The sequence below is a fragment of the Microtus oregoni genome, unplaced genomic scaffold (genome assembly GCF_018167655.1).
Source record: "Microtus oregoni isolate MIOR12 unplaced genomic scaffold, Mior012 000002F_ref0000024, whole genome shotgun sequence".
NCBI classification, from domain to species: Eukaryota; Metazoa; Chordata; class Mammalia; order Rodentia; family Cricetidae; genus Microtus; species Microtus oregoni.
In genome coordinates, this window is record NW_024543061.1 from 71,606,641 (window position 1) to 71,678,729 (window position 72,089).

A 72,089-nucleotide genomic window follows, 5' to 3' on the forward strand; every position below is an offset into this window, starting at 1 on the left:
GTGTTCTGCCTGCAGGCTAGAAGAGGGCACCAGATCTCATTTTGGATGGTTGTGAGCCACCATGTATAGCATGAATAATAACAACCCAGAGATGGATATTGAGGTTCAACCTGAAGTGAGAAAAGCAAAGCATCCAGCCACTGGCTCTTATCTCTGTCTCAGACTAAAATGGCAATACTGCCTCCAGGAATCCTCAGAATGAGACTGAGCTGAGACCTGTCTCCTCCTGTCTTATATTCCTCTCCAGTGCTGGGATTAAAAGAGTGCACCACTACCATCAAGCTTCTATGGTGAAATAGTGTGGCTACTGAGATTAAAGGTGTGTGCCACCACTGCCTGGTCTGTATTGCTGACCAGTGAGGCTGTTTTAGACTCTGATTTTCATGCAAGCTTTATTTATTAAATACAAATGAAACATCACTATAACCTTGTGGTTGTTGGGAATTGAACTCAGGACTTCTGTAAGAGAAGTCAGTGCCCTTAACCACTGAGTGATCTTTCCAGCCCGCAAATGCAAATATTTTATTGAGAGCTTTAACATCCAAGTTTATCAGAGATATCATCTTTCAAACTTCAATCTTGTGTATCCTTATTCTATCTTGGTACTTTTGTAATACTCGCTGTGTAAAATTAGTTTGGTAACATTATTTCTATTTTTGTTTTATGGAATAGCTTAAGGAGTACTGTAATTTATTTAAATGTCTTATACACTTTTACAGTGAATATATCTGGTTTTAGTTTTTTGTTAGTCAAGAGGCTTCTTATTACCGTTTCAATCTCATTGCTTTTTATAGACTTGTTTAAATGTTTTATAGTCTCTTGATCTAATTTTGTTATGTCATGTGTGTTTAGAAACATCCATTCACTTTAGATTTTCTAGTTTATTGGAGTATAGTTTTTCAAAGCATGCCTGATGATACTACAAATTTCACTGGCATCTGTTCCAAAGTTTCCCTTCTTATATTTAGTTTTCTTAATTTGTTAATCTTCTCTAATTTTGTTGGTCTAAGCATTTGCCAATATTTTTTATGTTTTCAAAGAAACAACTCTTTGTTTTATTGATTCTTTGAAATATTTTACTAGTTCATTACTTTTTATTTATTTTTTATTTTTTTTATTGAAAAAAAAATTCTGCTTCCTCCCAGCCTCCCATTTCCCTCCTCCTTCCCCCACTCCTCTCCTCCTCCCCCCACTCCTCTCCCCCTCCCTCTCCAGTCCAAAGAGCAGTCAGGGTTCCCCGCCCTGTGGAAAGTCCAAGGTCCTCCCCACTCCATCCAGGTCTAGGAAGGTGAGCATCCAAACTGGTTAGGCTCCCACAAAGCCAGTACATGGAGTAGGCTCCAAAGCCACAGCGAAACCCTGTCTCGAAAAACCAAAAAAAAAAAAAAAAAACCCAGTGCCATTGTCCTTGGCTTCTCATCAGCCCTCAATGTCCGCCGTGTTCAGAGAGTCGGGTTTTATCCCATGCTTTTTCAGTCCCAGTCCAGCTGGCCTTGGTGAGCTCCCAATAGATCAGCCCCACTGTCTCAGTGGGTGGGTGCACCCCTCGTGGTCCTGACTTCCTTGCTCATGTTCTTCCTCCTTCTGCTCCTCTTTGGGACCTTGGGAGCTCAGTCCAGTGCTCCAGTGTGGGTCTCTGTCTCTATCTCCATCTATCGCCAGATGAAGGTTCTTTTTAAATCAATCTATTATTTTATTGTATTTACAGAGTTGTCTTTAGTTTGTTCTTTTTTGGCTAACACTTTGAGGTACAATATTAAGCTATATATTAAGATACTGTGGGTTTTTAAAAGGGTTTTCTGTTTAATCATAAATGCTTTTCCATAAGGTATTTATTGCAGTGAACATTTATCAGTGAGAACTATAAGCATTTCTAATATTTTAAGATCAGCAGATCCACAGAAAAGCTTGGCAGCAGCAGTTTTATCCCTTTCAGAAAATGGAAAACTAAAATCAAGCATGCAAATGAGAAATTTGCTTTTTCAAAGATTAAATTCAAAGTGAACAATATTCTACTGCACAACTTATCACCCAAAGACAATAATGAAAGCCAGGGTCAACATAGTCTCTTCTCAACTTTGACCTTTTTAAAAACCCTATAAAATTGAAAAAAATAACAAAGCAATATTACCTCACCATATATTGGTGTTAAAGCAAAATTTGATCTATTTCACTTCAAAGAGAGGTGTCATTCTCATGGATGTGCCAAGTGTGTTTTAGGTTGCCTTGTCATACACTGTACTGTGTCTATTCTACCAGAGATGGATAGCTTGTGAGGTTTTTGTTGGCTCAAGTTTAGTAAAGACCTAAGATATTCAATCAACTTGTACTTATTAAAAAAGAAAATAGATTTATCAAGTTACTGGTCACTCTTTAAGTTAGCCTTGTCCACTTGCAAGGAAATGTATAAATTATAAATCCTTATTTGAGAGAATCAGTGTGGTAGGAATGGAGAATAAGAATATTTTAATTATGTCAGATAGGGTATGCTTATATAATGACATTTTATGTATATTCTTTATAAGAACATTTTGCCAAGACACCAAAGTATTTCTCTTTGCAGGGGCTGCTTGTTCATCCTGTCAACCCGGCTGCCCAGAACAGAAATAATCACACAAAAATTTTATTAATTCAAACACTGCTTGACCCATTAGCTCTAACTTCTTATTGGCTAATCTTATACCAATTTAATCCATTTCTATTCATCTGTATACTGCCACATGGCAATGGCTTACCAAAAAAGATTCGGCATGTCTGACTCTGGTGGTTCCATGGCATCTCTCTGACGCTGCCTCCTTTCTCCCAGCATTCAGTCCAGTTTTTCCACCTACCTAATTTTGCCCTATTAACAGGCCAATGCAGTCTCTTTATTCCTTAGCCAATAATAGCAGCACATAGACAGAAGAACCTCCCACACTATTTCTCCTTTTCTGTTTAAACAAAAAGAAGGGTTTTAACTTTAACACAGTAAAATTACATATAACAAAACAGGTATCAAGCAAGAATTGCAGTTACAATATTATATCTACTTTATATCTTACTATAACTAAGGAAAACTATATTATTACTATATACTCTTCAACTCCATCAAATACTTCAGAAGGATATAATATTACCTAAGTAAACAAGAAGTGTATTGTAAAAAACTTCTAAAACTCTAGAATTTACAGAGACATCTTGTTGCCTGGAGAGTCACTCAAAGTTCTTTTGTACCATTGGGGTATCCATCTTCAGCCTACAGGCCCATAGTATCCAGCAGACGTGTCCACGAAGCAGGAAATTTCAAAGACAGTTCTGCCTAGATTGGCAGTTTGTCATACCCTTTTTCTTCTGTGTCCTGCAGAACGTTTAGCAGACTCTATTGTGAATCAGGAATCCTGATGGATCTCACCTTCAGGCAAGTTCAGCAGTCATTTCTTTGTGGGTTCTGCATGTCCAGTTAAGCAGTCCAGGCAAGAGCAATTTCTTGCTTAAATGGCTAACCAACTCCATAAGGAGCCTCTTTGATGCCCATCCTCCTCTTGAAGTAGCTTGTGCTGCCAGGAGCAGACGTGTCTCATCGTCATGAAAAGTTCTAAGTTATGAAAACATTTTAAATGCCATATTCTGAAGGTATCGGAAATATTTGCAGAATACTTATCCATCTGAAATACATCTCTGTATATCTAGAAAATCTAAGTAACATGACTATAATCTTGACTATTATAGATGACTCTCTACCTGTATTTCTTAATTATTCATTACATGTTAAATGAACTGCACAAGTAAAAGGCAGTGTGTGAGATTAGTTAGGATGGAAAATGGCTTTGGGGAGTCCCTTGTAGGACTGTGCCAGACCCATCATTTTTCTGTTAAGTCTCACAGCACTTTAATCTCTTCAGTACCCTCATCAAGGCTTGCTTCAGCTGCCTGTTTGTTAGAATTAGAATAAACGAGTGGCACCAGGGATACATGGATGCCATTGTGAAACCAAAAATAAACAGAAGTTTGTTTTCTGTGAGAAACAAGCATAATGTTTCTATGAAAAAACCCATAAAATGTAAGATAAAGAGTATGATAAATGAAATTAAAACTTTCATGGCTTTCACATGAGCTTCTCTGTTGTGGTCCCAGAATCTTGAGTCATGTGATAGCATCCTCCTGGTGTGTCTCCAAAGGGAAATAATTAACAGAAAACATGCAGTCAGGGCCATCACAAAGAGGGAAATGACTCCCATATTGGCAAAAATACAGCTTATAAGTAACTCGCTCTTCTCCAGGTGGATCAGCCCAGATGTGTTACTCATTTTAACATCTTTAATCACCTTTGCAGCTAGTGGAAAGGAAGTTAGCCACATTATAATTAAGCATCCTGTTAGAAAGGCAAAAACTTTATCAGTTCTCCTCTTTAGCCATAGAAAAATGGAGTGGGAAAAATTTGCTATCTTCAGGAGATAGAAGATGCTGAGACTGGTGGCAAGCCAGATGTTCAGGTAGATAATAATTACCCATATGTAATATATGCATTTACTTAGATCACTAGTCATAAAGATATTCTGAAATAAAACCTTTGAGTATGCATCTAAAGTTATTAACCATATGGTAAAGATCCTGGAGAATGCCAAGCCAGTGAGAATAAAATCAATTTTAGAGAGCTTCTTGCTCCTGATCCAGTGTGTACAGTTTACAAGTGCAATAAATGAGCTCCCTAAAACTCCCATCACAGCCTCAGTAGTAGCAACAAAAAGGAGGATGCCTTCCATTGCACTCAGCATTTCTGTCAATCTCCAAGACTTCTGTTGTAACTAGTGTTGGTTACCTGCTGCAGAATTGTTGCAAGTAGGGTTTATTTGATGTAGAAGTGATTTTTATCTTCTTTCCTTAAATAAAGACTTCAAAGTTCTTCAGGAATGTGTTGTGGTAAAACGAGAAATGTAATTATAGTGTTCACTTTTGTGGCTACTGTAAGATTTACCTAGTCTACAGAATGTGAGCAGAGTAAATACGTTCTTGTGATTTGTTAATATGCAAATTGAAGGTTCTATTTCATGGATTTTACTTGTCCCTCTGAGACTATTTTGCATTTTAATATGCTGAATTATGAAATGAGGGTGTCATGTATTTACACATAAATATATAAAATAATAAAATATAAAATACAAAACTAATATTTTATTTCATCTTTTAAATATCAAAATGAGACAGTTCTTTGTTTGATATAAGAGAGGATCTGCTGCAAATTAGGAGACAGTACCGTAACAGATGAATAAGAAATGGTAGTTAATAGCCTACTAAATGAACAGAATAGTTTGAGTAAGAGACTGAACAAAAGTGATCACTTCCTTGACTGGAGGAGCAATGCACAGTCAGTCACCTCTCCAATTAGACTGAGGAATTTTGTAAAGGAAGTGTGGAAGACTTGACTCTCAGAGAATACATTAAAAGAATGATCAGTCCAATAAAGATGACATCAATCTCTACCCAGTTCCAAACTTAAGTCTCATAGGAGGCCTCTGGGTTGAACATCAAGGTAGTATCTTTCTCTGGGGGCACTCCTTCTTGCTCAAGAATTTCTCTAATACATGTGATTTGTTCTGTTCAATCTACAACTATATTTCCTTATTCTCTGTGTGAGACGAAGTACCCAGAAGTTAATGGATGACTATGGCCAATCCAGCAGCCTTAACTCTCTGGGTCAAGTTCACTAGGGGCAAGGGAAGATCCACCACACTCAAAGGACACATATAATTCGGAGATACCACAGAGATTTGAAGAGGACTGGAGTGGACATGGAGATGAGTTAACTCTCCTCTCTTACTATCTTTCTACTATGCTCCTTCCTTCTGGACATTTTGGTAACAAACATTTAAAACTACATATTTTAATATTCTTTATCAATGTAGATATTAAAATTACTCCCCCATTCACTAAAGGCACATGTTGTTAATACTATCCTATCCAGATATGCACTAGATAATGTTTTGAGATGGGCTTCTATATAACTTCCATACTTTCAAAGCCCAAATAATTGAATGTACAATTAATTCATGTGTTTCAATTTTAGGAGAGGTTAAAAAAATCCAGATCCTGTATCTATTTATTCAGACAGCACTGAATGGGATGACTTTTGATCCTGTGGTACTTGAAGGAAACAGAGACTTCTATACTTTGATGATGACTGAAGGCATGGTTATGGCCCTGAGGGAACTCCCTGAGGAAGGGAACTGTCTCCCAAAATGTCACTTGGCAGATAGATGATGATAACCTAGGAGTCTATGTTCCTGTTACTCCTTTACCTTACCATGTTTTTAAAGCAAACATGGGAAACATACTTTAGCCCCAATATAAATTTAAAAGAGTAAACAGTTAGGGTGAGGATGGTACTTCCTTCAGTATGGACACTGATCTATTATTTAGATCTAAAATGGAAAAGATACTGACATAAGTCTTCATGGCTATTTTCACATTTTATCTTTCTCTTTTACTGGTTATTTGCTTGAGTTATTATCAGTCAATTTAGACCCTATGTCTCTGTGCTAAAGATGTTCATTTTCTAATAAAAAGTCATACCTCTTAATGTTCAGATTTGGGATTGATAATCGTGAAGTGGTATAGGAGAAATAAATCAAAGGTTGATTTAAATTGATATGTGAGATATATATATATATATATATATATATATATATATATATATAAAGTAGTTACATACATTTGGGTCTTGAGAATGTATGACGTTAGTGTTTCTGATCTTAGCCATTCTGACAGGTGTAAGATGGTATCTCAGAGTTGTTTTGATTTGCATTTCCCTGAAAGCTAAGGAAGTTGAACATTTCCTTAAGTATCTTTTGGCTATTTGAAATTCCTCTGCTGAGAATTCTCTGTTTAGTTCAGTACCCCATTTTTAAAATTGGTTTATTTAGAATTTTACTGTCTATTTTCTTGAGTTCTTTATATATTTTGGAGATCAGTCCTTTGTCTGATGAGGGGTTGGTGAATATCTTTTCCCATTCAGTAGTTTGCCTTTTGTCTTATTGACTGTGCCCTTTGCTTTACAGAAGCTTTTCAGCTTCAGAAGGTTCCATTTGTTTATTGTCGTTCTCAATGTCTGTGCTACTGGAGTTATATTTAGGAAGTGTTCTCCTGTGCCCATGCATTGAAGGCTACTTCCTACTTTCTCTTCTATCAGGTTCAGTGTGGGTAGATTTATATTGAAGTCTTTAATCCATTTGGACTTGAGTTTTGTGCATGATGATAGATATGGACCCATTTTCACTCTTCTACATGTCTTCTACATGTTGACATCCAGTTATGCAAGCACTCATCCATTACTGGTAGGAATGCAAACTTGTGCAACCACTATAGAATTATTATGGCGGTTTCTCAGAAAATTGGGAATCAACCTACCTCTGAATTGAGCAATACCACTCTTGGGAATATACCCAAAAGATGCTCAGTTATACTACAAAAGTATTTGTTAAACTATGCTCACAGCAGCATTGTTTGTAATAGCCAGAACCTGGAAACAATCTAGATGCCCCTCAACTGAAGAATGGATTAAGAAAGTGTGGCACATTTACACATTAGAGTACTACTCAGCAGTAAAAAACAATGACATCTTGAATTTTGCATGCAAATGGATGGAATTAGAAAACATTATCCTGAGTGAGGTAACCTAGACCCAAAATAATGAATATGGTACGTACTCACTCATAAGTGAATACTAGTCATAAATAAAGGACATTGAGCCTATACTCCATGATCCTAGAGAAGCTAAGTAATAAGGTGAACCCAAAGAAAATCATATATATATATACCCACCTGGAGATTGGAAATAGAAAGATTGCCTGACAAAATTGGTAGCATGGAAGCAGTGGGTAGAAGGAAGGGGAGAAGAAGAAGAGGAGGGAAGAAGGGGAGGGTTGAGGAGAACTTGAGGGAATGGAATAGTCAAAATGGAGGAAGAACAGATATGAGAGGAAGGAAATATATATCTAGATTGAGGGAGCCATTATGGGGTTAGCAAGAAATTTGGCTGTAAAAAAATTCCCAGGAATCCACAAGGATGACCCCAGATAAGACCCTAAGCAATAGAGGAGAGGGTGCCCAAACTGGCCTTGCCCCTGTAGTCAGACTGATGATTATCTTAAATATCACCATAGAACCTTCATCCAACACCAGATGGAAACAGAGGCAGAGACTAATATTGGAGCACTGGACTGACCTCCCAAAGTCCAGCTGAAAACTGAAAGGAGTGAGAATATGAGCAAAGAAGTCAAGACCATGAGAGGTTCATCCACTGAGAGTTTGCCTAAGCTAATGGGAGCTCACCAACTCCAACTGTACTGTGAATGAACTACATAGGATCAAACTAGTCCCTCCAAATGTGGTTGACAGTTGGGGAAGACTGAGGGGCCACTGACAGTGGCACTGGGATTTGTCTCTACTACATGTACTGGCTTTTTGGGATCCTATTCTCTTTGGATGTATACCTTGCTCAGCCTTGGACTTTCCACAAATCAAAGTGCCTTACCTTCCATTAGGATTAGAGGGGGGTGGGGCAGGACGGTGTGTGGAGGGAATGGGAGGAGAGAAGGGAGTGGGAATTTGAATTGGTATCTTTTAAAGTAATCATAATAAAAAGAATGTATGACTATATATGTATACATATTACATGTACTAAAATTCTTTATTATTTAGTATCAAATTGACTTCTCAGTGAGTGCTCATGTAATCTGAAACCTTGAAGAGAAAAACTGTTCTGAGCTTTAGGTACTCTAACCAGTTAACAAATAGAAGGGTTTGATGGTCACAAAACCATCTTTGGGACACTAATATGAAAGTTGAATTTAAACAGGAAAAAAACAGAGGACGTAAAGTACATATAATCAAATAACTCTGATAGAAGTATTATCTATCTAACAGTTCTCTTAATTGTGTCTATAGGCTTTCCTTGATGTCAAGGTCTAGAATGTTATGGTTGCTATTCCAAGGACTGTGAAGATAACAATTCTCCTTGTCTTTTAACTGTATTTAACCTTAAATAACTAATATGCTTACTTACAAAGGTATGCATTTAATTTTATAGAAAAGAGACAGTAACAAGATGAAGACATATAACACAAAACATTATCCTGCTTTGGTAATCTTATGAGTCCAAATCATAAAAGAATCAAGCTTTTTTTTTTTAACCAAGGTCATTTCAAAGGTATCTTACTTATATAATATGACTTAAAGTGTTAACAAACTGGTTGATATAAATTTTCTGTTAAGATAATTATGTCTCCAGGAATTTTACTGGTTTTGTTTATGTTTTAGATAAGGCTTTCTGAGTTTTATTAAATATAAAAGATTTGTTTTGAAGAAAAACAAGAGAGAAAATAATTATAAAGGCAAGCTATATTTGTGACAGAGAAGGTTAAGGAAAGAGGAAAGTGAATTAAAATGAGGAAAATTGATGGCAATTTTGTCTTCATGTGAATCTATATTCAAAGTAGAAATGAAAAGGACAGAACCTAAAAGCTTACGTATGTTTCCGAATATGTGAATAAGTCTTATAGGAGTTAAAAATTAGAGAAATTTAGTTATAACCAAGTTATCTACACTTAAATATTATCAAAATTCTTAAGGTCAGGTACTGTCAGATGCCTAAATCCAGAAATTAGGAGAAAATTACAAAAGCAGACAAACTCTCCTTAATGTTTAGATTTGTTTTCTGAGGTCCTCAATAACGGAGGAAATGGAACTATTCCAGGTATGGAAACTCTTTGATGGGCCAATCCTGTTTAAGAAATGCTACAAGAGTACAGTCCCTGAAATGTCTTTTGCGTTTGGTGGCCCCTTACATGTTTGCTACAGCAATCACTCTCTGATATCTGGCATAGTATGAGTTAATGATGCTTTCATGAGATAAACATACTACATTATAGGCAGTGGGGTCTAATGATGGGAGACCCCCACTGGCTTGTTTAATGGAGATAGGTTAAAGAAGTCATAGCATGCTGCCAGCAAGCCAAGCCCATTTGGAAAATTAAATGTGGCTAAACTTTGTTTTTTAGTATCTAGAATTCCTTTCCAAGTCTTCTGAGATTTTAAGTAGATTTAGCTAGCCACGTTGGTGCCAGTTTGTTGTATGAAGGCTGCGTCTTTGTTTCCCAGCTTCCCAGACTCCTGAAATAATCACTCAGATACTGTATTATTTAAATCACTGCTTGGTCCATTAACTCTAGCTTTTTATTGGATAACTCTTACATCTTAATTTAACCTATCTCCATTAATCTGTATTATATTTATAATATATGGTGTATTTATTTATAAAATAAACCATCTTCTTCTTAGTGACACCTCTTCTTCCTAAAAGAGACCTAGGCTATTTGCTCAGTACCTTCCAGGAATTTTTGTTACAAAATATAAATACAAATATTTGTCATTACATTCTATTTGTTTTCTATGAGAATGTGTCTGTTATATCAAGGCTTCTTCAGTGATAACCATTTTGTATCTGTCAGAGTAAGTCTTCAAAAATAGCTACTAAAGGTTGAATATTTATTATTGAGAAATCAACCTTTCAAATATGCCTGTAGGTTTCTGTACATGAATGTACATATGTATATATTTGTTTCTAAGCCTTAAAAGGACATTTATTATTCTACACAGGTCTGTTGAATTAGGAGCGGCAGGCTGCGTCCCTGGCACCCGGCCGCCCCCACGGCTAGCTTTACCCGAAATAATTACACAGAAACTGTATTCTTTTAAACACCGCTTGGCCCATTACTATCTAGCCTCTTCTAGGCTAGCTCTCGCACATGGACTAGCCCATTTCTAATAATCTGCTATAGCCCACGAGCTGGCTTACCAGGAATGATCTTAACCTGCATGTTTCTGGAGTGGGAGAATCATGGGGACTCTGCCTGACTTGGCTTCTTTCTCCCAGCATTCTGTTTTGTTTACTCAGCCCACCTATGTTCTAAGCTATGAGGCCAAGCAGCTTGTTTATTACTTAACCAATGAAATCAACAGATTGATATATGACATTCCCACACCACAGGTCCTGGACTTGGTCCACTCTTCTGCTTACATGAATGTACATATGTATATACTTGTTTCCAAGCCTTAAAAGGACAATTATTACTCTACACAGGTCCTGGACTTGGTCCACTCTTCTGCTTAGGTCACTGTACCTTTGAATGTGTTCTCCAGTAGAATTTCTCCTCAGCATTAATTGATCACTGACTGCTTCATTTCAAATAACTGGTGTTGAATAATATGAAGATTTCTTTCATTGTTGCTTTCATCCTTTCTTCCACAGATTGTCTTTGCTTCTCTAGCTATTTGTCACCGGGCCACATCTAATCATTTAAACATTTTTGTTTCAACTATCCACCAGTAACAAGCACGTTGGAATTTAATGGATAAATAAAAGTAACTGTAAGTGGTAAAAATTGAACACAAAGGAAACACTTTCTTTGTTTTTCAATTCCATGTAGGAAATGTCAAGAGTGACCACAACAGTCTGGCTTGGTTCCTTTCTTCGTGAGTCCTTCTAGGGAAGTCAGATTAATCACGATGAAATCTTGCTTAAGACATTTATTCTAACTGTATAACTTTACACAGCACAGTCTGCAGGTTGAAGTTTTTTTCCTCTGCCAAGTGCATGGGAATGAAAGGTAGAGTAGAAGGCTGACTGAGCATTCAAATTTTCACATGATATTAAAATCCCACCCTTGGAGTGAGATTCCAAGATACACAGAACAGCTGCAGAAGATTTCAATAAAGTTTAAAACAACAATTAAAAACCAATGGGTCCAGCAAGATAATCTCCTTGGGTAAAATAATTGCTGTGTAAACCATGTGACCTGAGTTCAATCCATGGAACCTGTATTAAAAAAGTTTAATGCATTACCATGCACCTATAATCCCATAACTAATGTAAGAAATGAGGTGTAGATTGGTGAACTGACTAAAAGCTCTTAACTCAACTAACCAGAAGCATTAATGTGACAGCATTAAAATAGAGACCTTGTATCAAGGTGGAAGGAGATAACCAACTCCTTGATTTGTCCATGTTAAAAATACCACCAGCAATCTGGGCCGGATTGCTCTTCGTTACCATCTTCAACGTGGAATCGTGGTCCTTGCCCAGAGTTACAAAGAGAATGAGATAAAAGAGAATTTACAGGTATTTGAATTTGAGCTGCCTTCAGAGGATATGAAAATTCTAGATGGCCTGAACAAAAATTTAAGATATGCACCTGCTCCATTTGGTAAGGGTCACCCAGAATACCCTTTTTCTGATGAATTTTAATATGGATGCCTTTGTCTTGACTTCTATCCCAAGTCTCGAAGTCCCTCTATATGGATATTGATCTGGGTGACATCCGAGATGCTGTCGACTGAACATATATCATTTATGCTCAGTCTGAACTGCTTAACAACTCAACTTCAGCTAGAGCCGTGTCCACAAGTCTACCATAAATCATTACATTTTCATTATGCTTTGAAATAATGGCAATAATTCCTATAAAGATCTTTCTTTAATACTGTCTGCAAAAAAAAAAAAAAAAAAAAAAAATACCACCAGCACATCTATCCCATCTTACACTTCTTACACACACATATGCATGATGCACACACAGTCACACACAAACACACATGCATGTATATACACACACAGGATAATAAATTAAAATGTAAAAGAACTTAAAACATATCCTCAAACACAATGTAAGAACATTTTACAAATTAAAATGATCTTTCATGATTTTTCTTCCTTATTATTCCAGACTACCCGTTTTTGTTCCAGACTTTCCCATGGTTCTGAGACCTTTCCCTTTCTCACAGCACTTTAACCCCTTCAGTACCCTAAGTGAGCTTTGCTTCATCTGATTGCTTGTTAGGATTAGAATAAATGAGTGACAGCAGGGATACATGGATGCCATTGTGAAACCGAAAATAAACAACAATTTGTTATCTGGGATAAAAATGCAGATGATTTCTATTGAAATACCTATGAAATAAAATGTGTAAAGGATAATAAAGGAAATCAACACTTTCATGGCTTTCACATGCGCTTCTGTGTTGAGGTATCGGAATCCTGAGACATGTGATTGCATCCTCCTGCTGTGTCTCCAAAGAGAAACGATTAACAAGAAACACGTAAATAGGGTAATCATAAAGAGAGACAAGACTCCAACATTGACTAAAACATGATTAATAATTACTTTTTTCCTCTCCTTGTGGATCTCCCAGGTTCTGTTTCTTTGCTTCATTTTATTACCATCCATATTGTCCACAACGAGAGAGAAGGAGATTAGCCATGAGATTAGCAAGCACCCCACTAGAAAGTAAAAAACTTTACCAGTTCTCCTCTTCAACCAGAGAAATACATAGTTGGAAAAATTTGCTATTTTCAGAAAATAGAAGATACTGAGACTGGCAGCAAACCAAACACTCAGGTAATTCACAGTAAGCCACATGTACGTGATGCTTTCAATTAGACTGTAAGACCTATACATACTTGGGAAGAAGACCTTTATATAGGCATCTAAAGATATTATCCATATAAGACAAATCCTGGTAGTCGCCAAGCCAGTTAGAAGGAGGCCAGTCTTAGAGATCTTCTTTTTCCTGGCCCAGTCCAGGCAATTCACAAGTGCAATAACTGAGTTCCCTAAAACTCCCAGCACAGCTTCAGCAGTTGCAACAGAAAGGAGGACACCTGCCGTTGCACTCTGCATTTCTGCAGATACACACAGTTGCTTTTGTTACATCTACTATAGATTACCTTTCGCCAAATGTCCTCTATATTGACTGCCTGTTAGATTTTTTCCTTTTTTTCATGAAATAAAGACTTCACAGTACATCAAGAATATGTTGTGGTGGAATCTGTGTGCAGATTAAATGTCTTATAGTAATTTGCTTATAGGCAAATGACAGTTTGCATTTCATTTATTTTGCTTTTACCTTTAAGATTATTTTGCATGTGTAGTAGTAGAGTAGGAGTGGTAGATATACATATTCAGAAGTTAAACAACAAGAACCACACTGAATTTCTTGCTTTAAATATGAATTCATCATCGTGAGTTGTGCAAGACAGTAAATGCTCTTTGAGGGGTGAGATATTGCACCACTTTAATCTGTGAGTTTGAGACCAGCTAGCTAACTCATACAAAGAAAAAAATACCATAGCTCTAAAACCAAAAGGACAAAGAAGGAAATCCAGAAAAGGAGAAAATAATCATAATTTTATTGTCTACAGACAAATAAAACTAATTAGACATAGAAATAGAGCCATTTTACCCTAAAATATTGACTTAATGTTTAATTAAAATGTAAGCTCCTTTGTAGGTATTGTAAGTTTCAAAGTAACAAATTGCTGTATTTGTGCATAATAGTTGTATTTAGTAATAGGTTTTGTAAAGATATTCGCACTCATGTAAATCACAATTTTAACATTCTTAAACTCCCATTATATCTCTTTTTCTTTTCAATTTCCTGAACAATTTTCCATCTACTTTCATGTCATGTGTATGTGTTTATGTGTGTGTGCTTGCATTTATATATTTACGTATGCATTCTATGTAAAATCTAAATTGTTTGGTTTCTCAACATTCACTATTTGAAGTTGTCATCTATTATAGATATTAATCTTATGTTGGATATATGGGTAGGTAATGATGATTTCTCTCCATTCTGCAGGATAGCTATTTAAATTGCTGATTTACACAGAGAGAAAATGCTCCACATTTGTCTTTCTGAGTCTGATCTTGTTTGCCCCGGTAGTACCCATTTTTCTGCAGATGACATACTTCACTAATCGTTGGACAAAATCAATTTCCCTTTCCTTTATCTATTCTGCTTTTCACGGACACCAAGGCACGTTCTTTAACTTGGAAGATGTGAATAGACTTGCAATAGACATAATGTCTAAGTGTCTTTGTGGTACAATGACTTAGAATCCTGGGATGTGTAGTCAGTACTGCTGTAGATAGGTAAGGTGATAGTTTTTCTTATGCTTGTAAAGACCATTCACACTGATTCCTGGAAAGGCCAAGCTAAGTTACTTTTCCATCAGCAATGTAGAAGAACCCCTTTCCCCAATGCCACTGTCAGCATTTGCTGTAATTTTTTTTGATGATAGTCATTCTTACTGGGATGAGATAGAATTTCAATGTATTTTTAATTTGTATTTCCTGTATCACCAAGGTTGTTGAACAGTTTTTGAAATACTTTTTGCATTTGTGGGTTTTTTAGTGAGGTGTTTGTTTACCTTATCAGCCCATTTGCTTATTAAGTTGTTTGGTTTGATGGTATTTAGTATTTTGAACTTTTATATATTATACATATTAATCTTATATGGCTAAACAATAAAGATTTACTTTCATTATATAGGTTGTCTCTTCATGCAAATACTGACTTACAATTGATAACTTAATTTTATATAGTATCAGCTCTCTCTATAAATATATATGTATACTTACATATATACACACATATATGTGTGATATTTTTATTAGCTATTTCATTGGGGATATATATATATATATATTTTTTTTTTTTTCTTTTTTCTTCCAGGTCACTAAAATTCTCAGTCTCCATGTCCTAGTACCTAAGATTGTCCTGTTTTTCTCAATAAGATCTTATTATAAAGTTCTAGTGGGTAAGCAAGAATAATTACTACAGGCTGTTTTGTTTTTGAATTATGGAGGATTTCCTCCCTGCCCAGCAACTTGACAGCCAGTGTCTGACATTGAAATTTTGTTTGTTGATATCACTAGCACTGAAGAACCATTTCATGAGTGCTTTGATCTATTTTTTCATGTTTTTCTAACCATTTATCAGAGATAAATCCACTATTATGACCATAGTACTATATGAAACACGCAATGTAATAAAAACTTTGTGCTTTAAAAACAAACAAACATAACTTGCTGGGTGTTGGTGGCACACAACTTTAATCCTGGTGCTCAGGAGGCAGAGGCAGGCAGATCTTTGAATTCAAAGTAAGTTTGGTTGGCAGAGCAAGTTCCAGGACAGCCAGGGCTACACAGGGAAACCCTGTCTCAAAAACCTAAATCAAACCAAACAAAAACAAAAACAACAAAAAGCATCCAAACAAACAAACTAGATAAAGGTAACATTGTGTTAGGGGCAAAAAATGTACACAAAGGTTCCATGTTCCAAATGTCAAGGTTGATTTTAACTGTCTGTCTTGTTTCCTTTTCTTTGGATCTCCTGGGGAAAGGGTGCCAGTGATCCAGGAAAGCAAAGGGAATCACAATGAAGTCTCGTTTTGAATATTAGGCACACCATGGAGTCTTTCTTTACAGAGGATAATCTATGGTTGATGGTTTTCCTCCGGCAAATGTTTGGGAAGAAGTGAAGGAATCAGATGACATACCGGACAAATGAACCTGCACATAAAATTGAAATCCCACCATGGGGTGTGATTCCTTCAGAGGCTGTCACAGAAGTTCAGAGGATTCGTACAATGTTTGAGAATAGCTGAAATCAATAAAAGAACATAGAGCAAATGAAAAGGGTCTTCAGGGATTTTTTTTTTCTACTGGACTATTTCAGATTGTTCATTTCTCTTCCAGACTGTCATGCAGCTTTCCTTTCTCAGAGCACTTTAATTGTTGTAATATTCTTACAGAGCCTTGCTTCAGTTGACTGTTTGCTAGAATTAGGATAAGTGAGTGACAGCAGGGATAGATGAATGCAGTTGTCAAACCAAACATGAATAACAGGTTGCTTTCTGGGATGAACAGACATATTATATTGATGGTAACACCCATGAAATGCAATACAAAAAGGATGATAAAAGACATTAAAACTTTTATTGCTTTCACATGAACTTTTGTGTTTAGGTCTCTGAATCCTGATTCACTCAACTGCATCCTCTTGTTGTGTCTCCAAAGCGAAACGATTAACAGAAAACATACAATTAACATTATCATAAAGAATAAAAATATTCCCCCATTGGTGAAGGCATAGTGAAAGATTAACTCACTTTTCTTCATTCTGATTTGCCAGGATGTGTTTATGTATTGCATTTTACTATCTCTAATGATCTTAACAGCTACTGGGAAAGTAAATAACCATGACACAAGCAAGCATCCTATCAGGAGGAAGAAAACTTTATTAATTCTTCTTTTTAACCAGAGAAATATATAGTGGGAAAAATTTACTATCTTTATAAAATAGAAGATACTGAGGGTGGTGGCAAACCAAAAACTCAATTGACTGATAATGATCCATAGATAAGTCATGAGTTCAATGATGTTAATAGAAGACAGCAAGTTTGGAGAGAATATCTTGATGTATGCCTCTGAAATTAATAGCCACACAAGGAAGATTCTGGAAATTGCCAAGCCTGTGAGAATGAAATTAATCTTAGATATCATCTTGTTCCTGGTACAGTCTGTGCAGTTCACAACTGCAATGAACCCATTCCCTATAACTCCCAGCATCACCTCACTAGTTGCAATGGAAAGGAGGACACCTTCCGCTGTACTCAACATCTCTGCCAATCTTTAAGAAGACTTCTGCTGCAACTGTTTTCGATTATTTGGTGTTGAAAAGTCCCATCTACTGGATGCTCAATAAAGGAGTGATTTTATCTTCTTCCCTTAAAGACTTCAATGTACCTCAAAAATTCTTTGCAGTGGAATCTGAAATGTCATAATGGAGTTCCCTCCAGTTGCTCCCATAAGTCCTAGCTTGTCTACAAGATGGGGCAGACTAAAAGCCTCCCTTGCAATTTGTTAATAGGTAAATGAAAGTTTCTCTTTTGTGTATTTTGCTTGTCCCGTTGAGACTGTTTTGCATTTGAAGAAGTGTCAGGTTGTGAGGTTCATGGTGTGACAGTGGGAAAGATGGAAGGTCACAGGAGACTGGGAAGTTGATAAGAGCATGAGGAGTGGTAGACTAAACAGATATACTTTGTTCACTCTTTTTTTTATACAAAAACAATCAACGTGTATTTAATATACATTGTAAAGGCTTAAGCAGACTTAAGTTAAAAAGACAAATAAAACAAAAATAACACCACAGCGTAGAAATCAAGGAAAGGACAGACCATCTAAGAAAAAAGTCGACACAAGGAGAAGCTGGACATCTTGTGTCAGGGCTCTTGACTGGAGACCTGCTTTGAATAGGTTTCTTAAGTACTTCTTAAATGCTGTGGGGTTTTTCCAGAGCTCAGCAGCGTGTGTGTTCAATGGGCTATCGATGTTGGGTTCTCCTAGCAGGCTCTGGATAGACAGCAAGATGGTCCTGACATCATACAGCGCGGACCACTTATCCTTGAGGATGTCCAGGCAGATGTTCCCCTGGGTGTCTAAGTTGGGGTGGTAGCAGGGCGTGAGGAACTTCACCCTGGGTGCGTTGTAAGGGTAGCCACTGGGGAACTCGAATGAGAGCTTATACCTCAGGTCTTCATATACTGTGCCGGCTGCTCCATGGATGGTCCCTACCCATTTGAACAGGTTGTCTGATTCAGGGAAGGCGGAAATCCCTTTGTCACCAGACATCATGAGGGTCATCAGCTCCTGTTGTAGCCTCTTGCCCACCGGGCCCCGGGCGGCACCTCCGCTGGGCTCGGCTCCCTTGCAAAAGGCAGCGACGCTGGCGGCAGCTGGGTCGCGGTTTTGCGAGGCCATTCCGAGGACGAGGACACTGGCAGCGGAACAGGAATGCGGAGACGAATGAGCGACTGCCCTTTGTTCACTCTTGATGAAGGCTTCAGAGCAGGTATCTTACAGCAGAAACCCAAACACATTCTGGTACTCAAGGGGTATACACAGGTGAGCAGCATACCGACTACACGGAGGTAGGCACCCAGGCCCCACACACAGTAATAGCAGCAAGGTAAAGCAGAAAATCAAGATGAAGTTTCTCTGACTGCAAAGCCATTTTTTTTTTTTTTTACCATGAATTGTACAAAAGTTGTACTCAATCCCAAACTGGTATAGAATAGATGGCTGTACTTTTGAGTTTCCCCACAGATTTGATGTTAGCTATTTTGTGCTGAGTTACACTGAACACCCATATCAATACTACATTATATAAACAAACCATCCTCAGACATTCTGTTTCACAGAAATAAGTACAGAAAGGATACAAAGCACAAAATCAAACATTGATTTTCATCTTTTAAACATGGAAGTTAGTATCACTAGATGGCAATAGGCACATACTTTAAGTCTGTGCTCTCTGTTCTTTTGTGACAGGTGCATTGCTTGTCTTCATGGTTTGAGGTCAGCTTAGGTAACAACAGTGATAGATCTCTTCTGGGAAAACCCTCCCTAATCCCAAATAAACAGAAAGAAAGGAAGAGAAAAATCACCATAATTTTCATTTATAAGCACAATTTAAAGAATAAATAAAATAGTATAGAGAATGACAATGTATATGCAAACAAACATAATGATTCAATGATAAATATAATGCTTACTCTATGCTATAAGAGCACAGTTTTGCTTTATTCCATATCAAGGAGTCTACATAAAACACTATGCTAGTGGTTATTTGTTCTGAGCTGAGGTTCAACTTAGATGCCATCAAAGGACTGGTTGAGGATGGTATAACTCATTGGTAGAGCTGTTAGTATGCACATCCCCTGCTACAGAGAGGAAAGGATAAGGAGAAAAACACTGAGGGCCAAAGAAAGAGTTCTTACATCAAAGGAGTAAGAGAGCTTTATTTGGAGCGGAACAAAGATTTAGGTTCTCCTAAATTTCCTACTGAGTATCATGTTCCTGTGAGGAAGCAAATCATGACTCTTTATAGTAACAGAGCAAAGAAAGTCACAGAAAGACATACTTGTCAAGTATATTGATGGAAATAGCAAGTAGTCACATTCCAGAAAAATGAGAAATCTCTGCTACAGGCTTTGATGCTATTTGACAACATATTTAGTGCTTTGGATAGAAACTAGGGGCTCCTTTTGTACATAATTTTGACATAGATGTGCTTTTCCTTTTCTGTAGTAGTTCTTGAGAGATGGTCTCCTAAGGTAATAAGAACACTTGTGAGAATCAAGGTCTATGTTGAATTACAGCATTGGACCAAATTGGCAAAATCAACATTTAGTAAGTCAGCATTTCTATGAGCCTCAGGTTCATAAGGGACTTCCTGAATGTTGTTTGTATTTTTTCCAAATCTGGTTTAGAAGTGAGATGTACTTTCTCCTGGCATTGTCTGCGATTGCTGCATTGTGGCCCAGACAATAAATTGTGGAAAAACTTTTGATATCATAGCACAGGACTCATGGTTATTTATTTTCAAATGTCAGTATCTATTTTATTAAAGTACTCAATGAGTTTTCTTCCTTATACCAGGAAAACTATTTATTACTTCCTGAAGCCACTAATTGAATTAATTGCAATAAAATCTCAAGTCTCATAACACTTTTAACAAAATGTACTTTCTATCAGTGATAAATTAATGTAGAGTGACAACTTTATTTTCCCAGTAGCAAGATTAACCCATCGCAGTCAAGAAAGAATATATATTTCATGTGGAGAAGTTCCAGAAACAATGCAAAAGTGTCTTTGTCAGTCTATATAGAAAGCACTTTCATTAAATTTTTTGTCGGATACTTACATAGTTTTCTCCCTTCTGCTACTCCTCTGAAACTTCTAAATTTACCTAGTTTGAATCAGTTCATACTTTGCTGAACGTTTAATAAAATCATAATATATAGTCATTCTTTTTATAAAACTAATAAAATAGTGCTATTTTCTTATTAATACAAGGTAGTATAACCAGAACCCAAATGATGCTCTTTATTGTTTTCATCATTTATGATTCCATTATGAAAAGAAAATATGACATAAAGTTGCTGACAATTATATACAAACATACACTTATATATATAATTTTTAAAACATGTCACAATCTTAATCGGCATCTCCCATTTATCAGTTGCATATATACACGGAGTCCTGGATAAGAAACTCATAACAACAGCCAAAAATTTTTAATGTGAAATATTTAAAGGTATTTAGATGAACAAAAATGATTTTTATTTTTATCATTTTTAAAAAAATGATTTTTTTAAATAAAAAATGATTTTTATTTTTTTATTACATTTGGCTATTTAAAAGATGAATGAAATTAATTTTTTTCTAGAATGTGTTGTGGAAGTAAAATTCTTAGGAAAATCTATGCAATCAATACAAATTATAAAATTTAATAAAAGCTTCTGGACTCAGTGAATGCTGTTTTGAGTATACATTCTTTGTTTTGTTTGAAGCACTGTAATATTTTATGACATATATTTAATAAACACAAAAGTATCACTTACATCATTGTCAAGTGCAAAGATTACTAAAGTTTATGACATTGTTAAGGATTTACCAGGTTTTTGAAAATGCACATAAATCAAAACTATATGCATTACTAATTAATATCATCTATTTTAATTTTAAATTTCTATATTAAGTCATTTATTTTTCTCTTTTATAAGCCTGGTGCAAAGAGGTTTTTTTGGTCTCAATTCCTAGAATTAACATTGAAAGTTTCAGTTGCATACCATTCTATAAAGAATGTCAAAATTAATATTTCAACACCTACACTGAGATAAATTTAGTTCCTATTCTGTCCCAGAGTCAACACTTTCTAAATTTTTTTTCTTAAAAGCATGTTGGATTGTTTCTGCATCTAATTAGTCATTCATATGGTCTTTATGAGTCTATTTATGTGGTAGACTGTGTTTATTGATTTACACATATTAAATCATCCTTGCACCTTTGGAATGAAGTTGACTTTTTCATGGTGGAATTTTTATTTTATTGTTTTTTTTAATGTGTTTTATTGCACTATACATTTTTCTAAGCTCCCCTCCCTCCCCTTTTCCCTTCTATCTTCTCTCGTGACCCCATGCTACCAATTTACTCAGGAAATCTTATCTTTTTCTCCTTCCTATTTAGATCCATGTATGTCTCTCTTATGGTCATCTTGGTTGTCTAGGTTCTCTGGAGTTCTGGATTGTAGGCTGATTTTTTTTGCTTTATATATAAGAGTCACTTATGAGTGTATATATATTATATTTGTCTTTCTGGGTCTTGGTTACCTAAGTCAATATTTTTTTTTCTAGATCCACCCATTTACCTGAAAATTGCAAGTTGTCTTTATTTTTTTACTGCTGAGTAGTACTACATAGTGTAAATGCACCACATTTTCTTTACCCATTCTTCAATTGAGGGGCACCTAGGTTGTTTCCAGGTTCTGGCTAATATGAATAGTGCTGCTATGAACATATTGAGCACATGTTCTTGTGGTATGATTGAGCTTTCTTTGGGTCTATACACAAAAGTCGTATTGATGGTTCATGAGATAGATATTTTTCCTAATTTTTTTTAAAATGAGTCTTGAATTTTATTTGTAAGTACTATATTGAGAATTCTTATATCTATATTCTTTGGGGAGTTCTTTATTTCATATTTATCTCATTTATATATTAATGTAAAATGGGTTTCCTAAAAAGAGTTGGTATCATTTCTCCTTCCTATTTCATGGCATGGTTTGAGAATCATTGGTTTCTCTTCTTTTAAAATGTCTGGTAAAAGTATTCAGTGAATTTATCTAGATCTTGGAATTTTTGTTTGAAGATTGTCTATTGTTGTCTTTGTCTCATTGCTAAAGATGAACTTATTTAAATTTTTATTTCTTCTTGTTTTAACTTTGATAGTTCATAGACATTAAAAATTTTATCCATATCTTTTGAGAGTTACAATTTGTGAAGTGTATTTTTTGGAGTATATCTTTATAGTCCTCTGGGCTTCATTGGTGTCTGTTATCATATCCTTGTTTCACTTCTGATTTAATTAACTAGAGTTTTCTTTATCTCTGTTTAGTTTATTTGAGTAAATGTCTGTCAATTTTGTTAATATTTTCAGAATCATCTTAACTTCGTTGTTTCTTTGTAATGATTATTTCTATTTATTTATTTTTTTTAAATATTTATTTATTATGTATATAACATTCTGCCTTCACGTATGCCCGCACACCAGAGGAGGGCGCCAGATCTCATTACAGATGGTTGTGAGCCACCATGTGGTTGCTGGGAATCGAACTCAGGACCTCTGGAAGAGCAGCCAGTGCTCTTAACCACTGAGACATCTCTCCAGCCCTTCTATTTATTTTTATATAAATTTTTATCTAATCTTGATTATTTTCCATGACTACTGTTCTTAGGTGTTTCTTGTTTTTGTTTTTCTCTGGTCTAAATATGCATCCTGAGTTTATTTATTTGAATTCTCTCTGATTTTGTAAATACTTTCCTCTTAGGATTTCCTTCACTGTAGCCTACATATTTTATTATGTTGTGTTTTATTTTTATTCATTTCTAGACATTTTTAATTACTTTTTTAAAATTTCTTCTGTAATACAGCAATCATTTAATAATGGGTTATTTAATCTCCACTGCTGTGTATAATTTTGGGCTTTTTATTGCTGTTGATATCAAGCTTTGTTCTTTTGTGACAGATAAAATACCAGGAAAAATTTAATTTTTCAGTATTGTTTGAGATTTACTTTTTGTCCCAATATATGGTGTATTTTAGTGAAAGATCTATGAGCTGTAGAGAAGAATGTGCTCTTCCTATTGTTTAGACAGAATGTCCATTTATTTTTTGGATGACTTGTGTACTAGGTGGCAAGGCCATACTGAAGTTACTTGCCGATAATGAATTGGGACTAATACAATGCCTTATGTCTTGTAAGAGTTGTTTTATAAAATTAAGTGTGCCTGAATTTGTTGCATATATATTTAGAATTGAAATATCTTCTTAATAGATGGTTCCATTGGTCAGTATGAAATAACCTTCTTTATCTCTTTTGAATAGTTTTGATTTGAAGTCTATTTTATCAGATTGTGATAGTAATTCCTGCTTGTTCTTGGTTTCCTTTCCTAATACTTTTCCCATTATTTTATACAAATTTAATTTTTATATTTGGTGTTTAGATGTTTTTGGGAGGCAGCAACATGAAAAATCCTGTTTTTGAATGTAACTGCTAATCTGTGTCTTTTGATTGGAGAGTTGATACTATTAATATTCAAAGTTATTACTGATAGACATGTCATGATTTCTTCCATTTTGCTGATTTTATGTTTTTTTTCTTAGATATTGTTGTTTAACCACAGAATGACCTATCAGTGTTGTTTTCTCATTGTCACCCATTGGATGTAATTATTTTTCTCTTCTGTCCTACATTCTGAAAATACTCTTTGCAGTGCTGGTTGGTGGTTATGAGATTCCTTTAGCGTACATTTTTCTTAGTATGCCATATTTTCTCTCTGTACTTTCCAAACATACTATTCAAAAATACAAAAGTATTAATTTGAAAAATTAACATAAGAAGAGTTAAACCTTTATATATATACCAGACCATAAATACAAGAATGATGAAGTCCTATAAATTTTCAAAATAAGACACTTATCTATCACACCGAACATAAAAATTCAACTTCAGAATCAACAAGTCAAATGTATTTGTGAATGTACATTTCTATAAATGAATATGTGTTCATGAGTGTGTGTGTGTGTGTGTGTGTGTGTGTGTGTGTGTGGTCTCTGCAAGTGCATGAGCATATGAATGTATGTGTGTGGGAGGATTTCTTTGTATGTGTATTCATTTGAAACCCCAAGGCAGATCATTGCATACCTCATACAGATTCTTCCCTTTGTTTATTCTTTTGTGCTTTGGTCAGACACTGTGTTAGGTCTTGTGGCAGTGCTTTTAGGAAGAATCTTCTTTAGTTCTAGATGATCTATAACCACTTCATTTCAAGTCACTGTATTCATAGAGTTCAAAAACTTCTTTCATCAGTACTTTGGTCCTATCTTCCACACATAGGACAGAGCTTTTCTTCTACTCTCTTTCTCTAGTTAAATTTTAAAGAGCCAGATCTGCTGTTATAATTGTAAGAAGGATCTGACCATTGCTATTGCATCAAACACTCGTAAGAAGAACAGTGGAGAGGGTGCCCAATCTGGCTTTACCCTGTAATCAGTTTGGTGGTGAAAGCCTTCATCTAGTAACTGATGGAACCAGATGCAGAAATCCATAATGAAGCAACAGGCCAAGCTCCAAGAATCCAACTGAAGAGCGGGAGGAGGGAATATATAAACAAGGGAGGTCAAAGTAATGATGGAGGAATCTACAGAGACAGCTGAACCAAGCTCATGGAAAGTCATGAACTCCAGACTGACAGCTGTGGAGTCTCCATGGGACTGAACTAGGTCCTCCATATATGGAACACAGGGGTGAAGCTTGAACTATCTGTGGAGTCCCTGGCTGTAGGATCAGAATCTACCCCTGGTGCATGATCTAGCTTGTTGAAACCCATTCCCTATAGTGGGATGCCATGCTCAGCCTTAATGCAGTGGGAAAGTTTCTTGGTCCTGCCTCAACTTAATGTGTCAGGCTTTGTTGACTCCCCATGAGAAACCTTGCCTGTTTGGGAGGAATGGATGGGGAATGGTTAGGGAGAGGCAAAGCCAAGGGGATAGGAGGGGAAAATTGTAGTTGGAATTTAAAAAGGACTTCAAAAATAAGTAAATGAAAATTAAACAAAAGAAAAATTTCAGGATTTAGAAGCAATCACAGCTGTCTGTCTTGGTTTACCTTGGGTTTTCCTATGGAAGGGTCTCAACTATCCAGGGAAGCCAAGTAAATGACAACAAAGCCTTGCTTCATTAGTTAGGCTTACCTCAAAGCCTTCTTTTTTTGCTTCTTGTTTTTGTATTTGTTCCTTTATGACATGGAGTAGTCTATGATGATCAGTAATTTTGCTCTGGTGTGTGGGTGAAGTAGTTGTAGACTCTAGCAATTAAATGAGCAGATGACTTTACACACAGAATTAAAATGTTCCCTTGAGTGACAGTCAGAACATTTCAGAAGACTCCAATAACGTTCAATATTACTGTTAAACATCTCACAAAACATAGTGCAAATGAAAATTGTCTTTAAGAATTTCTTCACCGGATTATCCTGGACCATTAATCTTTCTTCAGACTATCATGTGGCTCTGAGATCTGTTCCTATCTCAAGGCACTTTAATCTTCGCACTACCTGCAGAAAGGACTGTTTCAGCTGACTGTTCGTTAGAGTTAGGATTAAGGAGTGACAGCAGGGATACAAGAATGCGATTATCAAACCAAACATAAATAGCAGTTTGCCTTCTGGAATAAACATTCACAACAAAACTATGGCCATACCTATGAAATACAGTATATAAAGGATGATAAAAGAAATTAAAACTTGCATGGCTTTCACATGAGCTTCTCTGTGGAGGTCTCTGAATATTGAGACATGGGATTGCATCCGACTTCTGTGTCTCCAAAGTGAAATAATCAATAGGAAGCATGCAGTTACAGCCACCACAAAATAGAAAATGACTCCCATATTCAGAAAAACACAGACAATAATGAACTCACTTTTCTTAATGGGGACCTGTTGGGATGTATTTCTTTTGCTCTTTTGAATCAACTTTTCAAGTAGTGGAAAAGAATGTAACCATGTCACAAGCAAACATCCTATCAGGAAGATAAAGACCAAATTAATTCTCCTCTTCAACCAGAGGAACATATGGTGGGAAAAATTTGCTATCTTTAGAAAATAGAAGACACTGAGGCTGGTAGCAAACAAGACACTCAAGTTGTTGATAATGACCCACAAATAATTCATGTATTCATTTGTATTGACAGGAGAAAGCAACTGTTTGGAGAATAACTTTGTATATGCATCTATAATTAATAGCCACACAAGACAGATCCTGGAAATCGCCAAGCCAGAGATAATAAATCCAATTGTAGACAATTTCTTGTTCTTGACATAGTAATTGCAGCTAACAACTCCAATAAATAAATCCCCTAAAATTCCCAGTACTGACTCACTAGTTGAAATAAAAAGGAGGATGCCTTCTGCTGTACTCAGCATCTCTGCCAGTTCCTAAGATTACAACTACTGTGTGCACTATTGAAGATTACCTTCTTCAGAATGTTTCATAGATTGACTGCTTGATGGAGGATTTCATGCCATTTTATATTTTTTTCCATAAATAAAGATTTCAAATTATCTCAAGAATATATTGTAATAAAGTCACATTTGTCTCCTTAGAGTTCCTTCTGCTTGCTTCTATAAAGCCTAGTCTGTCTACATGAAAGTGTGTGTTCTAAAATGCCTCCTTGTAATTTGTTAATAAGCAAATGAATGATTCTGTTTCATGGGTTTTACTTACCCTCCTGAGTCGATTTTGCATTAAATAGATTGAATTGCGGAATAGAAGGGGTGTCAGACCTGGTGAGAGGCTTCAAAACAACAAAATCATATTTTGCATTTCTTTCTCAATATCAGATCATTGTGAACTGGACATGGTGGTACAGGGTCATAGTCCCAAGATCTTTTGTCACTTCAACAGGGGCATCACTCAACCCCAAAGGTTTGAGGTTAAGTAACATAATTAAGATCTCTTTTGAACAAAATAATATCCTATCATCACAAAATCAAAAAAAAATCAAAAAGGAAAAATGATCATAATTTATTTACAAACAGTTTAAAGATATTAATAAAAATAGCATATACATTGTCATGACTATAATCACTCTGAAAAACTGATTTAAATTTTTGTGAGTCTACACTTTGAAAAAGGCATTTTCTTGTAGAATTTCACATGTGTATACAATGAAATATAAAATCTACCCTCATTTCTGCTCCCTCCCCAACTCTGGTAGGTTCCCATTCAATATGTCCCCCTCTAGCTTCGTGTCTTGTTCTTTTATTTAATGACCCATTAAGTCCAATTAGCGCCCCCAAACATGCACGAATGTGATGCCATCCAGCAGAGTATTCATAAAATACGAGTGGCCCCAGCCTTAAAAGAGAATGATGCTGCTTTCCTCACCTCCATAGCCCCTCTGGCATATGGTCGCAAGTGTTCCTCTGTTAATAGTACGGACATTTGGAGTGGTTTGTGTAGGCCTTGTGTTGGTAACCATAGCTGCTTTGAGTCCACAAATGCAATAAACTTATCATGTCCATAAAACTCTTCCACAGCATTCTTTTCCACCAGTTTCCTCTTAAAATATTCCCATCTCTTATGCTAAGTTCCCTGAGACTTAGCTGAACATCATTTGCCAACAAACTGAAAGAGCTCTGGGTAAACTGTGATACAGTGTTCAGTATGGTGGGATAGGGTAGGAGGTGAGCAAATTCCACACTTACAACTTGTAGGGGAAGAGAAAAAAAATTTAAAAATAAATACACTGCATGATTTAACAGACAAGGATAGAAAGAAAACAGAAAGAAAGTGAGCCGCCCCCCACCCACTGCCCCAGGCTGGCTCAAATCTCTTCTGTGACCTCTGGATCAGCTGCTGGGTTGGATGCATCCATATGCTGTGCTTCTCAGTTTGGTTCTGGTAAAGAGGTAAGGATATCAAGGAAAAACAAAAAATGCACAGGTATTCAGGCCTGCATCCTGGCTCCATTCACCTCCAGGAACTGACCTCAGACTTGTTTCATACTGAAATTTATCATACTGTATTTATCATCAAGGATCTCTTCAGTGGAAGTATCAAAATCAATTGAGTTCAAGCAAATTGATATTATAATTTTCAGAAGGATATCAAAAGGTTTCTCTTTTTGAATCAAACCCATGATTTAATCCTAGTGACACTCCTCTGTATCACTTCCCACCCCCCCTTTTTTTCTTTCCCCTGCAGTCCTGGAGATTAAACTTTGTACCTGTCAGGCCAGTGCTCTGCCACAGAGCTACATCATTAGCTCTAGTTAGTAAGTTACTTATACATATGTTTTTATTCTTTCTCTGCCAGAGATTAGTGCTAACAATGGAACCTGCCTGCCCCAAACTACAGCAATGACACATTTTTTTTTTCTGGGGCAGGGCTGGTAAAAAGCTTTAAAAGTTAAATAGTTTTCCATATATTACTCTTAAGTATAGAACCAGTGGCAACAGACTGAAATTGCACTGACTGGAGGAAATAATTGTTCAAAGATAATCTGTTCTTTTCAAGGAACTGAGTTTGTCAGTTGTAAATGGATGCTGTAATGTAACCCTACAATAGCTCAGAATTGAATATAAAAAGGTTTTTTTTTACTTAGCAGTAGACTCACAGATCACAGTCTCACAGATCATAGTCCTCTGCATGAGCAGGGAAGAGAAACCAAATCTAGCAGCCAAGACAGAGAGTATGTAAACTTTACAGCTGCATTTATCGTAAAAGAAACCACCCACAACTGGGCTGGTATCTTAAAGGCTATAGGCTGAAGAAGTTCCCATAGCACCTCTCCCTTTGTCTAAAAGAGTTCTAAGCTTAATACAAGACTATATGCAATAAGAATAAACAAAAATAGAATTACAACAAGCATAAGCAATATCACAGAAGAAATGTATGCTAAGTGTTTTAGTAATTATCCTATCCTAAGAAGTCTGAGTCTTGTATTAGAAATGGCTTGGTCAAGTCATGAGAGGAAAGTAATTATGACTATCTAGTCTCCAACCTCATTGAAGACCCGAGAAGGGAAATAATATTACTTGAGTAGGCAGGAAGCACAATTAAGCAGCTTCCAGAATGTGCAATAAATGACAGAGAAAACTGAATACTTGGGCAATCACCCAAAGTCTCATTTGCAATGTTGGAGCAACCAAATTTGGCTAAGGCCTAGAGAAATCGAGAGACCATTTTTAAAAGCAGGAAAAATTTCAAAACCATCTTATCCTGTCTTGGCAAGATTTGGCAGTCTTTTTTTTCTTGTATCCTGCTTGTCCTGCCGGGACATTGTGCATTTTGTCAGAGGTCAAGGCATGGGCAGTTCTATGCCCAAAGGCCATTTTTTTTTCCAAGAATAAAACAAGCTCCAAGTAGAATGTCTTTGGTGCACAACATTCCCTCAGGAATAGATTAGTGTTGCCAGGAGCAATTGTATCTCATGTCAACAGAACCCTAAGTTATTTAAATGCCATATTCTAAAGCTCTTTGAAGCGGTTGAAGACTATCTATCTATGCAGAATACAATCTATACAGTTGGTCTTGACCCCATAAATTGATGGTGATATTAGCAATGTATGGCCTCAGGCTTCCTTGCTGTCCTTCTAGCCCTATGCATTCAACCCATCTTGTGCTTTGCTTCACTTGAGATAGGGTTCTCATTCCCAGGAATTGAACATCTGTTTCTTGAAGAGATCATTTTGGATGCCAAGATTCTGGAGTAATGATAGTTACACTTGTACCTGTGTCTATTAATCCCTCAATTACAATGTTGTTTATATGTACTCTTAGCTTTGGTCTTTGAACATTTATAGAAGTCTGCCAAAATATATGTTTCTTATTTCTGATTGGAGTTTTTTGTTTTTTTTTTTTTTAATTCATTTACACAGCAGTGGTGGCCCATCTTTTAGAACCGCTGAAACTAATTGAAGTTAACTGTGTGGGGTAGCCTTATTGCTTGAAGTTTATGTCTTTATCATCTCCCTAACAAATGGTAGATGCAAGCCATAACATACTACTGCTTGCTTAATTTCTTTTAGACCATTCATTCCTATGGGTAGCCATCTACATTTTTTGGATCTTTTTCAATATTTGGAACTTGATGGTTTGTCATAGGTGATTACAGTTTAGGAAGCTAAAACCCTAGGTAAGTCATCTCTGACTCTGATACACACTGGCAATGTTAAATCCTGTCATTGTACCTTCTCTCCCTACTCACCAGTTCTGATAATTTCCTCAATCATGTCAAATCTTTTTACCACTGCATATTGTAAGGCCTGAATCTCTTGGCCTGTTTATAATTTTAGTGCACTTATTGAGCCACTTAGCCTCATATGATTCCAAGGTATGAAATTTTTTCAGTAGATATGCTGTCTCATCCTTGGACATTATTTGGATGGTTTGCAGATTGCCTTCCTAGAGAGATACCCTACCAGCTAACCTATCATAACTTTTTAATAGATTTTGATTGTCAAGTTCAACAGTATGAATTCTTTCAGATAATTTCCCAGTACCCTTAGACATGGACTGAATTTTGTGTGTCAAATTAATATTATTCTTTTCAATGGTATTAATTTTTTTCTGCTAACTTTTGATTTTCAATGATATTAATTCTTTCAGCTAGCTGCTCATTATTAGACTGTAAAGACTGTCATTTCTAAAGGTATTTCATTCTTGGCTCCATTATCAAACCATTTTCTTAAGGATACAATATGAAAAGCAAAGCTAATTCCCAATATCAGATAAATGGATGTATCAAAAAAAAACACACTGGATGATGGAGCATGTGATCAAACTGGACTACCTGAATGTGGCTGACAAGGACGGCTGACTGAGAAGCCAAGGACAATGGCACTGGGTTTTGATCCTACTGCATGTAATGACTTTGTGGGAGCCTAGTCTGTTTGGATGCTCACCTTCCTAGTCCTGAATGGAGCGGGGAGGACCTTGGACTTCCCACAGGGCAGGGAACCCTGACTGCTCTTTGGACTGGAGAGGAAGGGGAAGGGGGATGGGAGAGAGGGAGGGAAATGGGAGGAGGTGGAAATTTTTAATTAAATAATAAAAATAAAAAAAAAGAAAAACCACATAAGCCTTGCAGAACACCATCTATAGTGTAAGCATAAAGTTTATTATATTCATAGATGGTGATATTGTCTACAATCATAAAATTTTCAAATTTTTTAATTTACTTATACTTTCCTCCACTAGGAGATTTCAGCAAATTGTTGTAAGTGTAATAATCTTTATTGGCCAGCAGGTGCCATGCACGGCTGCAGTTGCACGAAAGAGAGATGCCACTGACAACGGAGAGATGCAACCAGAAGAGATCAGTAGTGGCATGGACAGTCCCACTCGATTCCACATTGGCACCTGCTTAAATACTGACAAATATGCATTGTTTGACAAGTTAAGAGCAATGAAATTAATTCCTTAAATTTAGGCAGCTTTTTGGTAGCCAGAATACCAAGGAACACAAACAGGAAGCTATGTAAATCATCACATGGCAGGGAAAGTATGGGGGAAGCCCAAGAAATTGCCAAGTTGCCACAGAGTAGCTCCACTGTGATGGGGTTTTGACAAAAAAAAACATTTAGTAGGTGAAATAAGCCTGGCAAGCCGGGTTGGGGGACCTTTTGGGCTACAGACCTTTTGGGCCTTTTGGGCCTTTTGGGCCAGTTCCAGTTTGCTTGGAATTAGGATCCACATGGGTGCCAGAAGTAAATGGACACTAAAAAGTAGTCCCACACTAAGAATGGAGTATAATAAAGTGTTCTTTATTTATGGGTAGGCTAACAGATCACAGTCCTCTTCATGAATGGGGAACAGAAACCAGAGAGAGAGAGTATGTAACGTCTATGGCTGCATTTATAGTATAAGAGACCACACCTATGTGGGCTGGTATCTTAAAGGCTGTTGGCTGAGGGAGTTCTCACAGCAGGCAATGCCAGAGGTGTTATTGAGGGAAATATGTTCTTCTAAATAGCAATAGATCTGGAATATCTGACTGAACTGTGTTCATTTTAGTCCTGATTTTTTGAGGTTCTATTGATAACTCCTGTTTTATTATTTTGTCTTTAATATAGATAACACAGTAAAGGTTCTATTTTCTGTGACAATCATTGCATCCTCCTTCATTTAACGAGAAGACTCCAACTTTGAAACAAGCCTAGCAATAATCTTCTGAATATTGTATTGCAGAAAACAATAAAAGCCTGAGATTGTTGGGGTCCCGTGCTATGCCAGACCATAAATTAGTTTTCTTAACCAGACCCCAACATAAACTATCTCTCTTGACAGGCATGGAGGTGAGGGAATAAAGACAAGTCACATGGCTTTATCGGAAGGGAGATTCTCAGTGATCTCTCAAGAAGCCTTGAGTTTACATCCTGAAGAATTCCTCCTGCTTTACTCTCCAAACCACTTTTATATCAAAACATAAACTAAGGGGGAAATACATTAGCATTCTGTCTCCTAAGTAACCAAGTGAATGGCTTTTAGTCAGGTCCACAACTACCTGTCTGCTGTGTATGCTAGCTGGCACGTAGGCTTGAATCAGCACCTCTATCAGGCACCCTCCAAATTACAAAGAAAGGAGCAAAACAACATCCTGACCTTTTATTAGGTAGAGATAGCCTATCTGGAAGGTTATGTGACCACTTCAGGTGGGGAACTATGGCTTGATAGCCTGGCTGCCATACCATATAGAAATATGGGCCTACAGAGATGTTCCTGACAAAAAAGAGAGAGCAAGCTAGAAGTGGTCCTGGATGAGGATTGATGTGTCAGGCACTCATGAGCTCTGCTCTTACTGTGTGCAGGCTTAATAAATACATATTCATGGGAATTGTGATTTGAGAGTTTGTTTTTGTGGTAAAGGATTGTTTAGTTGTAGTTTTTATTTTTAGACAATTTTGTCTCTCACACTTTATAAACAGGATCCATAAAACATCAGGATCAAAGAAGAATATGGAGCTTACGAATCAACGAGATCTTAGTGTCTAAAAGCAAAAATGTTTTTGTTATTATATATGTGGATTTATAGCACAGAAATCTGAATAGGTTTCTGCTAGGTTATATCTATGTGTCAGGGATGAGTTCCTTCCTGGGACCTGAGGGAACAATTATTTTCTTATCTGCATGTCAGTAACTTCTTTCATTTCAAAACTAGCAGTGACCAGGTGAGTCTTACATGTCCTACACAGGGGTCTGACACCTGTTCTGCAGTACTTTAGGCTCTAGTATTTATGTTTCCACCCAGACAATCCAGAATATCATAAATGATCTGTTTAGTGGGCTGATATCTTAGTGGGTAACTTACCAATGAGCCTGACAGACTGAGTTCAAATTCTGTAACAGATATGGTGGATGAGAGAATTGACCTTCATATGCATTGTGTTGTACACCCCTTCTCCAAATAAATAAAAATATAATTAAAGTAAACTGATTAGCAACTCCAGTTCTCTGTTGTCAAGTCATTTAATGTAGAAGTCTTTGGTTTTGTGTCTTGAATGCTTGCTCATCTTTTGGGTGATTTTGTGACAGAGAAGATAGACATATTAATCTCCACTAAAGTTGGTTGGTGGTGGGCAAAAACACATCCTAGGCTGTGTTTTATAATTTCACTAGAGTTCTACATAAAGATGTATAGAAATTTATATAAAATAACTTAATCATTAAAAATAAATTTGTTTATTTTTATATCCCAGACCTAGGTTTCCCTCCCTTTTCTCCTCACAGTTCTGATACCCTCCTCCCTTTCTGTTTAGGAAAGGGCAGGTCAACTCCTCTGTTTCTGTTTAGAATAAGGCAGGTCTCCCAGGAATATCAACAAAACATGACTTATTAAGTTTTAATAAGACTAAACACCTCCCTATGTATTAAGGCTGGTTAAAGTGACCCGGTATGGAAAGTAGGGTCCCAAAAGCCTGCAAAAGCCTCTGTTTCTACTGTCAGGATTCCTACAAGACAACCAAGCTATACAACTGTAACATATATGCAGAGTACCTAGGTCAGTCCCATGTTGGCTCTTTGGTTGACAGTTCAGTCTCTATGAACCTTTGTGAACCCAGGTTATCTGATTTTATGAGGGTATATTTTTTTGTGTGTGTGTGTGTTGTCATTGACACCTCTGGTTACAACAATCCTTTCTTCCTGTCTTCTGCAGGATTCTTGAACTCTGACTAATGTTTGACTGTGGATCTGCATCTGTTTCCTTCAGTTGCTGGATGAATACTCGCTGATGACAATTGGGATAGGCATCCGACTGGTCATGGGAGATGACCAGTTCAGGCTACATATCTGTTATTGCTAGAAGTCTTAGTTGGGGTCATTCTTGTGGTTTCCTGGGTGATTACTTTGCACCAGGTTTTTACTTCTGTGGTATGAACTCATTGGGAAAGTCTTTTCTCTCATTGTTACCTTCCGTTATCCTCTCCACAGCTCCCACATTCATGTTCTCATCCTGTCATCTGTGTTCTAAGTTGAGCCCAGGGTCATCAAGAATGCAGTGAACATGACAAAATTATGGAAGAGATTATGGACCTTCTATCAAGTCTATGCTGTAGAAAGTAAGGCTGCTTCCTCAGTTAGGAAGAGCAAAAGGATGATGCCTTTGAGCACTAACTGGGCGTACTGCACATTTTGTGTCCTTCGCACTAGGATGTCAAACATATCTTATTTCTCTTGGGATTTCAGTGCAGCAGGATGGTGTGTGGAGGAGCCGTATAGTGTCATTTCTAAAAGAAACAATTTGTGACTTTAAAGGTATTGTTGAAAATACACTCTAAGAAATTCGGGTAGATAAAAAAGTTAAATACTTGCACTATTTTAATTTCTGCCTAGTTGTACTGACTGTGAAATTGCACATAATTTTGTTTAGTTTGGGTTGCAGGGTAGAAATGTCCATACCCATGGGGCCTGTGTACCAATAATATTTCTAAATACTCTAATCAGATTGCATTTGGCTCAGTTAATTTAACTCCAAATAAAGATATCCAATAATTTTGCTGCCATAGCAAAGCCTTCATCTAGTATGATGTATATATCCCTATACTATAATATTTAGATACATTTTTATGATAAAAAGTAATTTATTATTAATTGAGTGATGGGTTTGGGCACCACAAGAACAAAGGAACAACTCAAGGTTCATTCCATGCCTTCTCATACCATGAGATTATCCCAGGGTCAAAGGACACAGGCTCAATGCAAGATGCCATGGAGATTAGATTGTGTAAAAATCCTTTGCTCTTATTAATGTCATTAAGAACAGTGTCATTAAATACAGGGAAAGTAGCCAAGGAAAGCATTGTGGGATTTCCAGTGTGGAACAATGTGAATACAGTTTCCTAGAATGAATGATTGTGTTTCAAGTCTTTAAAACTTTCTGTAATATTTCAGTCTTTCCAAGTATGTTCCATTGGATTCTATTTAGACTTTAATATGTCTAGGAATTTTTTCATTGACACCATAATTTCACACCATTTCACACCATAATTAAGTTCTTGATTACGCTGCTCTCATATAGTCTTAATGTGATCTGTTATAGGGTATGTTTATACTACCTTGTAAACATGTTTTATATGATTTTGGCACATTGGTCTTATGTTAGAGGATTTTCTTTTACTCCATAACAATATAATTCGTCCTCATATTTTGGAAAAGATGTATTGAATATTCTTTGTTAATTTTTCTTTTTACTCATTCTATATGTCTTTTACATCATGTATTTTGATCCCATTCATTTCCCTGTCCCTTCACATCCACTCTCCATCACTTCATCCCTCACCCAAACAAAACAAAATTTAGGAGAAAAAAGAATAAATAATACAAAATTTAAAAGGAGAAAAAAATTAAAAATCCCAATGTGACACTGCAAATCGTGCCATAAAACCTCTTCACACTTGCAAGTGTTCATTGGAAAGAGTCATTGGTCTGATTAGAGATCTCTGATTTCTATTAGCCCGTCAATGCTGGGCCCTCACTAGAACTCTTCCTGGATATCTTGTTATTATCCTGTGTTGTGGAAATATTGCAGCTTTGGGGTTGCAGGTCATGTTCCCTCACATGTTCCAACACATTATAAACTGGGTGGATATTGAGGTGGGCCAAATCATAACCCTGGATCTGGGCCTTGAAAGATGTAGGGTTGGCCCACAAGAGGAGAAATGGGGACAGCTCTCCCATGCTTACAAATTTGGGGCTGGCTTTCTCACACCTGAGCTAACAAGGCTTGACTCTCCCACTTTGATGACTACAAGGCCAGCTCTCTCACCTGTCCCTGGCATTGATGGATTGGGGCAGGCATGCTTCCCTTGCCCATGCCACTACAAGACAGATGAGAAATAGGAATAGCCCTCTCATGCTAACAACTTCAGGGCTGGCTCACCCATACCTCTGGCTCTGTGGTGCTGCCCTGGTGAGGTGCAGGACATGTTCTCCCAAGTGTTGCAGCTTTTGACAGGGGCAAAGACAGTTCTCACATTCTTGTTACCTCAGGGTTAACATTCCCAACTGCCTTGGGCATTGATCGGTGTGCGTGGGGAAAGGGCATCTCTCCTTATCTCATGACACCATGTGGCAGATGAAGGGTAAGATTAGGGCTTCCATGCTCATGTTCTCAGAGTTAACTCGCCTGTGCTTTCATAAACAGAGTTATCTTTGATGTATTGTCAAGACAAAGTGCAGGGCTTGCTTTCCCATGCATTGCCATTGGTCAAGGGGTCAGCTACTTCACATCTCAACCTGCTTACTTCCTCTCTCATCTCTCTAGATATGCCTCTGTCCATAAGAGAAATTCTCTTTCTCTCTCCATCTTTCCCATGAAACATCATATTATACCTCTGCTCACTCTAATAGTGCCCATCTCTCTGGCTGGTGCTTCAAGGTACCAGGGGGACCTGTGTTTTCTCCCTGGTATCTGGGGTCTCGTTGTCCCACTAAGGTTGCCATGATGCTGGTCTGGGCCATGCTTCTGTATTACAAAGAGATCATTATAGTGCCCAACTGCCTGGCACCATATGGGCTCCTGGTGGTACATTTGGCTGTCTTCTGTAAATCCCAGCTGCATAGCAGGGGGTGGTGGCTTGGCTGGAGTCCAGCTATAGGCTGGGCTTAGAATCCTCAGCCCTGCCAGGAAGAGGTGGCACACACCTTTAATCCTAGCACTTGGGAGGCAGAGGCAGGTAGATCTCTGTGAGTTTGGCGCCAGTCTGGTCTACAGAGAGAGAGAGCCAGGACAGGCTCCAAAGCTACACGGGGAAAACCTGTCTCAAAAAACCAAGAAATCAAAACCAACCAAACAAAAAAACCTAAAAAAAGAAAAAACCCTGAAAATAAAAATCCCCAACCCTTGCTTATATTCTCTGTTCTCTTTTAACATTATTTTCTTTTTTCTCAATTTTATTTATTCTTTCTATCTTTCACATCATACATCTCCATTACATTCATTTCCCCATCCTTTTGTATCCACTCTCTGCCCTTGCAACCCACCCCCCACAAAATAAAATAATGCAAGCCATAGCACTTTATTCACAAACCCCATCTATGCTCTGTCTACCACAAGAACCAGAAGTCACACTATCAGAATAGTCCAGAAAGCTGGCCTTTTATAACTGCATAGCTTTTTCCTTTTGCTATGGCTGAGTAAGGGAAACCTCTCTTAAAGAAGCTGTGGCATACTGCCAGCAAACAGCAAGCTATGCATATATACATACAATTCTAGCTGATATATATATATATATATATATATATATATATATATATCAGCTAGAATTCCTTTTTTAAGCCCTCTCAGATTTTATGTGGATTTAGTTTATCATGTTGGATCACCAATTGTTGTAAGGAGAGAGCCTCAAGCAAGCCACATGCAGCATAAGTGCCCTCTTGTTTTTCCCAGCTGCCTGGCTATCTTATCCCAAAAATAACCACTCGGAAATTGTATTAATTAAATCACTGCTTGGTCCATTATTTCTGGCTTCTTTTTGGCTAACTCTCAAATCTTGATTTAATTAATTTCTATTCATCTGTATATCACCACATGGCAGTGGCTTACCAGGAAAGATTCAGCATGTCTGACTCTGGTGGCTCCATGACAGCTCCCCTCTCTCTCTGCTTTCTTCCTCTCAGAATTTAGTTCTGTCTTCTGCATCTCCCTAAGTTCTGGCCAATCAACTATGCCTAGGCAGTTTCCTTATTCATTAACCAATGAAAGTAACACATAGACAGAAAAACCTCCTACATCAGGAGATAATAAAATAGAATCTAGAGAAAATCTGACAGAGAAATCTGAGTTAGGCAGAGTGGGTTAAAGCAATTAGCAAGCATTATGTACCTTGCACTTTAGCACCCAACGATGTGGAAGTCCTATACTGCCTTTGCCTTCTAAATCTATTTCAAAAGTAACATGTCTTATTAAATTTCTACCCTTCACCCATACTTTTTCTTCTATTAGTTTACTATGACTATGAAAAATCAAGCCAAAACAAACAAAATTAAATACAGAAAATCAAACAATTTCACAAACCAAGTGGAGAAAAAAGCAGAATTTCATCTTCAGATGGGTTATAGGCTAAAATGACAGAATTACTTTAGAAGAAATTTCTTTTTGTTCAGAGATTTCTGTGCTAAGAGTCAAGAGTGAAGTTTCTTACTATTTTCCTTTATGCACATTTATTTCTATTTGTCTGTGTTAGAATGCCTGACAATTTCAAGCACCATTCAGAACAGGTTATGACTACCATGAAACTTATGAATATATCAGTTTTTCTCAAGACTTCTTATTAAATAAAGTCATGTTTTGGAGACATCAGTTCAGATCATGTAATTGTTTAAATCTATTGTCAGTTAATCATAATTTTCAGTCATTTATAAAAGTTAGTTTTAAATCCTATAGTCTGTTTGAAAATACATTTTGATATTACCTTCAAAATATATCCTAGGTATGTTTGCATATAATCTCTATTTCAATAAATTTCTTTACCATCGAGGAGGTTGGTGTCATTCTCCCTTTCAGTTATATCCCCTATTAGTTCTCATCAAAATATGCAGGATGTTCCTTTCAAACTAGAAATTAGTCCAGTTCTCATTCTTGTTTAACATCCTTGAATGTTTTCCAATTGTACCTGAGGAAAGTTATAACTTATAAGCAGTTCTGCTGGGAACCACATGTCCCTCTGCTTGTGAAGAGTAGACAGCCCTTGAAATGAAAAAGGATCATTCTCTGAATTTATTGGTAGTTTTACCTTCTTTCCAGATGCATTACCCTCTTTATTTATTGTTTATACTAAAGAAAGTCAAGCAAGAGATCTGGTCTGAGTGGCATTTCGCAGAATATACCCCATGGTTTTAGTACCAAATCAAATCCTTGGCTTCCATTTGGACTTCTTTCAGCAGCACACAGTATAAGAAATTAAGTTTGGTTCATCTCTCTGCTGTTTCCCACTTGAAATCCTTTCTAATCATCAATTGAAGATCACTCACAGAATTCTCACTTTCTATGTAGTATCTGGAGAAACAAGGTAAGGCCCTGGTATCAAATGGAAGGACCAGTCAAGACTAAGCATCTTCTTTGTCTCCATTAAAGGACTTGTAAAATGAAATTAAATGTAAAACTTTTACTAAGTAGAGTAGATTTGCCAAGTCCTTGCACCTACCCTTAGAATATACACTAATTATAATGTGTAGAAAAACATTATTGTTGATATTCAAGAATTACATCATTGATGGCTAACACAGTTATTGAGGCACTCCTGTAGAAATATCTGCACCATTAAACCTTCATAGGCAGATTTCAATTCTCAGTGATCTTCCGTGTTTGAGAAGACTTCTTAGGGATTTCCACCTACATGGCCCTAGATGTCTTACCTCTATCCAAAGTTCCTCACATAGCACCAACCTTTCCTAAACTGAACATAATGCAATTCTCCACAGAGTATTGAATCATACTCTCAGCTAATATGGTCTATTGATTTGTATTATCCAAGAAAATCACTAACAGGAAATAGCTAGATATAATAAAGCAAATAACAGGAGAAAAAAGGTTCATTGGGCTATGTACTCAAAGAGAAGTCACTGAACACAGAATATCTTGTGTTCAAAATTAAGAGTCAAAATAAGATAGACAAGGTAACATTAGCAACTTCATTAGAAAACTAAATGCTGGAATTGTCCCAGAATCAATAGAATATATGGAGAGAACTAAATTAAATCAGAAGTGTAATATAGATGTACTATTTTCACAAAGACAATGGAAAATAACAAGAATTATTATGTGAGAAAAGCCTCTTTATTGCATATTAATCAGCGAACAACTTAGAAGATGGTAAAAAAAAATAGTGCATGATTGTCAGACACATAATATCTATGTAAAATTTGTATGGATCAGTCTAAGCACATGTTTAACTGTGGGCAATCATGTATGGTGATAGTGAATAAAACTACTTCTTGGAATGAAAATTGCCCAGCACACTGTCATGGAACATGAGGAAGAAGTGAGGAATACAACAAGAACTCATACAGCATGAAACACATGCTAGTTCTGGAAAACATAGATTCACATAGGTCCAGAGTGGAACTTTCTTCATATTATTATTGGTTACTTTTACTTTAACAGGTTAAGGATGTTAATAAGAATGAGATGTTTTTTAAAGAGAGGAGGTTTCTCTGTAGCTTTGGTGCCTTTCCTGGAACTAGCTCTTGTAGACCAGATTGGCTTAAAACTCACAGAGATCCACCTGCCTCTGCCTCCTGAGGACTGAGATTAAAAGTGTGTACTGCCATCACACAGCTGAGATTTTTTTTTTCAGATCATTTAAATTCAATAAGACATCTCTGTTTAAAATCATAACCTCAGTGGTTGGGAAATTCTTTGCGGGTCTGAGAAGACTATGGGAGAACTTCTGTTGCTAATGTCAAAGTAGTATCAAAAGTAAATGGTGTTAAGAAATAAAATGAAGTCCTTATAGAGACAGAGTATGGACAGTCATAGATTAAAACAGTAAAAAAAATAAGCCACATAAAGATGGAATATACACAGAGAATCTGGATTATGTATATTTTTGTATTTTCTTTGAAGTTTTCAACTGTGAAGGAATTAAGAACAAAGAGACATTTCATTATATGGGCTGCTAATCTAAACCAACATATATGTGGTATCTTGACTTAAAAATTTGGGTCTAAGGATATGTTGCTTTGGAAAAGAGGTTCTACTTTTGTTTTCACAGGGGATGAGAACCTGTGGTTTCCTTCCAGACTAATGTGGTTTGATCAAACAAGACTCCCTGAAATAATAGCTCAGATGGCCCAACATCCATGATGGCTTCACGACGTCTGGCTGAGATGGACCTACCACACAGGATACCCCATGATTGACTTGATTAACAGTGCTACCAATCAGCAGGAAGTAATCTAGAAAACAATGACCAAATTTCCTAAATTATTGTTTATAAATATTTATTTACATTTAAAGTGGGATATGATATAGAGATAAATACTTTAAATTTATATGAAACTTGGTCTATTGGTACAAATTTAAGGTCAATTTAGTTATATGTACATTTCTGCTCTTGATTAAGGTATTGCGCTTGTGCAGCTCATTTAAAAATGTAATGTATAATTAAGAAATACAGGTTAATAGATAGTCATCTATAATAGTCAAGCCTGTAGTCATGCTGGTTAGGTTTTCTAGATGTACAGAGATATATTTCAGAAGGTAGATATTCTTCTTTCAAAGACTAACAGAATATGCCATATATATGTTTTAAAATCTTAGGACTTTTCATTACAATGAGACACCTCTGCTTCTAGCAGGAACAATTACTTCAAGAGAAAGAAGGGCACCAAAGAGGCTCCTCATGGAGTTTTCCAGACAAGAAACTGTTCTTGTCTGGACTGCTTGATGGTATGCTGTATGAACTGGACATGTAGGACCCACAGAAAAATGACTGTTGATCTTTCCAAAAGGTGAGACCATCCTTCAGGGTTCCTGATTCATGAAAGAGTCTGCCAGATATTCTGCAGGACACAGAAGAAAGCAACTGATGGACTTTGCCATTACAAGGCAGAAGAGATCTTTAAATTTCCTGATTCATGGAAAAGTCTGCTGTATTCTATGGGCCTGTAATCTGAAGACTAGATGCCCCAAGGTTATAGAATAATTTTGGGTGACTTTCCAGGCAGCAAGATGTTTCTGCCAATTCTAGAGTTTTGGAAGGTTTTTATAATGTACTGTTTACTTAGGTAATATTATATTCTTCTGGAGTCTTTGATGGACTTGAAGAAAGATAGTTACAATTATAAAAGATAGATTATATATAAATCTTTAGACTCACAAAGATAGGATAGATGATAGAGTATTTTCCTTAATTTGCCAAATGTAAATGGACTAAATATTATGATAATTCTTGCTTCATCATTATTTTGTTGTATGTAATCTTGCTATGTTAAAGTTAAAACCTTCCTTTTCCCATACCCTAAAGGTATGGGAAGTCCTTCTGTATATGTGTTGCTTTTATTAGTTAATGAATAAAGCTGTTTTGACCAGTGGCTTGGCAGAATAGAGTGAGGCAAGAAAACTAAATTGAATACTGGGGAGAAAGAAGGCAGAGTCAATGGAATACTGTGTAGCTACTGCAGGAGACAGATACTCTGGAACCTTGCCAGTAAACCACACTCCTCATGGTAAAATATAAAATAATGAAAATGTGTTAATTTAAGATATGAGAGTTAGTCATAAATATGCTTAAACTATCAGCCAAACAGTATTGCAATTAATGTAGCTTCTGTGTGGTTATTTTGAGTCCGGGTGGCAGGGAACAAACAAGCAATCTTCACCCAACATCATCCTCACTAGATGTCCAGGCAGTGCCTTGATTCTGTTAAATTATGGTAATGAGATAAAAGAACCTCATCACAGTGAACTTCCGTCATGTCTGAGTGAATTGGCAGCCAGCTCTGTCACTCATTGTGAATCTGCGTGGGCCTGGGATGGAAACTTTTACAATGTTGAGTAATAAAAGAAATATGTCTTTGTGACCCAGAGAGAAGGACCTCACCAACACAAAGCTTTCTGTTCTAGTTCTTTCTGAAGTCAGGCAGTTTCCTGGGAGATCTGCTCATCCAATTGTCTGATAGTGACTTCTCCTGCTCACCCACCTCTGCCATTTGACTCTCCCTCTCTGGACTGCTTGCTGGGCTTCCTCACTGCCCATGCATTTGAGATGAAGCAATGTAAAGAGCAAAGAGAGACAGTGATTCTGATGGCGTGGCACAGTGTCATTTCACCACAGTGAGACAAGTCTGTCCTTGTGAAACCTTGAATTTTTCTTCTGTGTTAGTCTGACCACCATACAGATAGCAGTACAACACAGATGCTCTTTCCTCAACTGACTCCTCAAGGAAGTCAGGAGTGGTCTCTGATCACACTCTTCTGAGCATCAGTTATCCCAGGGACTCTAGCTGCTGGACAGGACTTGATGGGACCACACAGAAACAGCCATTTTATACTTTCCCTTAAACAGAGGGCCCAGAACAGGAACGGGTGGAGACACCAGAGACATGTTCACTGGAAAAGACTTGAACTGCTTTTTCTTTTTAAATCATCAGAAATAAATCAAGGAATATTCTAGCAATTTGCAGATATCTTTGAATAAAAGTTATATTGCATCCTAAAAAAAACTACCATAGATAAAGTTCAAATAAACTGGGATCAAATTAAAATCACAAAACCCAGGAATACCAATTCAATAATCTGGAAAAAAATATCACAAGCATCTAAGTAGAAACAAGAACTGAAAAGGCATCAGCATTTCAGTTAGACTTATAAGTCTCTCATTAAGTGACTTCACCACACATATTTCTCAGACATGTTAATGTTTATTAAATTAATTTTTATTAAACATTTATTAAATTATGTGTTTTTCTGGCTACAAGAGTTATTACTTAAAATATTTAGGAATTTATAGACCACTTTAAAAAGTTAACTCAAATCGCCTATACTCCTATTATCGAAAGAGAAAGGAAATATACTTACAGTTTATAGATAGATATAATCAAAATATTTATTATCTGTATTTATTACCTGTCTACCATAACCTGTGTTTACCATCTCTGTATTTTGTATCATCCACCATCTATTTGTTTTCTTCTTAACATTGATGTGAAAATATATTAATAATGGTTAGTGAAATATTTCAAGTATTTGTAACCTTTTTGCTTTTCTACTTTTCTATTGTCTAATTTTTTTTTTTTAGAGACAGGGTTTCTTGTATAACAGCTCTGACTGTCCTGGAGCTCACTCTGTAGACTAGGCTGACCTTGAACTCACAGAGATCTGCCTGCTTCTGCCTACCAAGTGCTGGGATTAAAGGCATGCACCACCAGGACCCAGTTTTATTGTCTAATTTCAAATTAAATCAATCTATATTATTTTATAGTAATAAGCTATTGGTACAATAAGAATAGACACCAATACAGTTAAATTAATACGAACAATAAAAATAGCCACAGGAGAGACCAGAAAGCAAATACTCAATAAATAAGTTCCTGTAAGTCAAAATATGATTTTTGAAACTTTAAAAACAAAGGGAAAATGTCAAAATTACATAAAATTTAGTATTAATGTATAAAATATTTACCAGATGTTAAGAAAACCTTATAATCTATAAGAATAAGAACAAAATAAATAACCCTAAAATGCATTTGCAATTAACTAATAATTCTATGGAATTATAACCACATATTCAATGCGAAGGTATTTTTGAAAAGTTAGCATTAAAAATATCTAATACATAAAGGTTCAGTCTTCATATTTCACAGAAATTATTGTTGATTTGTTTTGAAACAGTTGGAAATTGAAGCTAATTTAAATAATATAATAAATATATATTGTTATAAACCTGTAAGATTGCCTAGTCTAGATAACTCAAAACATATAATTATATATACTTTTTAAAAATTTTAAAATATGAGAAATATAACAATTTTAATGTAATTGGGATACACTCCATAGATCCTTAAACTATAAGTTATAAAATTTCTAATGAGTCAGTTTGGTAAATTTGTTTGACACTGCCTGGTGATATTAGAAGTTTTCTTAAAATTAGTTTTGTTTAGTTCTTTTCCTATCATCTCTTTTCTTTCTGTACATTCCAAACTTATTAGTTAAAATATAAGTATTGATTTGGAAACATCTCAGAGAAAATGAACCATGCCTTTATGAAATATCTAGGCTTCAGAAAATTGATACATGCTCTAGTTTGCCAAAGACAACATACAAACTCCATACATTAGGCTGTATATAACAATTAAGTTTGAATGAAGTGTTCAAACATATTGAGTACAAATTTCTGTACACATACATGCATATGTGTTTGTTTATGTATAAGTATATGCAAACTTCACACATGCCTTACCCTTGGCATATTGTTCTGTGCTTTGCTTAGACGTGATGTGAAGTCCTTTGATTGTGCTCTTCAGCAGACTCTATCCTCAATACTATTTGATGTGACATAGACCCATTTCAATAGAATGAATCAGAAGTGTATGAAGACTCCTTTCATCAGTGCTATAGGCCTTTTCCCAAACATAGACTCTGTTTCTCTACTTACTTTTCAGAGTTGCGTCTACTATTGCAGCCCTTGCTACTACATCAAACACCCACCAGTAACAAGAACTTAGTCATTTATTTGGTGAAAACAACAGTAAGTTTGTGAGAAGTAAAACTGGGCACAATAGAAGCTTTCTTTTCTCTTTTTCAGCTCCATGTTGTAAATGCAGGAGGTGACCACAGCTGTCTGTCTTGGTATCTATCTATCTGTCTGTCCATCTGTTCGTCCGTCCGTCTGTCCGTCGGTCCATCCATCTACTATCTATCATCTATCTATCTATCTATCTATCTATCTATCTATCTATCTATCTATCTATCTACCTACCTATCCATTGGAGTGACATACAGGCTGGAGTCCAACAATGTCTAGCTATGAATGGAAAGACCAAGAATTTAGTAGTTGCTCAGTCTCACAAGGCTGGGTGTCTCAGCTAGTCTGTATATGTTGGAATTCAGAAGAAATAGATTCCAGTGCCAGTGAAGGAATGAATATGCTGGTAAGGCGAGGTAATCAGGCAAAGAATGAACCCTTCTTTCTTCCTTTGTCCTTATGTATACTTCTAAAAGAAAGTGTATCCTAGAAAAGGTGTGTGTCATTCTCACCTCAAGATCCAGATCAAAGTCTGCTGTCTTCCAGTCTCAAGTAACAGATCACAAGTCTGTCCTCTAATTCTAAATTGTAGTTAATTTCAGATATTTTCAACTTGACAACCATCACAGAAGTTTTTACACAGAAGGGCCTGCAGGCTAATATTTCTTAACTGGCAAATTTGAATGAAGAAGCTACAGCATCAGGAGGCTGACTGAACAGCAAAACTTGCATGTGGAGTAAAAAATCCTGCTGCAGAGAAAGAGCTCCAAGATATAGTTAAAGCAATTTCAGGATATTTTAGTGTTTGATGTTTCAACTAAAAACTCTTATAAGGACTAGTGCATGTGAAAAAAGTCTTCAAGGATATTCTCACCAGATTAAACCAGGGCATTCATTTTCATGCCACACTGTTTTGTGTCCCAGAGTTCTTCTTTGTCACAGCACTTTAATTGCTTCAGTAACTCCAAAGAGACTTTCTTCAGCTGGTTGTTTGCTAGAATTAGAATAAAAGAATGGCAGCATGGATACATGAGTACAATTATCACACCAAGAATTATTAGTAGTTTGTCTTCTTTCCAAATAAAGCACAATACTTCTAAGACCAAACCTACAAAATACAAGATAAAGAGGAGGATAAAAGAAATTAAAACTTTCATGGCTTTCATATGAGCTTCTGTGTTGAGGTCTCGGAATCCTGAGCCATTTAATTTCATCAGCTTGTTGTGTCTCCAAAGAGAAATTATTAGCAGGAGACTTGCAATGACAGCTATCATAAAGAAGAAAAGGATTCCAAGTTGAAAAAAGGCATGGTTAATAAGTAATTCATTTTCCTCTAGGTGAACATGTATGGAGACGTTTCTGTATTGCATTTTGATATCATTAACCATCTTCACAAATTGTGCAATAGCAATAAACAGTGAGACAAACAGGCATCCTACCAGAAAAGTAAAAACATTGTTATTTCTCCTCTTCAGCCAGATAAATATGTAGTGAGAAAATTTTGCTATCTTCAGTAAATAGAAGATGCTGAGGCTGGTGGCAAACCAGACACTCAGGTGATTCATAATTATCCATAGGTAATTGATGCATTCATAAAGGTTGAAATAGGTAAGTGTACGTATAGAGAATAACTTAGTATATATGTCAAAAGTTATTATCCATATGAGACAAATCCTGGAAGTTGCCAAGCCAGTAAGAATGAATCCAATCTTAGAGAGCTTCTTGTTCTTGGAATACTCTGTGCAGTTCACAAGTGCAATGAATATGTTCCCTAAAACTCCTAGCACCGCCTCACTAGTGGCAACAAAAAGAAGCATGCCTTCTGCTTCACCCAGCATCTCTGCAGATCACCAAAAATGCTCCTGCTGCAGAATGTTTCATAGATTGCCTGGTTGATGGAGGAGTGATTTTCTCTTCTTTACTTAATGAAGGCATAGAAATGCCTAGGAATGGCACCTGTGGTTTTAATCAGATACATCTCCACAGATTTCCTTGTGATTGCTTCTTTACTACTTATTGAGTCCATGGAATGTCAGAAGCCTTACTGCCTTCTTAAAATTTGTTAGTAACCAAATGTAAGTTTCTGTTTCATGAATTTTAATTGATTCTCTAAGACTATTTTGCATAGAAAAACTCAGCTATGGAGTAGACATATGTAGCAGGATACTATATATAACAGAAACCATTTTTGTATATATTTTTTAAATACCAGTCATTAATATTAGCTTGGAATCGTGGCACATAGCTATCTACCAGTTAAGACAAGAACATTAAACTGGGAAAATTACAATTACTTAAGCCAATGACTAGTTCAGAAAAAAAAAACAAAATAAACAAAAGCTCTAGCTAAAATGAAAAAAAGAAAGAAAAAGAAATTGCTTTGCTTAAAAACAGTTTATAGAGAAATATAATATATAAAAAGTAGTAAATGAGTGTTTCTACTTAGTCTGTAAAATTTTGACAAGTGTCTCCAAGTAGCTTCTGTGTCTCACATACTGACAATCCTGCCTTTGCTTTCATGTGAGTTCGTGGTGGTCACTTTTGATATGAAAGTTCTTACAAATCATTCCTTCAGTTAGCATATTTCATTTTTATAATATCCGAAACTTTTATTCCTTTAATAAACATTACCAAAGTGCTCAAATACTGCAAGTTCTCTTTTTGCTACTGAGGGAATATTGGTAGATAGAATTTTAAAGATTTTGCAATTCATGGAGTACACATTCAACAAAAATAAACCAATTGTTTATTTTTAGGTCAACAATAAAATTTATCATTTAGTGAGTCTTTATTATGTTCTTATCACTATGTTAGATACTTTAGTCTCATTCTTCATTTAGATTTCAAACTATTTCTTTAAGATTGGCTTTATTTTTTTCTTAATTTTTATTTATATATTTTTACTTTTTGTCATTTGAGCTAGCTATTGCCACATATCCCAGTTTCTATAATATTCTGGAATTATCAAAATATATACTTCATGTGTAGTAAAATTTTGAGCCTAGAAGTGCTAGAAGGATACTTATTACACATAAACGGTATAGGTGGGTCCTGTTGCTATGTTGACTTCATGAACATTTGCTCAGCGAATGCGCACCAAAGCCTTTATCTTCATGGGCAGGATAATAAGCTTTTCTTTTACTAGACATCCATTTGATTTTCTTAAAATTCTGCAATGCTAACACTGATCTATATGGCAAGTATTAATAGTGGCATTCCCATGGTATCTACATCCTTGAGACATGATGGGTCTGTCTGTCAGAAAGGAAGCAGACAACGTCATCCGTGTGTCTGTTGCTGGCATTTGGGTATACTGGAAATTGTATGAGCTTTTAGCATTCTACTAGTAGGCAATCTCCGTCTCTATTATTTGATTCCTTTTCTGGTGTACTTCCCTGATATAAAACTGTCAGAGCATACTGTAGGGAGGATAGGTATAGCTGAAGTATTGTTATTTAGTGGGGTAAAGACATCTATGAGGATAACTAACAGGAACTTGGGGGTTGCGGCAGTTTAGCTGGGCTGTATTTATGAGTGCATGGACACCATTCCAGGTAATCTGGTCTCGTGTCCTGGATGTCTCTGTTGTTTTCTCTGTGATCAATAGACATGCCATCTTTTTGACTGGAAGTGCTATGTCAAACATTGCAGTTTGCACCCAGACAGGGAAAGTTTTGTCCTGTGGTAAAACACAAGCAAATCTCTTCTCAACAGTTAGTAAGGGGTCTGGTCCCTTGAAACACCCATCAAATGGATCCTTCCATTGGACCAGGATGGGAGGTGTATGTGATGGGCCCCAATGACAGACAATGATGGAGGGGAAGGTTGGCCCTGGGTTTTGCTGACATTTAGCGCACTGAATGTGAATAGCACCAGATTTAATTGAATGTTTGGTGGCAGGGAGCCTTGTGTTGGTTTGATAAATTGTTTTTTGAGTGTATGGTATTCCCTTTCAGTAATGGCTTGGCCCTGACTATTGTGGGAGATACCAGTATAATGGACCATCTTCCAAATCTCACTATTTTTTTTTTAAATTGGTGGCTTGTAATAATTGGTCCATTAGCTCGAAGAGCAATCAGGGTTCCCTGACCTGTGGGAAGCCCAAGGACTGCCCACCTCTATCCAGGTCTCCGAGCTAATGGACGGAGGGGGGGAACTGACTTCTGCGGGTGATTTTCTGATTTCTAAATGACCCACGGTGTGTACACATCTCTCCCCTCCACACCAAATAAATAAATGGATAGATAAATAGATAAAAAAAATTGGTCCATTATCAGTTTTAATCTAGAGAGGGGTCCCCATAATAGTGAAAGTGAAGATCACGTGATTAGTTCCTTTAAATTCTTATTAATCTGTGCCAAGATGAAACGAGAATAGGTGTCAACAGTGATGAATACAAATTTTTGTTTACCAAATAACTGAATATGTGTGACATTAGTATGTGTCCATCTTCCATAGGACATTGGTTTTAAGGTATTTGTGATTGGGGCCCAATTGTTTTATATCAGGGTGTGGATTAGGAAAGTACAAGTTTTGAGAATGTGTTTAAGGTGTCTTATGGAGATGTTGGGGGGAATTTAAATTGTAGTTTTCTTAAATTTGTAAGGATTAGCTGATGGAATTCTTAGTAGTGAGGGGTGACATAGAGAAGGTCTCAGTTGTGGCACTCTTATTAAATAAAACAGAGCCATTAGAAAGGGGCCCATGAAGGAGCACATAAATGGCTGATTAAAATGGGGCATGTTCTTATTTGAAATATATTGGAAATTTTTAACAGTAGTGGGGATAGGGGGTTGCCATCAAGCTTGACATAAGAGCAGGCTAGCTGGGGAGCCAGTTAACTGCATAAATTCTGTCTGAATTTAAAAGGTTCTTTGAATTAAAGAAGAACCCAGGAAATGGCATACAGTTCCTTGAATTGGATTTGCATGGGAGGAAGAAAAGATGGTATTCAGGGTCATTGTCTCCAAAATAAATTGCATAGGCAGCCCTCTATAGTCCCCCATTTGTAAAGGTCATAGGAGCCCATGGGATACAGGATAATGGGAAAAAGTGGGGAGTCATACAAAAAGTGATAAGGTTGTTGGAATTTATCCTTTAGGTAGCATTTATCTAGTTGTCCTGGGAAGACAATGAGGATGTTAGGAAAAGAAGTGTGGTTTCTTAGAAGCCACTGAATGTCTGGGAGGGGGATGGGCAGTGTAATTATGGAAGGTTCTTCTCTGATGATATGTAGGTTACATTTTTTTCCCTATTTTATCAGCTAATAGTTGAGAAGTTCTTTTTACCGGTATATGGAACCATTCTAAAGTCTCTTGAGGTTAATATAGAGCTCTGACCACAGTGGGAAAGGAGTTAAATGTAGGGACTTGGATCAGCTGTTTTGGATTATAACAAATGGATATTTGGATATAAAAAATTCCAGAGAAGCATTTTTTTAATGTAGCTGTTAATAGAAAAGGGGCTTCTTTCACTGCTAGCTTCAGAGAACAAAATGAGGAGTTTTTTTTTTCTAAAGCACTTTTAAGTAAATCAAGTAGGGGCTATCTATAATTGACTGGTAACTTTGAGGAGCAAAGTTCTCAGTCAGTTCGTATTTCCCCTAAATCTTTGAAGGGTGTTTAGGGTTAATGAATTCGGGGAGTCAATAATAGCTTTTGCTGCCAAATTGAGACTAGAGTAATCTGTTTCCAGGAACATGATGGGTGTTTCAAGTTGGACCTTATCGTCTACTATCATAAGGCCTCTTTCTTTTAGAGCCTTTATGGCTTGTTGCTTAAGAGCCTCAGGACAAAATTTGATCATTTCTTTTGTCTTTCCACATTAATAAGTCATCTATCAAACAGTAGATGTGGAGACTTGATTTAACAAGGGGTTTAGTACAATTCCTGACAAATGGTGGGGCTTTTAGCTATACTTTGGGGGGACTATTTTCTACTCATATTTATCAGCTTGACCTGAGGTGTTGATTCATTTGCAGTCTTGTTCATGGAGTGGTATTGAAAAATAGCAAAAAATAAAAAAGTCCTAATACTGGGTATTTACTGGTTTACAAAGACAAAAGGGAGGTCTTGTTGAGGCAAACCCCAAATTTTCATGGCTTTATTAATTGCTTTAAGATCCTGGAGGAGTCTCTAGGACCCAGTCTTCTTTTTAATTACAAAAACTGGGTTGTTTCAGGGGCTTCTAGAGGGACACATGTAATTTATGTTTATTCATCTGTAAAATAGTTAATCTCTCTCTATTCAAAGGACAGGCTCTCCTATGATCCATCCAAGGCAGGAAGAGAGGTATTCAACTGTGGTCCTTAGGATTAGGAGTTCCTTTGATCTCGATTTTTTGGTTGTCTTCTATGTGGAGACATTCTCCTTCTTAACTAGACTTCTTAACTAGACATCTCTTCCTCGCAAGTTAGTGGCTGAATTGGCCACTAGGGTTTAGTAGTTCCATGCATTCCATTAGGGTTCTCCCATCTATAAATGCTTGGGTAATAAGTGCTTTGGCAAAACCATCTGACCCCATTAGCTGTGGTCCAGGTAGGAGGATCCAGTGTGGGGGAAACTTGGCTTGTCTTATGATAGTTCTGTCTGTAACTATCAAACATTTGAAAGTTGTCAATTTTAATTAAAAGTTTGGGGTTTGTGTTTTTAACCATGTTGCGACTTGTGGGCATTTCCGCCTTAGTGGCAGGGATGAGGGATGCCACATGAGGAGCATAAAGGCAATTGGGGATTGATGTCTTTATCAGTTTTGGATTTTCTATTCCCCTTCCAGTGAAAACTTTTCCAACAACAATGAACAACAATGACAAAAGTCAATGCAATGAAGTAAAACATCAGACCTGCAAATTTTGAAGTCAAAGTTTGAAGTTCATATTCAATCCTTAAAAATATTAGGTATGTTTTCACTCACTCTTTCAGAGACTCTATTGCATATTTTCACATGTTTATATTTTTATGTAATTATCTTTTTTTGTTAATTATTGTGTAGGAAGTTTAGAAACTTATGAATAATTGTATATAGTAAACCAGTCTCTCTGTGAGGCCCTTTTATATTTTTGGTATCAGCACTGAAGGCAACCAATTTGAGTTGGTATGGGGAACTCTGAGGCAGATCCAGGGCCACTCAGAGATGTGCTGACTAGGACTCCAGTAGCAGTGGTCCTGAACTAGGGTCTAAGTGAGGAGAGTTTCAGGGAACCGCACCCCTCAATATGCATTTGGTAAAGCTGGTGGCCTGTGGATACAATCCAGTGACATTTAGCCAAGAAGTGGTGTTCCATTGACTAAGTTAGGTCATTTTCTAAGGCACCTTTTATTTTTTCACAATGGAATAAATACAAATGCTTAAGTTATTACTTGATAGTTTGCAGTGTGGAATGTATTATACTTTTTGATGCCTTTTTCAACTGTATATATAGTCATCATTTAGCAGAGTGTTCTGGCTTCACAATATTTATTTTATGATTTATTTGAAACTGTAGGAATCTTCAGCTGAACTGAACAACATGATAAATATACAAACATTATTATATACATCTAGTCAAAGTGATAATTGTAAATATTATTTCAAAATATAGGAATTCAAAAAATCAAGTTTTATTTGTATAGATAGCATAGATCCTTAAATATGATAGTTGAAAATGAAGCAGTTGGGTATTTTTGCCAGACCTTGGTTAAAGGCATTTGAAGAAACTTTTGCTTGTATTTTGTTTGTTAGAGTCTTTTTTCTTTATATCTTACCCTTCTGTACATTTCAAACATATCAATTAAAAATAAAGTGTTAATTTTTTTCTAATAAATTTTTATTACTTTATAAATATTACCATTCAAAATTTCTACTTCCTTCCCTCCTTTCACTTCCCTCCCACACCCCCACTTATCCTTTCCCCCTCCCTCTCCAGTCCTGAGAGAGGGCAGGGTACCCTGCCCTGTGGGAAGTCCAAGGCCCTCCTCTCTACATTCAGGCTTAGGAAGGTATGCAACCAAATAGAATAAGATCCCAAAAAGCCAGTACACGCAGTAGAGAGAAATCCCAGTGCCATTATTGTTGGTTTCTCAGTCTGCCTCAATTGTGAGCCACATTTAGAGGGTCCAGTTTGATCCCATGCTTGTGGATCAATCCCTCTTGGTCCTGACTTCCTTGCTCATATTCTCCCTCTTTCTGCTTTTCAACTGGACCTTGGGAGCTCAGTCCAGTGCTCCAATGTGGGTCTCTGTCTCTATCTCCATCTGTCACAGGACAAAGGTTCTATGGTGATATTCAAGATAGTCATCAGTCTGACTACGAGATAAGACCAGTTCAGGCACCCACTCCACCACTGCCCAGGGTCCTAGCTAGGGAAATCCCTGTGGATATCTGGGACACCCCTCTAGAGTCAAGCCTCATGCCAACTCCACAATGCCTCCCTTAATTAAGGTATCTTCTTTCCTGTTCCTATATTCACCCTTCTTCCATATCAACCATCTCACCCCTCCAAGGTCTCCCCAAACCTCCCCTTCTCCCTTCTCTCTCCCCCTCTCCACTTCCTCCATCCCATCCCTACCCCCATGCCCCCAACTTTTGCCTGGTGATCTTTTATGCTTCCAATTTCCAGGAGGATCTATGTATGTTTTTCTTTGGCTTCACCCTATTACATAGCTTCTCTAGGATTGCGAACTATAGGAGGCTCAATGTCCTTTGTTTATGGCTAGAATCCTCTAATGAGTGATTACATACCATATTCATATTTTTGGATCTGGGTTATCTCACTCAGGATACTGTTTTTATTTCCACCCATTTACATACAAAATTCAAGATGTCATTGATTTTTACTGCTGAGTAGTATTCTAATGTGTATATATGCCACACTTTCTTTATCCATTCTTCCATTGAAGAGCATCTAGGTTGTTTCCAGGTTCTGGCTATTACAAATAATGCTTCTATGAACATAGTTGAACAAATGCTTTTGTATTATGATTGGGCATCTCTTGGGTATATTCCCAAGAGTGGTATTGCTGGATCCTGAGGTAGGTTGACTCCCAATTTTCTGAGAAACTGTAACACTTATTTCCATAGTGATTGCATAAGTTTGCATTCCCACTAGCAATGAATGAGTGTCCCCCTTACTCCACATCCTTTCCAGCCTAGGTGGTATAGAAGTTTCTTCTGTCTATGTGTTGCTTTCATTGTTTGAATACAGAAACTGCCTTGGCCTTTTGATAGGGCAGAACTTAGATAGGTGGAGTAGACCGAACTGAGTGCTGGGAAGAAGGGCAGAGTGGCAGATTCTATGAAGCTCCTGCCTGAGACTGACACCGGTTAGACGCTTTCCCGTTAAGCCACAACTTCATGGTTTTATACAGATTAATAAAAATGGGTTGAAAGGTCAAGATGTGAGAGTTAGCAAATAATAGGCTAGAGATAATGGGCTAGGCAGTAATTTAATTAATAGAATTTCTGTATGGTTATTTCGGGTATAAGCTAGCCAAGCAGGATGAAACAAAAGAACCTGCTCTCCCTACAACACCTAGGTTATCATTGATGTTTTGGTATTGACATAAAAACAGAGTCGTTGACTAATGGAATAGAATTGAATACCTGGATATTAACCCACAAACCTTATGAACACCTGATTTTTGACAAAGAAGCTAAAATTATACAATGGAAGAGAGAAAGCACCTTTAACAAATGGTGCTGGCATAACTGGATGTCAACCTGTAGAAGAATGAAATTAGATCCATATCTATCACCATGCACAATACTCAAGTCCAAATGGATTAAAGACCTCAATGTAAATCCAACCACACTGAACCTGATAGAAGAGAAAATGGGAAGTAGCCTGCAATACATGGGCACAGGAGACTACTTCCTTCGTATACTCCCAGTAGCACAGACAATAAGAACAACAATGAATAAATGGGACCTCTTGAAACTGAGAAGCTCCTGTAAAGCAAAGGACACTGTCATTAAGACAACCCACTGAATGGGAGAAAATCTTCACCAACCCCACATCAGACAAAGGTTTGATCTCCAAAATATATAAAGAACTCAAGAAACTAGACATTAAAATTCTAAATAACCTAATTAAAATATGGGTGCTGAACTGAACAAAGAATTCTCAACAGAAGAATTTCAAATGACTAAAAAATACTTAAGGACATGTTCAACTTCTTTAAAGCATTAGTTTGGAAACCTAACAGAGAAAGCGAGGCAAACCTTTATATATAGGAATACTTATATATCAGATCTCAAGTAGGAAATCAATACACTCCACAATTTGTCAAAACATTACACTTGTGTTTTAGGTTAGACATAAAATTTATGTTTAAATATGGACAGTTCAAATATGTCTGTGACTGTATATTTCTGTCATGAATATGAACATATATATGTAAATGTGTATGGTTGTGTGTCAGTATGCATAAGTAAGTATGTTTAAAGGCACGTTTGTGTGTGAAACACTAAGGTAAAATATCACATATGTCACACAGATTCTACTGGTGGTATTCTTTTTTGTGTTCTGCTCAGACACTTGCTATGGTCTTTGGATGTGTTCTCTGATGTTATTTCCCCAGCACACATCTTCCATAACTCTAGTTGATCTGTGACAGCTTCATTTCAAATGTCAAGTCCCTGGAGTTGAATGGTACAAAGAGTCATTTAATCAGTTCTCTAACACCTTTATCTACAGATAGACTTTGTTTCTCTGGTTATTTGTCAAATATAATACATTCACTCTTATAACTATTGACTGGTACATTAAACATGCACTAAAATAGGAACTTTGTGATTTAATAAAAGAAATAATAGAGACTTACTAAGAAATAAAATTGCACACAAAAAAGTGTTCTTTTCTGCACCTTGGTTCCATGTTCTAAATGTCAAGAGTGATCACAGCTATCTGCCTCATTTTTTTTTTCATTACATCTTTCTGATTCAATGGGTACAGTGCTCCAGGATGTCAGGTGATTGACATTAAAAAGCCCTATTTCAGGTTAATTCTCAGCAGAAACATTTTACTGATAGATAATTATAGCATGCAAGCCGACATGTTTTCTTGTTACCAAATCCCTTAATACCTACGGAATTAAGTTATTATGACATGCAACCAATATTTAATTGGTAAATTTTAATAATTAAAATGGTTGTATATACACCCACATAAATTACCACACAATGTACTGTATTTAGCTATGATAGTTACCTTTAAACTTTTATTTTTTTTTAGGATAATGCTTTTTCTTGTCATTTTCCCTCAGAGGAAACACATATTAAATTAAAAGATCTAGAAAATAAACAATGGAAAGGTTAACATCAATGTTAACATCAGACTGAGGTTTTACCATGTCTTTCCAGAAAATGAGTGATGTACCAGATGGCTTATGACCTGGTACATCCCACCATGACAGCATCCCAGAGATTAGTGAACAAATAAGGCATCTGAAGACAGATGATAACCCATCAAGAGAAGAGGCTGCTTATAACTTGGAGAGATATTAACACTTTAGCTCAACAAGCTGAGACTTTGGGAAAACACGAACACTGTACTATTGACTCGTAAATGATGCTGTTATGTTTACAAATGATATTGCATGCTAACTCTAAGCTTGTCAATGCAAAATCCTTCATTTGTTTGTGGAGCAGATACAGGGTTCATCTGTAATAAAAGGCAGTGTAATATCGTTTTATAATGCTAAGGATTGTTTTTATATTTTAGGATCAGTTATTTGAATAAAAGCTAATGCAAAAATATTTAGTCACACAATGGAGGAAATTTTGGTCAGTCCAAATTCAAGAATATAGATTTTATCAAAGTCTTTACTCTTTAGAAAGTTCTGAGAGTAGAAACTATATTTGTATGAAGATGAAAAAGGGAGTAACTGATTTATTACTTACCAAAGTTGTACTTGTACTTTTCAAAACCTCCTAGTGTTTCTACCACTAAATTAAAGCTTTTCAGAACAGTGTTTGAAAAATAGGCAACAATGTACTACTTTTCTGATTACATTTGCACTCTTGAGAACTATTTAGTTATATATTTATTTTAGCATTTATTGACCTGGTTTCAGGTTTGAATTTTATTTGGTAAAATATAGGCTTTGAAGTACATCTTTATTTTCTCTAGGGTTTAATGTATAAGAATCCACTGAGAACTTGAGAAAATGGGATGGTCGAGATCGAGGGGGGACATATTTGAGAGCAAAGAGAGAGATGTCTTGATTGCGGGAGCCATTATAGGGTTGGCAGGAAGACTAGCTCTAGAGAAATTCCCAGGAATCCAAAAGGATGGTCCCAACTAAGACCCTAGGCAATAGAGGAGAGGGTGCCTGAACTGGCCTTGCCTTGTATTCAAATTGCTGACTATCTTCAATATCACCATAGAACCTTTGTCCAGCAACAGATGCAAACAAGCAGAATCCCACATTAGAGCACTGGACTGAACTCCGAAGGTCTAGTTAGAGAGTGGAAGAAATGAGAATATGAGCAAAGAGGTCAAGAGCATGAGAGGTTCATCCAGTGAAGCAATTTACATGAGCTAATGGGAGCTCACCAACTCCAGCAGAACTGGGTAAGAACAAGCATAGGACCAAGCCAGTTCCTCTGAATGTTGTTGACAGTTGTGTGGCTGGGCAGAATGAGGGGCCACTGGCAGTGGCATTGGATTTGTCTCTGCTGCATGTACACCTTTTTGGGATCCTATTCTCTTTGGATGTATACCTTGCTCAGCCTAGATGTAGTAAGGAAGGCCTTGGATCTTCCATAGGACAAGGTAGAGTTGGAAGGGGTAAGGTAGGAGGGTGCGTGGAAGGAATAGGAGGAGGGGAGGGAGTGGGAATATGGATTGGTATTTTTTTTAAATATGTAATATTTGTTGAAAGCTTAAAAAAAGAATCCACCGAGCTTATAAAATTACAGTTAAAAGATCAGTTTGAAAGAAAGTGTCTTGTTTTCCAGCTATGTATGAACTCATCAAAAGGAGGAAGTTTCAGTAAAAACACAGAGAGACAGAAAAATGGTACTTGAGAGCAAAGAGCAGCCATGAGAATGAATATCTGCAAGTGTTTTGAGCTTGGACCTGCTGTGCTCAGAGCTGTGCAGAAGCAGATATCTATTATTGGGAAATTATACATTTTAACTTACTTTGTTGTTTAATTACAGATATGGACTAAAGCACCCTTTCATAGTGACTTATTAATCAAGTAGGTAAACATGAGTTTACATATAGAAGACTTGAGCATTACATTCAGATAACTCTATTGTGGTCTATGTTACAGAGAGGAAGAATACGCATTTAATTTTAGTACATATGTGATTTTCAGTTATAAAAAGTTTTTTATGAGCTTAAAGTTTAATGAGAGATTGAAAGAGACAGAGAAAGAGAGACAGGGAGGGAAAGAGAGAAGCAGTGATAGAGACAAAGAGGCAGAGGTAGGGAAGAGTCTTGGCAAAATTTTTAAATGTAATATTAACTATCTCCTGTTCATTGTTCCTAATATTTTTGAGTTTCTTTATAATTTTTTAATGATTTTTTTTATTGAGAAAAGAAGAAAAAAAACATAAACAAAAAAACAAGTTTCCACCTCCTCCCAGCCTCCCATTTCCCTCCCCCTCCTCCCACCCTTCTCTCCCTCCTCCCAGCCTTCTCCCCCTCCCCCCACTCCTCTCCCCCTCCCTCTCCAGTTCACAGAGCAGTCCGGGTTCCCTGCCTGTGGTAAGTCCTAGGTCCTCCCCCCTCCGTCCATATCTAGGAAGGTGAACATCCAAACTGGCTAGGCTCCCACAAAGCCAGCACATTAAGTAGGATCAAAACCCTGTGCCATTGTCCTTGGTGTCTCATCAGCCCTCATTGTTCGCCATGTTCAGAGAGTCCGGTTTTATCCCATGCTTTTTCGGTCACAGTCCAGCTGGCCTTGGTGAGCTCCCCGTTTATTGAGCTCTACATTTTTCACTATTCCCCTCACTGCCTCTCACCTACCCTTCAACCCTCTCCCAAGGTCCCTATGTTCCCAATTTACTCAGGAGATTTTGTTTTTTCTACTATCCAGGTAGACTAGAACTATGTATATCTTTTTTTTGGGGGGGGCTAATTGTTGTCTAGGTTTTTTGGGATTGTGATATGTGGGATGGAGATGTGTGATATGTTTTCCTTGCATGATGTTTAAAAAAACACTTATGAGTGAGTACATGTAATATTTTTTTCTAGGTCTGGGTTACTTCACTCAAAATGATGTTTTCTAGCTCCATCCATTTTCCTGCAAAATTTAAGATGTCGTTACTTTTTAGTCTTTGCTGTAATTTTTCAAAAAATTAAATGTGTGCATTTTATTTCATTAAAATATCAATTTATGAAGACCTTGAACTATTTTACAATTACATTTAAGTGTCCAGACATTGTTTCACCCATATCTTTATGGAGTTGAGTCTTCTTTGATTTTTTTGTTTTGATTTTTGTTATTTAATGATTCTTAAATTAAAATATAGTCCATCTATATTACTTAAGAATTTTTCTTGACTCGTTATGCTTCTGATTACCTTTCCCAAGTGCAGAAAGATGTTTAAAATGTTTTCCAACACATTTCAGTTGCTATCTAGCAATTCTTTTGTTATTTGAATGTCTATTTTGTGTGTGGTTTTTTTGCTAAATTGTTCTCTTAATGTATATAGTATTTTCTGATTCTACTTTAATAGACAGTGGCCCAATAAAGCCAGAACATTTTTGACATTGTTCTGGCAATGTATTAGGTTAAGACTGTCATTGATCCACAAATGGCATCAGATTCACAAAGATTTTAACAAACCAACAGGTATGAATTGTTTTCAGCAATGGATTAGTGAAAGGCTTCTCTCTCTCCACCAAGACACAAAAAGTAAAACAGAATGAGTTTCCACTGTCAATGGTACTGCCATTTCCCAAGGAAGATTCCTGAGTTAAGACTCTGAATCAGCAGAACAAGGAATAAAAACATGCAAGAGTCCTTGGCATTGATCCCCTAATAGTATGATAGCTGGAAACTTTATCTAGTAGCATGAGGTGATTGCTTTTTATGTCGTCTATATGGGTTTCGGTCAGTGTTTTATCTAGTTTGTATTCTGAAGCTTCTCAAATAATGTATTCCCTCCTCCAATTTTGGTGATATAAAGAGTTTTATCGGGTAAGTTCATGGTATGTTTAATAAATCATTGTTTCATCTGAAAAATTTTCTGAATTTGTGTAAACTTCATTATATATACACACACACACAACTTGGAAAACATTACCTTTTTAATCATTTTGCAATAATGATCAAACTTTAATTTTATGGCAATGTTCTAATATGGGAATAAGGGAAATATGTAAATAATACTTCTTCAACAATCTGATATTTTATGATCCTTAATTTGAATATCTTGTTTTTTTATTGCCTATTGCATATTAATGTTTTTTCCATCATGTTAGATTTTCTTCACTGCTTTTTTTCAAAGACAAATTACTTCTTGTGTTACCATCCAAACCCAGATGTAAATTTCACCTCTTACACCCAGAGAATTTCCATTTAACAAGGAACCATAATGTTATGAAAAGTAGTTATGGCTTTTATGGTAACTAAGTCTCAGGCAGCTGGAAGCTACTTTGAAAGGGAATATTTTTAAGTAGTTAAAAAGAATCAAGGGCCACAGTCTATGCAACAACCAAAAGCATCACAAGAACTTTCATTTATTTACTTAACATCTGTTTTCAACTTCCTTTTTGTGAATTTCTTCTGATTTCTACATGTACTTTGTGTAGTAAAGACACAGAACAAATTGTTTTGTAATTAATTTATCATGGAAGAGTGTGTATTTATTATATTCTCATGTCAATAGAATTTACCATATTATGATTGTTTACTGAATTATGTATATAGTGTTAGCTGAAAGTTTTGTTCAATTTTGTAAAGAGTTACAACAACAGGAAGGGTACATGTTACTAAAAAGTGACACTAAACGAACTTGGGCCCTGAAATATTGTGCAACATCTACTTTTTCTGCCTCTAAACCATCATATTACAGAAGTCAAAGTCTCAGCAGCCTGTTTTTGTTTCTTTTTTTATTCTTCAGTGAAGCAAAAGTGGCTTTGGGAAGCCCATATAATTACTAGGCTACAGGTACATTGAAAAGTAGTTTCTATGTACATAACAGAATGTCCTACCTTCTCTTTCACTTAAAAGAATGAGTGTGATTATATTGGGTTATCATTTTTTTCCAAGGAATACTATGAATTACTCATACAGTTGAATCTTTGCTATGGATATGAAAAACACACTGAGATAACATGGTAAAACCTCCACTACTTTGCTTTTAGCTTCTAATTACAGGTAACTTCTAGCTTTTTTCCTCAGGTTTTTATCCCAGTTATGAGTTTCGGATGCAATATTCTGCTGAGCAATCTCAAAACCTCCTTCTCAATTTGATTAGATGATGTTTACAATAGTACCTGTACTTAACATCTGATGTCCACCTTTTGCAGAACTACTTCTTTTTACATTTCAAATAAAAAAATATTTGATTCCTTTTGTTTGTTTATGGTAACAGGACCTCAGGAGGTTATCTTCTCTTTTCTCACCTTAGCTCCTAATAGTTGAGAATATAGACCTGAGTGACCATACCCATTGCTGTTCTGTATTTCAGTGGTATTATTTTATTTTTATTTCAAAATTAGTAACAGGTCATTGTGTTTGCTACCAGCTTCCCTTGTTGCTCTTTTTTTTTTTATTTTTTAGTCTGCAGCTCTTTTTTTTTTTTTCTGATACCTATGGGATTCATTTAATCTTTATTTCCATAGAAAGTATTAAGTACCAGACTATTCTTTCATTTCTGGCTTTATAAGAAAATTGCAAAATCACTCACTTTTTATGCCAGACTAGTGGAAAATGAATTTGGACAGAAGGAAAGTAGAGAGGGCCACATGGTGATTATCCTTAAGTGGTACCTGTTATCCAGTGTGGGCACTGGGCTCTATGGAATGCACATGATTATTAGTACTGGTAGCTTTTGTCTGTGTGCAGGGACTATTATGGGAAGCCCACATAAAGCACAGACTTTGCTAAAAATCAAGTGAAAATTGCAGGGCCACCATTTGAATAGATTTTTTTTTCTGGTGATGTATTCTCAGTGGGGAATATATTAGCAATTGAAAATTTTTCTCTGGTTATGTAAAATTCAGAGAAATTCTCCCAGGAGTAACAGATTTTGTAGATTGCAAGAGATATATTGGTTGGTGTCTATGTGTGCTTGTCTTGTCATCATGACTTCTGATGCCTTGTCACAGATGTTCTCTGTGGGGAAGGAAACTGGAGACGTGTTGTCTTATCTAGGTGGCTTATTAGGTTAAATTATCAGACAGAAGGAGTAGAAGGGATAACTGAGATGTATCCATGTATAAGAAATGGTAGAAACTTCCTTGTTGTGGAATTGGTGGACCCTGGACTAGAGCAGTAATTGTTTGAAATATCACAAAACTCAAACCTTTCTTTGACCTTCTTGGATGCCAGCAGTGTGGGAAAGACATTATTAATACAAAATGCATCATCATCATCATCATCATTATTATTATTATTATTAAATGGGACCTAGTAACCACCCAACACAATGCAATCATGTTATGAAGGTCCTGATCCAGAAGGTGATACTGGTGTTAAACAAAGTTGCTTGCAGCAGGTTCTTATGGGCAGCCAGGTTTTTCAGGGCAATAACTTTTGCATACCAGGAATATGAATAGTGTGCACTTAATATTTCCTATAACAACTAAGACTTCCAAGTTCTATTGCTTACTAAGCTCATATTAGTTTTCTAATCTTCTATATTGTTCCTATCCTAGATATGTAGAATTAATAACACAAATGTGCTTTTTTCCTAGATTTCAATGGTGCAAGTCAAAGATAAATGTGACATAAGGTGTATTTTCTCCAGCAGTTTCTTTGCTTAGATTCTAGGCAGTGACTTCTTTGCTGAATCTTTGGCTTTCTCAGTGCTCATGTGCTTTTTCATATTTTCGTATCTCAGTGTTTTCTTTAGAATGCGAGACAGAATATATATTTTCAAGCCTATCAGTCTCACATTAACAAACTTTTCGAAGTCTCAGTTCCTAGTTCAAATATAGTCATATTTTCAGCTTGTGGATCCAGTGATTCAATGTAAAAGATAAGTATTTGGGAGAGTGCACAGTTCATAGTACCTTCCAATAGATTCTTACAAACAATAACTACTTTACACAATTTTTCTTTTTTTAATTTTTAAATTGATTTTATTAATACACACACACACATATGTGTATTTCTCTGTTCCTCTCCCTAATGCTCCCTTCCCCTTCTACCTTTTCCCATGGTCCCCATGCTCCCAGTTTACTCAAAAAATCATTGTATTTTTTTCTACTTTCCGTGTAGATTAAATCCATGTATGTCTCTGTTAGGGCCCTCATTTCTGTCTAGATTCTCTGGGATAGACTGGTTTTTCTTTGCTTTATGTCTAAAAGCCACTTATGAGTGAGTATATATGATATTTGTCTTTCTGGGTCTGGGTTAGCTCACTCAATATGATGTTTCCTAGATCAAAATGTCATTTTTTTTCTGCTGTGTAGTACTCCATTGTGTAAATGTACTATATTTTCCTCATCCATTCTTTGGTCAAGAGGGGCATTAAGGTTGTTTATAGGTTCAGTATATGACAAACAATGCTGCTTTGAACATAGTTGAGTATAGCACCCATCTGTAATACTTGACAGTATGGTACTACTCCTTTATTGTGGTGCCTGCACTACAGGACCATTCGCGAGCTGGGCAAGGGCCTGGAGATTTAAACACACAAAGACACACAGACAGAGACACGGGTCATCCTTGAAACAGAAATGCTCCAAGAATGCCCCCTTTATTGTTTTCAGGGGCAGTTTATATAGAGATAGCCACGCCCCAGCCAATCCACCAGAAATCACTCCCCTGCCACCAGGATCTCCCGAGGGTCTAGTACTCAAAGCAGCTGCAGGCTGTCTCAGAACAGAGAAAAACAAGTTGTTTACAAGAAATTCAGGAGTTGGGGGTTCACTGGTCCCAACAGTTGAGCACATGTCCTTGTGGTGCGTTTGAGCATTCTTTGGGTATATACCCCAAAGTGGTATTGCTTGATCTTGACGTAGGTAGTTTCCTAATTTTCTGAGAAATTGCCATACTGAAATACAAAGTGGCTGTACCAGTTTTCACTCCCACCAGCAATGGAGGAGTGGCTCCTTTAGACCACATCCTCTCCAGCATAAGTTGTCATTATTGCTTTTGATCTTGGTCATATTTACTGTTGTAAGATGGAATCTCAGAGTTGTTTTGATTTGCATTTCTCTTATAGCTAAAGATGCTGAGCATTTCCTTAAGTGTCTTTCAGTCATTTTAAATTCCCCTGTTGAGAGTTCTCTGTTTAGGTCTGTACCCTATTTTTTATTGGATTATTTGCTCTTTTGATGACCAATTTCTTGAGTTCTTTGTATATTTTGGAGATCAGTCCTCTGTCCTAAGTGGTGTTGGTGAAGGTCTTTTCCCATTCTGTAGGCTGCCATTTTGTCTTGTTGACCATGTCCTTTGCTTTACAAAAGCTTCTCAGTTTTAGGAGGTCCCATTTATTAATTGTTTCTCTCAGTGTTTGTGCAACTGGGGTTTTATTTAGGAAGTGGTCTTCTGTGCCAATACATTCAAGTGTACTTCCCAATTTCTCTTCTATGAGGTTCAGCGTGGTTGGCTTTATATTGAGGTCTTTGATCCATTTGTACTTGAGTTTTGTGCATGGCAATAGATATGGGTCTATTTTCATTCTTCTACATGCTGATATCTAGTTAGACCAGCACCATTCATTGAATATGCTTTCTTTTTTCTATTTTATATTTTTTGCTTGTTTGTCAAAAATTAGGTGTTCATAGATGTGTGAATTGATATCTGGGTTTTTGATTAGATTCTATTTGTTCTTTTGTCTGTTTTTATACCAATACCAGGCTGTTTTCATTATTGTAGTTCTGTAGTACAGTTTGAAATCAGAGATTGTGATGCCTCCAGATTATTTTGGTTATCCTTGGTTTTTTGCATTGCCATTTGAAATGGAGTTCTGTTCTTTTGAGGTCTGTGGAGAATTTTGTTGGGATTTTGATGGGCATTGCACTGAATCTGTAGTTTGCTTTTGGTAAGAGTGCCATTCTTACCATGTTAATTCTACCTGCCCAAGAGCATGGGAGATCTTTCAATTTTCTGGTATGTTTTTCAATTTCTTTCTTCAAAGATTTAAAGTTCTTGTTATACATGTCTTCTCCTTGTTTAGTTAGAGTTACTCTGAGTATTTTATGCTATTTGTGCCTGTCGTGAACAGTGATCTTTCTCTGATTTCTTTCTAGCCCAATTATCATCTATTTTACATGATTTTTCAAAAACAAACAAAAAAAAACCACACATTTTTCTCATTCTCTGTACCATTGTCTATTAGCAAATCCTTTGGTCTTATCCTTAAAATATATCTCATCAGACAGGCAAGAAGTTTCAGCAGGCAAAAGTTTTTCCTCAAGTCTCACAATCTGAGTTCAATTCAGTAAAATCATGTGATGATGGCTTGCATCCTTGTATAAACACACATAGAGGCCACCATATACATGTGGTTCCTTGTGTGCATTGCTATGCTCATGCATGTGTGCATGCACACACACCTACTCACACACACAATTACTTTCAGGTATTGTTTCATACTTTGGCTACATCAACACACACAGGCCAAGTCTGAGTGTAAGATGGAACATGCACTCAGTATTTATTGCATTCAGTTCCACCATCATAAGAATCGTGTTCACTGTGGTTGTTGTTAATCTTTTTCTTGGCAAAGGTGTTGACTCATCTAAGGCTGGTGCAAATGAGTTAGAGTTAGTAATGCAACTATGAATATTGTCAAGCAAATGTCCCTGTGGTATGACTGAGTGTCCTTTCAGTATATGTCCAAGAGTGATATTGTTGGGTCTTATTTTCTTTCTTTCTTTTTTATTTATTTTTTTATTGAAAAAAAATTCTGCCTCCTCCCCACCTCCCATTTCCCTTCAACTCTCCCCCTCCCCCATTTCTTTCCCTCACCCCCACTCCTTTCCCCCTCTCCCCACTCCTCTCCTCCTCCCCCTACTCTATTCCCCCTCCCTCTCGAGTCTGAAGAGCAGTCCGGATTCCCTGCCCTGTGGGAAGTCCAAGGTCCTCCCCCATCCATCCAGGTCCAGGAAGGTGAGCATCCAAACAGGCTAGGCTCCCACAAAGCCAGTACATGCAGTGGGATCAAAACCTAGTGCCATTGTCCTTGGCTTCTCATCAGCCTTCATTGTCCACCATGTTCAGAGAGTCCGGTTTTATCCCATGCTTATTCAGTCCCAGTCCTGCTGACCTTGGTGAGCTCCCAATAGATCAGCCCCACTGTCACAGTGGGTGGGTGCACCCCTCACGGTCCTGACTTCCCTGCTCACATTCTCCCTCCTTCTGCTCCTCATTTGGACCTTGGGAGCTCAGTCCGGCGCTCCAATGTGGGTCTCTGTCTCCATCTCCATCCATCGCCAGATGAAGGTTCTAAGGTGATATGAAAGATATTCATCAGTGTGGCTATAGGATAGGGTCATTTCAGGTTCTCTCTCCTATTGTTGGGTCTTGATGTAGACTGATTACAAATTTTCTGAGAAGCCACCATACTAATTTCCAAAGTAACTGTACAAGTTTATAGCCCACCAGCAGTAGAGGAGTGTTCTCCTGATGCCACATCCTTTCCATTATAAGCTGTCCTCAGTATTTTTAATCTTGTCCATTCTGACAGGTATAAGATGGTATCTGAGAGTTGTTTTGATTTGCATTTCCCTGATGATTAAGGATGGTGAGCAATCCCTTAAATGTATTTTGGCCATTTAAGATTCTCCTGCTGAGAATTCTCTGTTTAGCTCTGTTCCCCATTTTTAAAATTGGATTATTTCATATTGTAATGTTTAGTTTCTTGAGTTCTTCATCTATTTTGGAGTTCAGTCTTCTGTCAGATGTGGGGTTTGTAAAAATGTTTTCCCATTCTGTAAGTTGTCAGTTTGTCTTATTTACTGTGTATGTCCTTTGCCTTACAGAAACTTTTCATTTTCTGGAAGTCCAATTTATTTATTGTTACTCTCAGTATCAGTGTTACTGTTGTTATATTTAGGAAGTAGTCTCCTGTGACAATACATTCAAGGCTACTTCATACTTTCTCTTCTACCAGATTTAACACAACTGGATTTATTTTGAGGTCTTTGATTCATTTGGAGTTATGTTTTATATATAGCAATGATATTTATATATTTGCAATCTTCTACCAGTTATGTCAGAACCATTTGTTAAAGATGCTTTCTTTTTCCATTGTACCATTTTGAATTCTTGAGAAAAAAATTCAGTGTTCATAGCTATGGAACTTAATGTCAGCATCTTTGATTAAATTCCATTGGTTCCCATTTCTTTTTATGCCAATGCCAAGCTGTTTTTATTACTATAGCTGTGGGAGCCCACAACAGAAGTAGTCTATTCCACCTTGACTTATGGTCAGAGAGTTCAGGCCTAGTCTTCTTTCTTCAAGGTCATTGACAAGAGGTTTGATTTGCAGTGTGGCAAGATATCTTGACCTAGGGTGTGGTCACTTGGTGTTTTGGATAAAAAAAATGGCCCACAGAGGTCAATCTTCTCTACCTTGAACAAAGATCAGAGAATTTAGGCTTTTTCCTGCTCTCTCAAGAATATTACAGGAGGTATGAGACATAGAGTTGATGCCTACAGGATGCTTGACCTAAGGTATGTATGTGTTGCAAGGAGAGGACTGCTTATTTGTCCCGGATGCCCAGAACTGAAATAATCACACAGAAACTATATTAATTCAAACTGTGCCTTGCCCATTTGCTCTAACTTCTTATTGGCTAACCCTTACATCTTAGTTTAACCCATTTCTATTAATCTGTGTATCACCACTGTGTATGGCAGTGGCTTATCAGCTAAGTTTCAGCAGCATGACTTACTCTGGTGGCAGATCCATAGTGTCTCACTCTCCACCTTCCTTCTCCCACCATTCAGTTTCAACTTCTCTGCCTACCTAAGTTCTGACCTATCAACAGGCAAGAAAGTTTATTAACCAATAAAACAACACACAGACAGAAGGACCTCCTACACCATTTTCCCTTTTCTGTTTAAACAAAAAGGAAGGCTTTAACTTTAACATAGCAAAACTACATATTTACTTTTTACTATTTACTTTATCTTTTATCATAACTAAGGAAAACAATTACTATAACTATAAATTCTTCAACTCCATCAATGAGTCCAGAAAAATATATTACCTAAGTAAACAGGAACTACATTGTAAGTAATTTTCAAAACTCTAGAAATGATAGAGACATCTTGCTGCCTGGACAGTCACCCAAAGTTTTCTGACTGTAAGACTTCCTTGTAGTAGGGAGCCGTGGGCTGCATTCCTGTCACCCAGCCGCCCGCATGGCTAGCTTTACACCAGGAATAACAACACACAAATTGTATTCTTTCAAACACTGCCTGGCCCATTATATTTAGCCTCTTATTGGCTGACTCTCACATCTTGATCAACCCATTTCTATTAATGAGTGTAGTACCACTAGGTGGTGGCTTACCAGAAGGGATCATAACCTGCATCCATCTTGGAGAGGAGAGCTATAGTGTCTTCCTGACTTGGCTTCTGTCTCCCAGCATTCTGTTCTGTCTACTCCGCCTACCTAATTTTCTGTCCTATTAAAGGGGCAAGGCAGTCTCTTTGTTTAAGCAATGAAATTAACACAAAACAGAAGACTCTCCCCCATCACTTCCTACAGCAGGTGTGGTCACTGCATGCCTTGCATAAAAAAAAAAAAACAGAATACTAGCCAGGCGGTGGTGGCGCACGCCTTTAATCCCAGCACTTGGGAGGCAGAGGCAGGTAGATCTCTGTGAGTTCAAGGCCAGCCTGGTTTACAAGAGCTAGTTCCAAGACAGGAACCAAAAGCTACGGAGAAACCCTGCCTCAAAAATTCAAAAACAAACAAACAAACAACCCCCCCCCCAAAAAAAACAAAAAAACCCCACAATACTTGTAAGGGTATAGTTGCTTAATGCTTCAGGTATTGAAGTGGTAAATGCTCTGGTTATTCTTTACATCATATTAAAGCAATCTCTTGCTTTCATGTTGCAGGAATTCTGTCACTATTGCACTATCCAATAGTGAGGAGCATTTAGGTCTAATAGTTGGGATTTTCATGGAGAATGGACATGAATGAGGAACAGGCAACTTTCTAAGTAAGGATCATGTGATTGTGTATAAGTGGTGACTTAGTGAATTAGTTGAGGATCCTCATTTGTCCTCTTCCATTTCTGCATGGATTTTACTTGATAATAAATGGTAAACCAATCATTTATCCTTCCCTTAAACTAAAAAAAAATTTATGCATGGAAACTAATACTTTAAGAAAGAAAAATGAAATCATAGGACATTTTGAATGAGCAGGTTGCTTAAGAAACTGACTTACATATTTTTCTAATAACTCTTGTGAGAGACTTGGCATGGAAATGGGTGCTCATGAAAATGCAATGTACATTACACACAAACATCTTTAAGATTCCATTACTATTATTACTTGCCAGGGAATATTTCAGTTTCTATATCTGAATAAGTGGTTGAATGGTAGATGTTATTTTCTTCAATACCAACTACTTAATAAGTTAGATGCACAATATATTTTTCTGAAAATTAAACAGTATACTTTATTTTTATTTAAATTTTCTTTAATTTTAATTTATATTTAAATTCTGTGAATTCCTTTGCTTTTTTTAGACAGGGTTCCTTTGTAGGCTTGGTGCACATCTTGAAACTAGCCATTGTAAATCAAGCTGGCATTGAACTTATAATCTGCTTCTGCCCCTACCCCCACTCACTCAAGTGCTGAGATTAATGTATGTGCCAGCACAACAAGCAAAAGGTATAATTAGTGGATAAGATTAGCATATCTTTTATTAACACCTTGATGTTATTTAAAGACAAGAAGGTATTACAGAGCTTTAAAAACTGAGAAAGATTACCTTGTTGTGACACAGTTTGTATTTGCATGTGTATAAAATATCCTATTTAGAAGAATTGATATATAATGTTAATATTTCTTTGGGGATACAAAGAGGGATCAGCAGTTAAGATTGCTTGTTTCTCTTCCAGAGAACCTGGGTTTGCTTCTTGGCACTCATATGATGAGAAACAACTATTTATAAATCTAGTTCCAGATATTCTCTCCTCCGTAGGTATTACATGTATGTGGTACAGAGTCAACCCCATCATCACGCAATGAAATAAAGAAATATTGTTAAGTGTTAGACCTAATGAATGCTGACCTTATTTGATCATACTGTGCATTCCTAAAGAGCCACATGACATAACTTGGCCACCTCCGTTAGGGAACATTTTGTCAGCAACTTGATCACAACAACAAGAAATTAGGAAGCACATGCTGACTGATTTTTGCACTTAAATGGACTTCTGAGAACAGTGGATGCTGACTTGATCTGTTAAAACCGACAAAATTATTGTGGACTATCATTGAAAACAAACATAGTTTCTTTGAATTTTAAGTACCATGTGGCAGGCAAAATAAAATATTTATTTATGTGGTGGAGTGTGATTCCAGGGTTCATGCATGTCAACAAGTACTCTACTACAGAGTTTTATGTCAGCCTTAAAGCTATAGTTTTAGGTTACCTGTTGCCATGGATGAGGTATTTGGTTATTTAAGGAATATATGTCTTATAGAAATATTCCAGCAGGCAGCATAGTTGGACACATACAGAAAAGAATATTGATGTAGATATGAACGTAAATATAAAAAAGAAACTTGGGCTAGGTGTGGGGAGTTTTTA

General features: G+C 36.7%; 4 protein-coding genes and 2 pseudogenes across 4 annotated transcripts; all 6 read right to left on the minus strand.

Moving 5' to 3' along the window:
• Nucleotides 1-3,851: 3,851 nt before the first annotated feature.
• Nucleotides 3,852-4,754, minus strand: LOC121465840 (taste receptor type 2 member 104-like). The gene has a single exon (XM_041679251.1). The coding sequence runs from the start codon at nucleotides 4,752-4,754 to the stop codon at nucleotides 3,852-3,854; it is 903 nt and encodes a 300-aa protein (XP_041535185.1).
• A 7,995-nt stretch (nucleotides 4,755-12,749) lies between these two features.
• LOC121436505 (taste receptor type 2 member 105-like) lies at nucleotides 12,750-13,712 on the minus strand. The gene has a single exon (XM_041636476.1). The coding sequence runs from the start codon at nucleotides 13,710-13,712 to the stop codon at nucleotides 12,750-12,752; it is 963 nt and encodes a 320-aa protein (XP_041492410.1).
• Nucleotides 13,713-16,559: 2,847 nt separating this feature from the next.
• Nucleotides 16,560-17,498, minus strand: LOC121436513 (taste receptor type 2 member 114-like). The gene has a single exon (XM_041636486.1). The coding sequence runs from the start codon at nucleotides 17,496-17,498 to the stop codon at nucleotides 16,560-16,562; it is 939 nt and encodes a 312-aa protein (XP_041492420.1).
• Nucleotides 17,499-18,100: 602 nt separating this feature from the next.
• LOC121443241 lies at nucleotides 18,101-18,638 on the minus strand (annotated as a pseudogene).
• Nucleotides 18,639-26,004: 7,366 nt separating this feature from the next.
• Nucleotides 26,005-26,925, minus strand: LOC121466119 (annotated as a pseudogene).
• A 20,144-nt stretch (nucleotides 26,926-47,069) lies between these two features.
• On the minus strand, nucleotides 47,070-48,029 carry LOC121436517 (taste receptor type 2 member 104-like). Its single transcript, XM_041636500.1, has one exon. The coding sequence runs from the start codon at nucleotides 48,027-48,029 to the stop codon at nucleotides 47,070-47,072; it is 960 nt and encodes a 319-aa protein (XP_041492434.1).
• Nucleotides 48,030-72,089: the final 24,060 nt, after the last annotated feature.

What these genes read in the sequence shown, in the direction of transcription:
- LOC121465840 (XM_041679251.1), bottom strand. Translation starts at nt 4,754, where the DNA reads ATGCTGAGTGCAATGGAAGGCATCCTCCTTTTTGTTGCTACTACTGAG.
- LOC121436505 (XM_041636476.1), bottom strand. Translation starts at nt 13,712, where the DNA reads ATGCAGAGTGCAACGGCAGGTGTCCTCCTTTCTGTTGCAACTGCTGAA.
- LOC121436513 (XM_041636486.1), bottom strand. Translation starts at nt 17,498, where the DNA reads ATGTTGAGTACAGCGGAAGGTGTCCTCCTTTCCATTGCAACTAGTGAG.
- LOC121436517 (XM_041636500.1), bottom strand. Translation starts at nt 48,029, where the DNA reads ATGCTGGGTGAAGCAGAAGGCATGCTTCTTTTTGTTGCCACTAGTGAG.